Here is a 71,410-nt window from a genome sequence, read left to right as displayed (position 1 = left end):
AATGAATTGAAGTTTTTTTTTTATTATTGTTCAATTTCTTGATGAGATCAGAAAGAATCCAAACCAAATTATCAAAGTACTTAATTGATTGAATTTAGTTGAACATTAAACCTGAGAGTGACTATTAATCAAAAGATAAGAGATCGAAAAAACATTACACGCGAACATGAGATCGGACAGAGCCATGACTAAATACCGGATGGAACTTTAGAATATTAGAATTGCAAAGATTTAACACTAGCTTAAACTTCTAAGGTCGAAACTATTATTAGACTGGATAAAAAAACCTTAACTTTATTTTAAGGAATATCTGGGCAATTCAAGTGAGAAGCCCGATCACAACATTAGTCAAATAAAGTTCTGCGATATTTGTACATAGAGAGATCGGAGAATTACAATAGGCAAGATTGGATGGTCAGGAGACCCAATGTTTGACTCGAACTCATCTGATAAAGACCAAGAGATCGGAATGCAATCTAACTTGAGTGTGAGATCGATTTGTTCCAGGGATGAGCAATCAGTAAGTTCGGAAAAGCTACCTATGATTGGGATATCGGTTGAGAACGGATAATAAAGTTTCGATTTTAAAAGACCCTTACCTTAGAAGGTTGGCCAAAATATGGTGTCTACAATATTTTTTAAGATATTAGAGAGGTTCGAGACTTGTATAAAATACAAATAAACTAAGGGTAGATACAAGTGATGTCATTGAGGATTCTCACACGTACTTCTCATTTAAAGCGAGCCTTATTATAAGTGAGTATATGATAGCCCAATGTTTGGATTGTATGGAATGGGCTAATGTACTTTGACGATGCAAGGATGTAAGAATTAGGGTCAGGAGTGCCAATTTAAGCAAGGTCTTTTCAATTTTCAGTTATGAAACTCTCAAGCTAGACATCAATATTTTCAAAGGCAGCTCAAGGTTCCATATGTCATGATTTAGTGGACTGTGTATTTTTTGGCTCGAATTAATTGTCCCTCTTAGAGGTGTTCGACTTGAGAGTATGGCATTCTATAAGTGAAACATCCATTATTGGGATAAGGTGATGAGCTTGTTTTAATGAATGGCAGCTCAATATGTGAATAATTGAAAGCATCATGGCACTAATTTCTTTTTGCTTCAATTGGTTAGGTGTCTCATTTATATTTGTCTCTCTTTCTTTAAGACTTAGTCTCTAGGCGACGATTTCCTTTTCTTGAACCTAGTCTTTGTGCACCAATCATCTTTTTTTGAGGGCCTTTAAGTATTTTGCTCTTTCTTTTAAATTCTAGGCTTTAGGTGTTACTCTCCTTCTCTAAGATTTAGCCTATGGATGTCAATCTCCATTTCTTGGAATCTAGCCTATGGACACTTATATCATTCTTTTAGACTTTAGCCTCTACATGTTCTCTTATAGCCCTTATTGGTGATGGAAGTACTCTTATGCATTGAAGCCCACATTTGGTAGCTCTAAGGAGTAACTTAAAGCAACATAGTCCACTCAGCTCATAAATCTTAGGGATCTGAACAAAGGGAAACCTCAATATGGCTTGGGTGGCCTTTTCTATAGTTCTCAGTGGGTGTGACGCCCCTTACCCATCTACAGTATAGCCGAGTAAAATGTGCCACATTCGGTGCCAGAGCACCCTATCTTATCTTGTCCTATCCATTGTTAATTTTATACTTTATAGAAAACCTGTTGTAATTTTTTTTATCACAAATTATTTCTGTGGAAACCCAGGCAGAGCCTCCTCTGTTTTATTAGCATCTGGCGGATTTCAATATTTACCTGTTAAAAACAATTTCATTTTTATATTATATTTCCATATACATCATGCCATATCATATCATTTCTACTTATACAATTTCAAGAAAATATATTTTTCATTCATTCACTCATATGGAAGTTTATATACAAAAGTTTACAACTTTATTTACAATCCAAAATATAATTACAATTTATTTATAATATCAAAATTGAATTACATATCTCAAAAAAGATTTACATATTTTACTTATGTGCAATAAACAAAATGCAAAACTAAATATACATGAGCCCTACCAAAACTACTCTGCTGAGGTGACTAGCAGACACTGTCAGATCTGGTCAAATCTCTGTTAGGGCACTACTACTGCGACTGCTACTGTGTCTGTGTCTGGTCTCTAATACCTACACGATGGAAAAACCAACGCGCTAAGCGAATTGCTTAGTGGTGCATAGCTTTAAAAAAAAATAACTGAATAATTAAAAATAATATCTCCATGCTTAGTTTCATAAAATCTAAGTCATTTATAAATTTTCTGCACTTTGGAATCAATTAGATTTAACAGGATCTTTTCTGTTCATTTCTCTTATCTTCAGTCTCAATTATTTTATAACAGTGCTCATGTAACCTATAACAGACTATAAGTGTTGGATACATGGGAGTATACTGGTTAGACAACCATATGTCTATCCTGTATAGAACTATCATGTCAGGCACAAGGCTAGAGGGCAGGCTTTCAAAGCCAGAAATGAAATTAGGCTCAATGGCCAACGGGCAGGCATATAGCCTGTAGAATAATCATATCAGACATATTTTGTCAATCAATGATTATTTATGTAGGCAGTACTGCTATCTGTAGTCCCTAATTGGTATACCAATCGATCCAAACTATACACATAAGCCTAGGTTTACTTTGGGCAATTAAGCATTAACAATGACTTATTAGAAATTTCATATCACTTTGTAGTGGGAAAGTGGGTCCCATATACCTATTTCATGTAATTTAGTGTTTAGTAATATATTAGGGTTAAAATCCTACCATAAAATAGCTTGTTTTGTGAACCTTTCTTTAGGTTTAGCTTTAGTGTCTTAACTTTACTTATTAATTTAATCACCTTGTGGCTACTGTTTGGCGATACTTCTTTCATGGAAGTTATTCCTCTATGTCTTGTCTTGTTTTCCCTTTTTGAATCATGTCATTTGGATTTCTGGAACTCAAGTTATGGTCAAATAACTATGACTGGTTCATTTCCTAATTCTGGATCCTTAGCTAGGTAAATTTTGGAATTACACTTTACCAATTTAATTGGACATGTTGCAGTCACTTTTAGGCTTAGTATTCTTCATAGAGTTTATTGCCCTATGTCTTATGGTCACTCGGAATTTTAGATTGCAATTTTCCAAGTTTTGTAGAATTACTTATAGCTAAATCACTGGCCTGAACTCAAGTACCCTGTGCCAACAGGATTCCAGTTCAAGTTAGTAGTTTTGACTCAACTTCTAGGATTCTTACATTTATAATTTGAGAAAAGTGTCTAAAACAAAATTGGAGCTCTATTTCTCAGGTTTCCAAAACAATATGGCTCATCCCAATTGGAGTTTCCTAGTGAGAGATATGACTAAAAGACTGTTCTAGAGTCAAACGGTCTCTTAGGCAATTTCCAGAATTTGCATACTAAATTAATATAGGTAATTAACCTAGCTCCATTACTTTCTGGGTTTTGATCAAAATACCAATATTGTAGGTTGATATCTTGTGGAAATTTTGCCACTTTTTTTATTGCATTTGAATTTCTGTAGACTAAGTTATGGCCTATTTGCCAAAACTGGTCAGGTAAGCCTATTTCTAGCAATTTCTGGGCAATATGGTTCTGGACAGTTTTGTGACCTAACTTGGGCCAACAATTTGAATTGGTTTAAAGCATTTCTAGGCTCTGTGGTCTTCATAAAGTTGTAGTCCTATATCTACACTTTTCAATGGTATAAAATTCAGGTCATTTGGACCTGTCTAGTGGGAGTTATGGCCAAATGAATGTGTTTTGTTCATTTGGTCAATTTTCTGGGTTCATCATTTGGTCATCTGGATTGGGACAACAATTTGATCAATTTTTGTGCAGAATTTGGGCATGGTCTCTTCATGAAAAATAGAGTTTTTTAGGTCTAATTTCATCTCTAATTAGCCTCATACCAATTGGAGCAACATAATTTTAGTTATGGCTCAAAACATTCATTGGATTTTCAAAGTCTCAACTTCTAAACATTATTAATTCATCTCAACAAGTCAAATTCTAGCAATAACACAAAGTCTCCAATAGTTAAACCAAAACCCTAACTCCAATTTGTCAACCACAACATACACATGCAATCACTTTCTAACACATACAACTTCATCCACTTATCCATTAACATCACTAATCACCATTTACATGCATGAATTTATTAATCTCCCATATTTTCAAAGGCTGCCGAAATGAGGATTCTAAATTACTAATCATTTTCTTTCAATTTCATGTTATACTCACTCGTTTCAACCTCAATTCAAGATTTAACAAAGGAAGGAAGAGAAAACATGCACTAACCTTTAATGGCTACTTCTCAACCTTGTGAAAACTTCAAGATTTCTCCTTTCACTTGCTGCTTATAGACTTCCCAAGGTGTAGGGACTAAATTTTGTGAAGGAACTTGTGAGGATTATGGTGAGAATAGAAAGAATTTGAAGCTTGGATGAGAGAAATCATTGAGGAAGAATGGGGAACTAGGTTCGGCTATGGTGATGAAATGAGGAAGAAGATGAAGTGAAGTGGATTAATTTTGTCACCTTGTGTTATTTATACTCCACAAAGAATTTGTTTATTCATTATAATAATTAAAGTATTAATAATTCTAATAATTTCCCTCATGTTTCCTTTAATTGCATTACATATAGTTTTATGTTTTAATGAGGTTTTCAAAATTTTAATATCACTCATTTTAATGGACATTTAGGTCAAAAGTCAACTCTAGGTTCCAAATGACCAAAATGCCCCTCTTCGGGTTATAGTAAAACCTTTTCGGTAATACCGACTAAATTCCTGACCTGATAGTTTCTTCAACTTTATACTGTCTATTTCATTTTTATTTTTATCTGTATTAATAACTAAATTTTCTTTGACATTTTCAATGTTATTTATACCTCAGTAAATCTTTAATTAAGTCTCGAAAATTATTTACTAGGGTTCCTCGCCGGTCTAGGGTGGTCAACTGCTTATGCAGTGACTTTCCGGTACGATAACCCATTGCCGTGGTTCTGGCTCCTTTAACCTAGTTATATTTTATTTTTTTTATTTTTTTTAATTTTTCTTAATCTTTATTTCATCAATTTATGTCTCCTCACCCTAGTTTAAGTGTAGTTCTAGACATTCTGGCTGTCCGAACAGATATTAGTCGTAGGAATAATATAATGTACAAACTACCTACGATGAGAGTGTTACAATGGGTTAGGACATGGTTAGGCTTTTGCAATTGGCCTTTTAAGAGTTGAAGGGAAACATTCAAGAAATTTCCATAGATTATGCCAATTGATGTGGTCTTAAAATCTATAAGACCTGGTAGCTTGCCATGTGGTTTTGCAATGTCATATACATTGAGTGCTTTTAAAACAAAGAGAAGGTTATCATTGAAGGGTCTCCAAAGTGGAATCTTTGACGATTAAGTAAGTATGTAACTAAAAAGATTGAAGGACTCTCTTGTCCTCTAGGGAGTATCTGAAAGCTATTGGCTATATGATTCATAATGTAGAAGACAATAACTTTCTTGTGTTAGGACTTTACTTACCTTGTTAAGGGAAGGATTTATCCTTGGAAGACATGCATTATGATTGGTCTAGATGTCCTACTCTAATTGGAGGACTTTGTTGGCCAATTATATGGAATAATAGAGTTTGCCATATGATTTGGTGGTCGATTAGATTTATTGAGATATTTGAGAAGCTCAAGGCCTATGTTAGAGGCAAATCCACTATGGGTAAATAGGAGTGGCGTCGTGAGAATTCTCACATGTGCTTCTCATTTAATGTGGGTCTTTTTAAGTATCTATGATACCAATGCTTAATCTATTTGGCTTAGGTTGATGTCCTTTGAGGATGGGGTCAGGAACGCCAATTCAAGTTAGGTCTTTCCCTTTTTCAGCTTTGGAACTCTCAAGCCAGACATCAATATTCTAAAAGGGCAACTCGAGGTGCCACATGTCATTATTTAATGGGGCATATGTTTTTAGCCGGTGTAACAAGCCAAAAATTTAAAAATAATAATAATAAATAAATCAATAAATAAATATAATTTTGGACCTAATTGTAAAACCCTAAAAAGTTAGGGGACTAATATTGTAATTAGAAGTTAAAAAAAAAAAAAGAAGATAGAAACCCAAAAACGCAGCAGACCCCCCCCCCCCCCAGCTCCATTCTCTTTCTCCCCGACTCTCCCTCCTCCCTCCCATTTTCTTCTTACCGGTAAGGGACGGGTTGTCGGTGACCACCCTAGCAGCTTCAGCGTGACCGGGCGATGACCAAGGACGACAAAAACGACGATGGAAAATGGCTGCGGCTACGAGAATCGAAGAGAGAGAAAGAGAGCGAGACGGCGAGGACCATCCAAAGTCGTTTCCGGCCATCTCCGACAACCGGAAGACGAGGGACGCCGGCAGCGAGCTTATGGCAGCACTGGGTTCCTCGTCCGACCAAGACTAGCTGGTTTTAATGGGGTTTTCCGACAAGAAACAAAGAGAGAGAAAGAGGAGAGAGAAAGCGACGTCAGTGGCTTTCCGGTCACTTTTCCGACGATCCGACCATCGGATCGAAAATCCAAACCCATCGATGGACTCAGGACGATGAGATCTTCGAGATAGGACTGGTCCCGCTCCAATCGGACACCGTTTGAAAAAGGCAATAATCGAACGGTCCAGATCGCTTGGTGAGATTTTCAAACTTTTTAGATTTCTAAAATTTAAAAATAATTTTATGATAATTATTAACAAAATTTGGACTTAATTTAGGTGCGATCGGATCGAGGATAGCTCACCGGCATCGGGACCGCATTTTCAGCCAGATCCGACTGCCCGACGGCCCGTCTAAGAACGTGGTCAATATTACAGTCAATCCTAACATTTTCAGATGTTCTGGACGCGTTCTAGGTGTCAGAATTGGCATAGTTAAACCCGAACTCCAAGTTGCTCATTTTCGGCTAATATCGATTTAGAATAAAATTCATAAAATATTCGTGGATGATCGAAAAATTATAATTCCTTTTGCAATAGCCTTATAATATGATTAAGGACCGCGGCGCAAAATTTTAGAATTTTTAGAGCTCATTTGGGTAGTTTTTGCAAAAGGGCTAGTTATAGGGACTAAAACGTAATTTTTCAAGTTTTTGACTATTGTTTGATTTGGAGGGCCCAGGAGGGGCCATGTGATGTTGATGACATGTGATTGTGAAAATTTAGAATTTAGAAGTGTTATTTGAATCTTTTTGCAGGTTGGGTAGGTTCCAAGTATAGAGGAAATTCCGTCAGATTTTCGGCATTAATTAGGCTGTCTGTTGCCTCTTTAGAGTTTTATTTTAACTTGATATTAATAAATTTATAATTTAATTATTATGTAATCGAGATCAGCTATTTTTCTGCATCCAGCAACCACAATAATCATCAGTGTACTGTGAGTAAAATATTAATTTTAATTGTAATTTCGATATTATTATATGTTCAAGCATGCCCATGTATCACTTATAAATATGTATTTATGTAGTTAAACACTAGGCACGTTTTATGTTGCATTCAAAATTGTTAAAGTGCCATGGATGTTGTTGTAGTAATTTGGAGCAGTGTGCGTGAGTTGGCGTGCGTGTGGTATGGTGTTGGCTATGGTCAGGACAGGTAGACACGGCTTGAGATTTTCGTTGAGACCCGGTCCTTCGGGGTAGACACGGCTTGAGTTCTTCACTGGGACCCCGATTTGGTTTATTAAGCAAAAGTCCGGCTTGAGTTCTTCGCTGGCATAGGTTGGATTAAAGAGAGCTTGTATAGGGGATCAGCTCCCATATATTTATGATTTGATATTACTGAGTGTGTGAGTGCTCCAAATTACCTTTTTGCTGTTATGATGTGAAAATATTGTTGATATTGCATTTCACTCTACAGGGTGCATTAGCTTTAGATAGTTATAGAGATTATGGTAAAAATTGACATTTTACTCTCTGAGTCGAACGCTCACTCCTGTTCACCATATTTTTCCAGGCTACAGGAGGATACATTTTTCAGAATAACCTGTCCCTTTCCTCTCAGGTTATAAAAAGATTACTTACTTGTATTATTATTCTCCAAATTTGTAATTTAGGACTCCGCATGTACTAGTAGTAGCATTAAGCCTGTCAGGGACTGTATGAATTTAAGTTTTCGTATTAATAAATGAAATTTTTTTTATGAGTTTTAAATGGTTGTAAATGAGGTAACAAGGTTGAGCTGGGCTCCCCTAATTTTAGTTTCTGATAATTACTGGGTTAAGTTGGCCCAAAATACAATTATAATAGTCTAATTTAAATTATTTTATATGCATATTGGGCCTAAATTGTGGGCCTAGTCATGGGTTTGAGAACAGTAAGGCTTACTACGGACCTCAGGGGTTTTATGTTGGCCCAGGTCCTAGTGTCGGTCCGGCCCATAGGTTGGGTCGTGACAACCGGTAGTAATTCTTCCTCTTAAAGGTGTTTGACTTAAGTGTGTGCACTGCAAGCAAAGCATTTGTTTTGGGGATATTAAGGGAATGAGCCTACTTTGATGAATAAATGCTCGATCTATGCAGAATCGAAAATATCATGGCGATGATTTCTTTTTGCTTCAGTTGGTCAGGTGTCTCATGTATAATTGTCTTTCTTTCTTAGAGACTCAATCTCTTGGCATCAATCTCCTTCTTTTGGGATTTTAGTATCTAGGCATTTGGCCTTCTCTCTTAAAGTGTAACCTTTGAGTGTTAATCTTCTTATTTGGGATCTAGCCTTTGGACATCAATCTCCATTTCTTAGAATATAGTTTTTGGACACTTATCTCTCTCTTTTAGAATTTATCCTTTGCATTTTCTCCTATACCCTTATTGGTGAAGGAGGTATTCTTGCAAGTTGAAGTCCATATTTTATAGCTCTATGGAGCAGGTTAAAGTGGTATAGTCCGTATGGCTCATAGATCTCGAAGATATAGAAGTATAGTAAGTCTAAAAAGTGTCAATTTTAACCAACTCTTTTCTATTTCTAGTAATGAAATTCTCAAGTTAGATATCAACATATTAAAATGTAGTTCGAAGTATCACATATCATCATTTACTGTATATTTGGATGAATGTAAAGATATATATTTTTTTTTATAAAAAAGTAAGGTAAGATAATGGAAGATAAGATATTAAAATATTTCCAACACACTAATTTAGTGGGTTAAAAAAGTAAGGTTTTAAAAAACTTTCTCCTAAAAAAATTTTATTACTTAAAAATCTATATCTTAACAACAAAAATTTATTACAAACATAGTGTATTTTGATCTGCATTTATTATTATTATTATTATTATTATTATTATTATTATTATTATTATATTTAATCATAAATAAGGATTATAGTCGTTAAAATTAAATACATTCTAAATTTCAAATTTCAAAAATGATAAAGAAAAAAAAAATCTTTATGATTGACTATAAATATGCACACACTGAAAAGGGAGGCATGTGAGGGGCTTTTACTTTATGGGTGATAGTTGTGGTAAGGAGTTGAGATTCACATGGAAGGCATTCGTGGGAGTGGGGCTAGAGGAGCTAAGAGAAGTCGATGCGGTCGAAAGAGTAGGGCCACTACGGCACATGACATGAGGGGGTGTTGGTCACTATAGACTAGACTCATTTTGGACTATGCACAAACTTTGTTGGTTTTTGTAGGCTTATTTTACCAATCCATCCCCACCATTTTATCATTACTTGTGATTTCGTATCTCTCAGATATCCTAAACTTTGACTGCCAGAGGAATGTTGTATAATAATACTACCAGTAAACTCCCACATTAGTGAATTTGTTCTTTTATGTCCAATTACAATGAATCTTCTTCTCCACATTATAAATTTTTTTTTTTTTTGATAAGGATGAACAAATAAACATTATTTGAAATATATAAAGTAAAATTAAATGAGATTGAGCTCTTAAAATTAAGAGTTTTCAAGTTTAAATTTTATTTTTAATAATTTAAATTTATATATTATGATGATTAAAACATAATTATAATAATAATTACTAAAAGAGGAATTATAAATTATTTTTCAATCAAAATTTAAATCTTCTTTTAAAAAAAAAATATTTACCACGAGAAAATAAATAAATAATAAAATTCGCTAAAATGAAAAGAAAATACCCCCAGAAAGTCACGTATACAATAAAGTACATGAATTAATAATCAAGAAATAATATAAAAGAAAAAGAAAATACAAGAAATAAAATTAAAAAAAATTTAATAACACCTGGCATAACTAACAAGTTGTCACCGGCAAATTCACCCAGCTTGGGAATCAACCGTAGCGGCCTCACCGGCGGCGAGAATATCTGTGAGAGCCGTCATGGCTTTGACCTGCATCTGCAAAGCCGCGACATAATCACTCGCTTCCTCTAAAAGACTGGTAAACGACGCCTTCCTGCAACCAGGAACCAACCGGCTCAAAACACGCACTCTGTCCTCCAAAACAGGCGACCTCCTGTTCCCTCTCGCCACCTCCTTCCTACTCAACCGGCTCTCTTCTGTTACCTTCACTTTCCTAACCTTTTTAACCCTCCTCAACCTGAGCCTTCCCGCCAGAATTGCACGGCTCCACCGGGTCGTGCCTTTTGCTGCTACAGCAAGGACTCTGTCGGCAGTTTCTCTGATTACTCGGCCTTTCGCAGCCGGCGTAGTCGAGTTGGTACGGCGAGATCGGCGGAGAGCTTCGAGAAGCTTGGAGGAATAGATCTGCTGCTCTGCTTGAGTTTTCCACCTTGTTTTGTTGACGATTCTGTTGTTCGTACTGTCGTTTTGGCTGTGATCCTGCGTCTCGTGAGAGAGTTTTCTTCGCTTCTTCCCCTGCTTGAACTCTTGCGACGTGTCTGAATTTGATTCGAGGCTTGAGATCAACGATGCCATAATACAATACAATTCTCTTGAATATACTCCTTGTTTTTATAATCTTCTTGGTTTTTTGCCTGAAACAGTAAGGATAAATTGATACGTGTAGAAGAGAATAAAGCTATAAAAACTTTCAAATTCTTGAATATTCTTTGAACTCCGGCGAGAATCAAGAACCTGGAGCAAGGAAATATAGAGAAAATACCTTGGAAGGAATGGGAAGAAAGTGGAAATGGAAGATGTGGATAATAGGAAACGAATGGACACTGGTGGTTGAGGTGGCGGTGTAGATTGGTGGTGGAAAGCTTTACGGAGGGAGAGGGAGGGAGAGCGAGTGAGATATGTAGAAAAATGAGATTAAAAAAGAGAGAGTGGGGAGACTTTTAAAGCAAATTCACGGGAAGTCGGAACCAAACGGCGTTTCCTTAATCACTTGTATTGGGTCGCCTTTGGTGCACTCCACGTCTCTCTAATTTTTTTTTTATTAAAAAAGCTAAAAGAGATTAATTTTCTATTTTAATCACATTTAATTCAAATTTCAAGTATATATAAAAATGAATTTAATAATTATTAAATTAAATATTTATATTTAATAAATTTTATATAAAATTTAATATAAATATTTAATTTAATAATTATTAAATTTATTTCATATAAATTCAAACTTTTTATATTCACATTTTTTTTATCATAAATTATATTTATTTTATTGAGCTCAAAAATAAAAATACAATGCAACTAAAAATAATTAATGAGAAACTTGAATATGTGAGTGCTCATCAATTATTATTATTATTTTTTAAATAATGAGTACTCATATATTCAAGGTGCACATGCATGGTTCACAATTTTCAACTAACTATATGGCTTTTGGGTGCCTAATTTTATTTAGTAGGTGTTTATATTAGAAAATAAGTTTATAATTAAGCTATATAAATAAGTTTATTAATTTATTTATAATATTTTATAATAAAAGAATAGTATTTGCTACCTCTACTCTCATTCCATTCACGCAATTCATGTAGGGCAATAGTCGGAATAATTTCAGTTGCTCATATCATTTCCATTATTGAGGTGAGTTTCGATAATATATAATTTGATTTAAAAAAATTTATATTAAAAATAAATATTTATGTTGAATTAAGATTTTATGTGTTAAGTAATTATTATTCAAATTAATTTATATAAATAATTAATTAAACATAAAATATATAATAACAACTAAATTTAAATTATTTAAAATAAATTTTAATCATATTTAAAATAAATTTTAATATTAAATTAAATTCATATTTATTTTCAATAGATAAAACACAAGCATATAAATAAATTGCTGTTGAAATCAAAAAAATTTTAACAGAGTTTTTATTCTTATATAATCTACACACACATATACTTTACATCCGATATGAAATTTCAAAAGACCAATTCCTAAACATCAAATCCACATTCAAATTAGATGATTTTCACATTACCTTAATGGTTGTCATCCTCATCCATAATTTACTTTGTCTAAACTTCAACACTTATCCAAAGCCAACAAGATATTTTGGAATTTATCACAAAAGTTAATGTTAAAATTAAAGTTATGTCATTTGGTAAACTAAAATCTTCATTACATGTGATTCTTTCCATTTTTTCATAGAAGAACTTCACTAGTCAACACGAACGTGAGTATTAGAATCCAAATTGTTTTTGTCTTCCCTTTAACCTCAATTATCTGTCTAATTTAATTATATAATTTAGAAATAAATTTCAAATAAAATATAAACATTAATTAATTTTTTATATCATTTTATAAATTTATATTGATTAAAATTTATTTAAATTAATTTTTTAATATTACAAGTGATATATATTATTAAAAAAATTAATAATTAAAAAAAAAAAAATAGAATAGGCCTAAAAGCGGAGCTAGATATAGTGATTGCATCAGGCATGAGGACATTTGGAGTTGGTTGATTAGATATTACATGTCGTTTTAGTGGACACATAAGCAATAATGCTTGTCTATAAGCATGGTTTCTCAAATGCAACATTTATCATATGATTCTCAATACTATCACACGCCAAGTGCAATAACCATTTTAAAATTAATTTTTAATTTTTTTTAAATATGAAAAATTCAATAATTTAAATTTTAAAATAATAAAAAAATAATTCAGTATACGTAATATCTCCGCACAAGTAGTGAAACATGTGGTTTAATTCGATAAAAAGTGAAGAATCTTACTAGGGCTTGACATGCCGTGAATCCTCTTGAAAGAGAAGGGTGCTTTCGGGAACGCGGACATAAGTGGTAGAGATAAGGTAAGGCATAACTCAGAGGATTAGAGCACGTGACTACGAACCACGGTATCAGGGGTTCAAATCCCTCACTTATAAATTTTAAGGAGGGTTTATATAAGCAGTTTTATCATATTTTACAGAGAAATTATTTCCATTACATAAACTTGTAACCACCAAATCAAATAAATAGAATAATTTTATTAATTAAATTAAATTTTTAATACTAATAAATTGTTGCTTTTACTTTCTACCTCAATGCTTAATCTTAAAAGGGAAAAAAATAGAGTGACAAAGGGGAGATAAAGACATTAAAGGACATGAACTTTGCTTGTAGAAGCAAGCAACATTACAAGGCATCTAATTAAACATCATATTAAACCACCAAATTAATTTTAATTATTATTCTTATGTTTATGTAGCTCTCATAACAAAGACAAGCTTCCACATGGCGTGCACTTTCAATCACCTTAACTTGTTTACAAAGACAAAAGAAAAAGGGAGAGATCCATGAGTAATTAGGTCAACCAAAATGGATAAACCTTGTTGATTTAATTTTTGTGAAATTTAATAATTTATTTAACAAGGGTACTATATGTATATGAAGTGTTTGGTGTCTTTAATGTTTTACATTGTATGTCAACCTTAGCGGTTGGAACATTTTTTTTCCATTATTCAACCCAACATAGCATCAATTTAAATGTGCCTAGTTGAAAGGAAGCAAAAATTTCTACCTATTATGGTCTTCTAGGTTTTTCACCAAACACATGTAAATTTTATATATATATCATTAATGGGCTAATAAAGCATAAATTGTAGGGTACAAGACTTAGTTATAAGAAAGATTCTATTTGAAAAAATCACTTAACCCAAGAAAACAAGAAGTCTAAGACCCCAATCACTGAAACTCTAAAACAGGGTGGCTCTAACCCACAGATGCCAATTTGATTGTAGGGGAAGAACCTTCACAAAACCAAAAAGAGTACCGAGTCAAAATAGCGGCCAGGAATGACATCAACACCAATGAAATACAAGCAAGGGAAGCCTCTTCATTGGAAACAAGAATAGTAAATGAAGCCCGATCAAGACTTGGCCCCCAGGTAACTAGTCATAATCCCAAGTCATCTACTTGGCCGAAGATATGACCGAAGCACAGAGTATCTACGGACTATGAGATAGAGCTCTTTGGCATTCTTAATCTCTTTTAGCCATTGGGGGAATTGGATGCCTTACTGCTGGCATCAGTAGCATCCTTAGAGGTATCAAACCACGCAAAACCCATCAATCGGAAGACATTCTAATAAACACAAACCACATATAAAAAAAGAACCCAAGACCCTCGCCAATATTTTGAGATAGTGGGTAGAAAAATAAGCTGGTCTGCTTAGTACCTACGATGAAGATCAAACCTGCAGTCAAAATCACAAAGAGATATATAGAGATATATATAACCCATCCCCAATAGAGAGGGGAAAATCTACTCTCTGGATGTATTATATAGTACAATCGTGATTTTATATTAATATTTAATATGAAATGATAAATTAATTATATAATAACAATTAAGTATGAAATAGTAATCATCTTTAATCTAAATGAGATATGGATCAATTGTTATATGATACAAAAGAGAGAGATTCTAAAGCTCTAAAATAAAATTAAAATATAAAAAATTTCTCTCTCTAAACATGAATTAATTTAATAATATTGAAGTCATTAATTTTATTGGATAATACGTGTAAGTACAATAAGCAATGCTTATTTAAAAATAAGTGACATATCCGAAACTTTCCTTACAAGGACGGTATAAGGTAAAATATACTGTGTATATAATATGGGCTAGGTGTGTTGGTGGTGTTGTAAGATTTCCTTTTCTTTTAGGGTTTATAATTGTTAATTAGGGTTATGATGTGGAAATGGGAAATTGGATAACAAAGTGAAGTGTTGGCTTCCACTTGGTGGGTTTTACAATGTGGGGCTAAAGGAATTTGTTTTTATTCTCAGCAATGATTAGTGGGTGATGCACAAATAGAAAAAGATAGAGAAAATAAAGGAAGCCATGTGGGTTTTATTTCAGCCTCTGTGGTTTGGACATGTTTCACCCACGTTGCCTTTACTTTCATTGTTGTTCATTACAAAGATTACAAGCATATGCGCATGTGAATTCCTAGCTAATTAATTATGTCATTTTGATATTTTAAATAGCATTAAAATTTAATTTTCCTCATATTGAAAAAAATTAAAATTTGATCAAACAGTTTTAATTTAATAAATAATCTTTAAAATTATAAGATATTAAGTTTAAATTTTAATAGAAGTTATTTATAAAAAATTAAATTTTATTTATTTATGCGCAAATTAATTAATTGAGATCCATTAATTTATTATTGGCAAGAATTCATTTTGGTATATATATATATTTTTTGTCAAAGATAAAGAAACACTCACACAGATGAGTATATTAATATTTTTAATTCAATGGTAAAATATGTAAAGATATTTAAAAGGAAAAAAAAATTAAAGAGCCTCTTAGGAATTGATTTAGCAAGAATTTTTTTTTTCCATCTTCAAAGATATTGTTATAAAAGGAAAATAATTTTCTTATCATATAGCTCACCTAGTTTTCCAGGTTTAAAAGGGGTGAAATATTGAAGGAATTTAGTGAAAAAAAAAAAAACACAATAAAATCAATGTGCTTTAATTTAATAACGCTTGAGTCGTCTTAAAACTTGTGAGGTCTTAAGTTTGAGTTTAATAAGAATCATTTGTAATTTTGTATTAAAGAAAAAAAAAAACAAATGTCCTACCAAATGCATTTTTTGGTTCAATGCATAGAGTGTAGCATCAAGTAGAGTAGGGGTGGCAGTGGTTCAGGTACTCGCGAAAATCATCATATTTGAATTTAAACACGATTAATATATATTCACATAATCAGAATCCATCCCAAACGTAATTATTATTAACAGAATAATATCCAAACAATTTAATTTTATATATTTTAATTAATATTCTATATAAAAAAATATATTAATTTATATTTTAAAAATTTAATAATTCTATAAAATATTTAAATTCTATTTATTTAAAATATAATATATAAAAATATATAAATATTATTAAATATATATATATATTATATTTAATTAATTATTTATATAAATAATTAAAATAATAAATACCCAACATACAAAATTCATATTTCATTTAAATTTATCATAAATATTATTTCTTAAATTTAAACTAATTTTAAACTAATTATATATTATTTAAATTTAATTATATATTATTTAAATTTATCCTATGGCTAGGTTGCCATCCCTAGCTAGGAGGCCAACAGGATTACTAGACAATCAGCCATTCAACCTAAATGTCAAAAGAGCAAGGTTGAAGGGTAGAGTTAACAAAGAAGGCCTTTAATATTAAGATAAGGTTGAGGACTAAAGATGGCAATGATAATACTATATGTCTCTGTGATTTTATTGGTTATAATTAAAAACTTTTTTTAATTTTTTGAATAAAAAAAAAATCTGGAGAGAATCAGATTGAGCCCCATTAGCTATGACATGCCAGAAAGTTTGCCTCCTTGAGTGAGACAGGCTTCAATGTCCTCAAGGAAAGGTCAATATGAAATTTCATGAAATAAATATTGGATCCTGTGTAATTCACTTAGACCAACATTATGGTCTCTCACCAAACTAATAAAATACCATGATATAAGACCCTCTTTTATTTTATTATTTTTTTTTTGTTCAGTCCCATTCCTATTCAGCACTACACTTCTTTTAAGTTATCCTTTGCCATATCCTCTGCAAGATTGTAAGCTGATCTTAACAAAGGCCACTTTGTTTTCTCTCATCATATAGATTTTCAAGAGTTACTCAGCCATTGCCAATCCCATGCATCCTTATCATAAATATTAAATCACCTACTATTATTATTATTACCCTGATAATTTTTCTTTATCGATAGATAAATTATATACACACACGAATCAGTGATAGAAATAAATTACTTTTTAACGGCGGATCATTTGGTAGCAATTGAGTTGTTTTTAAATTCAAAGCTTAACAGCTGGATACAGAGGAGGTTATTAAATTCTGATTTATATAAGACAAAGCAACTTCCACTAGGTTTGCTCCCTATAATGGGATTTTCTAATTAAACAATGCAAACTTGCAATTTATTTATTTATTTATTTTTTTGTCCAGTTTTAAGTAATAAATTTCTTGTTTGAATGATTATTAATTTATAAGTGCTTGAATTTGACAAGCAAACCATCTCTTTTGTTTCATTTGTCACGGATGCGGCCTGCAGGAGGCCGTTCACTCTGCACTAGCTTTCAACCCTCTAATCAATTTGTGCCCTAATTATTTCACATTCCTATTTTCCTAAACTTGAACTCTTGATTTTTCTAATTATTAGGCTTAACCCAAATTATTTCCCATCTTTCTAATGTTTGTTTCAAGAGTGATACTATTTATATTTTTTTTTAAATAAAGAAATAACTTTCATTAAATGGAGGCAGAATATAAATATAAATTTTATAAGGTTACAATTTTGCATTAGAAAATTTAAAATAAATAACTTATAATAGCAATTATTTTGATTTAAAATATTTGATCATACTGACAGAGCATTTAATTTGACCATTCGACAGGAAGCATACTTCATTTGGTAATAAGCTATCAAAATTTTAACTTCACAATCATTCTACGAGTCCGATCCGAAAACCATCAAACTTTGATATCCACATGAAAAAAATAGTTATACTTCCTATAGTTGCACTCTTATCTACATGATAAAATAAAATAATGAGTTTTATTCTTATCAACTAAAAATTATAATCTATGTCATAGTGAATAAATCAATTATTATTTTACATTATAAGTTAAATATTCAATAATTAATAAATAAGAATAATTAAAATACGATTTTGGAAAGATAAACATGAGGTTTGGTGGAACCAACGCATTTTACGCTGTCAACTTGCAGTATAATAATGGGTCTAAAAGCTTGAAATGGGCAAGCAATGGAGTTGATGTCACATGGTATTTGATTACAGAGAGGCTTTTTTAAGGTTGTACCAATTATCTAGTCATGAAATTTCTTTGCTAGGCATGTAGGGGGCTAATCTATCCACCTCCTTCCATTAAAAAAAAATATAAATTAACCATATAATTGACTGCACCGTCATCATTAGGCCAATGAAACACAAGTGCACATGAGTAAGTGCCCTGCTATGCCATCAGATTCCTTTGCTTATGCCAAACACAATAATGATGATCATTATTAATTTAATAAGTATTAAAATGTTTAATTAAGGCCACCTCCACCTATAGGATATCTATTGAAAGTGGCCTTGCACTAACCCACATAATTTGACACCAGGAGAATTGGGATGGCTTCCTCTATCCTGTGTTATTCAGGAGGTCGAGGTGATGAGTTCAGCAACTAAACCCTTCAAAAAGCCACAAAGAATTTAGTGCAAGCTAAAGCTAGCTTGGTATGGTACACAAGAAACTTCAAATGAAGTCACTTGGGTAATCTAAACTTCAATCTTCTGCATATATTGATATTAACACGGTAACGACATGTGTTTATGTAAACATACTTGCAGGCTAGCTTAAACCTTCTCATGCTGGCCATCTGATGCAAGAAAATAGAGTTTTCAATTGACCTTTTCCTTGTCTCCGTGAAACAATACATCAATTTTCTTATTTCATTCAAGCAAATGCAAATTCCTAGAATACAGTATCAGAAAAACAAGTTGCAAATATTCTATGAACAAATAGTTTTATTGCTTTCTCTACACGTTATTTCTCTGCATGATGTAAGATCTATAGTATTTCATTTCAGGAATCAAAATAATTGATCAGTTTGACTTTCTCCTGTCTCCCTGAATTAAGACATGGATGTTTCTTCTCTTCATGCAATAACAAAATAATAATTGTTTGCTGACATGAAGACAAAAATAGTTGAAATTATCATAACCTTAGAACTCACAAGTTGAGATTACTCAGGTTATGCATAAGTAGAAAATTTTGCCTGCTTTGCTTGTTTTTGTACGCAATGCAAATTATCATCATTGCCTCCATGTAATGGTACAATGTGCAGTTTATGTTTGGCTGACATTTTCAACTCTAAAGGTGTACTATTTGCTTCAAATTGTTGCAACTATCTACTCCATCAATTGAACATAGTAGAAAGAGTATAAAAAACATGGACACATTTCAAGTTTCATTATTGTGAAAAATTATTCATTGCATTTGCATATGATGGGAAAGAGAATCACCATTTTCAGCCTCAATGATTCCAGATGGCTCTGAAAGCTGCAGTATATAAATAAGCATTAGATTGATATTTTAGGCAGCCGGACAAAAGCAGTAATAAAAGTGCCAAGAGACATTTCAGCATCTAACAAAAGATATAAGATATAATTATGGTATTGGTAAAATCCAAAGCCTGCAACATTTTATGAGATGCTTTCTAACCTGAGCAGCTAGTGCTTTACCATCCTTGAAACCAGCTTTCCCTGTCCCTGCTATTGTAATAACTCTTTTAGTAGCTGGATCTAGCTTCTTGATCTGAAAATTGAAAACGATAAATTCATGCAATTCAATGGTGCTTGAGTAGTTATTTAGGTCAAAATCCTATCGTTAGACATTTACGAAAGGTAAATATGCATCAAAAGGAAATTGGATTATTTTTATATAATGCAAACCAGAATTTTTCATTAGCTTCATGCATGGAATGCAACCCTATGAAAGATCTTGAATTAATAGATTGCAGATGTTTGACAGTTTTTGTTAATTTCTTGTGAAATTAAATCTTGTATTAATAATCATTTTGAGAGCCTCAATGCAAGAAGTTCATTGAGTAGTTTGACTCAAAACTGGAAAAAAGGCAGAAAGAATCAATAACCTGATTAAGGACCATAAGCATTACAATAAACAAGGCACCACTTTTGAAGATCACCACCTAAAGCATTAACATAATACTTTATTTTGAGTAAAATTTGTAATTCTATCTCTCAGGGGGCAGTATATTGGTTAAAACATACGATTCCAACTTTTGATATTCATATTTTACAAAACAAATTGACTAGTGGCTATTAGGAATCAATAGGGGCCCATTATCCATGTCGGTCATTTTTGTTCATTTCAAAGTCCGCCTTAGTGCCATGTCAGCATGGGCACACATCCTAGATCCATTGGACAATACAAAAGGAACAGAATCAGAAACTTATAAACTAAAATTGATAAGATCTTTGATATTGCCTTGTGATTATAGCTATCTGCTATATATATTTGACCATCCTTTGCACATAATACACCTAACGGATGTTGAAGAAGTACTTCAGACCCTATTCCGTCGTGGTCACCAAACTGCAAAGTTTAGACTTTAAGATTATCGGGCACAAAAGTTTAGATCTAGCTAAGCAATAAACTTTAAGATTCTTCAATAGTGGCTGCCCATGGTGTATATTTGTTTGGAAATTAAAACAAATGGCAATGCACGATGCAAATGGTTTATTACTTTCAGAATGAATTACCTAACAAAAGTTGTCAGGGAAAATTGGATCAGTGCCAGCTAACAGCCCTGATCCCCCTGTTTTCAGATCAAGTGCTCAGATGGAGCTACTTTCACTATCAGTAACATATACCTCCTTCACGAAGTAAAACTATCATTAAAATAGTTGCACATTGAACAATGATTTACAAATGTCATCAGAAGGTATAAGATCTGTCAAAATAATCCAAAATTTTACTGGGAGATGGTGAAATTCCAGAAGTTTGTGCAAATGATGTGGTCTCAGATCTTTTTCACAATGAAACAAGACCATGTCAAAGAATGAAAAATGTCTTAAAAAAATAGAACACTGATTAATAAACTTTTAGAACTGGAGAAACAATGCAAAAGAATAAACTGAGCAAAGTGCAACTACTCAGGAATCCAAAATAAAGTGAAATATGAGGTGCACTGTAACAGTTAAGGTAAACCTATTCAGTATCATATTCATACCTTGATCCATTCAAGTTTCTTTCACAACCATCACCACTGAAAGCTCTAGTAATTTCATCTAGAGTATTGTATCAGATCCACCAAATAGAATATCATCAAGTGAAACATTTCCTATATCATTTCTGACAAGGGATGGACTAGCATTCTTCAGAGTCTCTTCTGACAATGTAGTTTTCACAACTATGCATCTACAAGAAGTACAGAATGCCATAGATTAGCAATCAATTGAATAAAAAAGTGAAACCCATACGAAAAATGCAGTAGATTAGCACAGGGGAAAAGAAATCTAATGTGTCTCCTGTGTTGAGACAATCTTGAAATCCATTTCCACACTTAATCACTAAAGATGTCCTAATGAAACCAAATACATGTGTTATTGGAAATTCATCTCATCTGTGCAGCTTGTACACCAGCTAGTGCATCTTCAATAACAATACATACACCGCAAAAATCAGCAAAACATTTTAATTAAGATGAAAAGAAACCAAACACAGGTAAAACTCAACCGACTTAGAGAAATTCTATGAAATTATATTAAAAAAAATGAAATTCAGCTGACAAAATTCACTAGCTTTATGGCCACAAGATGATGGAGAAAATCTCTTCCCCAGGGCAAAGTAAAGTTAAAAGACCACACATTAACCACATAAAGAAGCAGTCCAATGCATAAGCTTATGTTGACAATTTTCAGTTTTTGTAATACATTCAAAAAACATTTTCAATGACTAAAATAAGTTGTTTCTCAGTATTCTCTCAAAATATGTCTCTGTCATGAATCATGTACTTTATCGCAATTTTTATGAATTAACTTACAAAAAAAGAAATAGAAAATAGAAAATTGCTTCAACTGCTTTCATAATTTTAATGATTTAAAATAATATTTAAGTCAAAATTTATAGCAACTTAATGAGAGAATAAAATTGCAAACACAATAGTATACCTCACTAGTGGGCACATTCAAGATCTTAGATGCGGCCAAGAAAATGTCAGGAGCTGGTTTCAAATTTTCTAAAGCATCTGCTAACACAGTAGCATCGAACCTGATAAAAGAAGTCTAACAAAATAATAACAATAGAAATACTCCAATGCTAGCATGGTGAAAGATACAATCATCTCTCAAATATTTGGAATTAATTAAGGGTTAGACCCGTGGTGTCTAGACTAAAATGAGGCAGACCATACTCATGCAAAACACCCTAATATCACCAAGCCTCACACTCTCAAGTCTGCTCAACTTGACTGTATTCTGACCAACATTTTATGTGCAAACCAGCACACAAAAATTTTCCAATTATCTACATGTGCAGCATGGATGCCCAAGTATAAACCTCTTAAGGTTCAGAAATTCTTGTAAATATCAAACTTATTATATTGGATTCAACTTGAATCTAACTGCAAAAGCGTTAACACATTGTTTTTTATAAAAAAAAAAAAAAAAAAAAAAAAGAAATTTATAGAGGCAGGTTCTTCATGTAATCCACAATTTCTCTATAAAATTGACAATAGTTTGACAAATAGAAAACATGTAAATTCAATGGTGATATGAACGTTGGATGCCCAGGGAACATCATGCTGTGACTGGAATATATTCTAGAAAAGTTTCTGCCTGAAACTAAAAAAGATTTAACAGAGGAATTAAGTCATGTTTCTGTAAATTTTCTTTGTTTTTTTCTCTCTCTTCACCCCCCCTCCCCCTTCCTTTTTGGTTAGAGGGTCAAAATGAAGAAATTTGCATTAAGATAAGCCACAAGGAGCCATTACACAGATATCTTATGAACCTCAGAAGCCTAAATCATGATTAGATTATCTTATATTGACAATGGCAGCCCAGCAGCTGCCAAATTTGCATTAACTTTGATACGATCAGCACTAGATGCAACAGCAACTTTGAGAGCTTTCTCTTTGCACAGAGTACATCACTATTATATTATTAACGACTTCATGTAGTCTCACTGATTGAGAAAATTTTCAAACCAATTGGTTGTATTACCTGAGTAACGAGTTCAAGGGCACCTGGGAATCCTATGCCAGAATTTGGTTTTGCATTCTGCAAGATGTGAAAAGACATTAAGCATATTGATAAATGGAGGTTGCATTAGAAATATGGAAATTTTTTATTAAATTCACCTTTTCTAGATATATTTCAAAAAACCTCTTTTTTGCTGCTTCAGGACTGAATCCCTTGACTCCATTAACATTAGCCACACCTCCTAAGAAGTTTGCTTCACCTAATACGTTAATCAAATTGGAGGGCAAAACAAAATCATTCCATCAAATTCAATTATTAGTCACAATATTAACACGAAAAGAAAATTCAAATAGAATGACCATTTACCTGTGCCCATGAATGGCACAAAATCCTCCACCGTTACTTCCAACTCCCATCACAGCGAAAACATCCACGGCTGCCATTCTAGAAGGTTCTTCACTGTTGCATAACACTCCATCCATATCAAAAGGCACTGCAGAGACCTTCCCCCATTGACTTCCTGCTACTTCAGGAATATTCTCCTTCTGCTCCACCTTCACACATGCCTCTACCACCATTCTTCGCGTAAAAGCTACGCTTCTTGGTCTCCATTGGAAGAGATGAGCTGAACTTGAGATGGGTTTTGGTCCCTTTTGGACTGAATGTGAAAAAGAAGAAGATAGATGCGGGGCGCTACAAAGAAAAGGGAGGCGAACGGCGATGGCAGCTTCATGGCCATGGGGCATGGGCTTTGGGTTTTGTTTGTGGTTAAACTGATTGGCGGGCAGGGACGTCCAATCATATGGAGTTACCACAAGGACAATTTTGCCCTCAATTGTTTCCATAGTAATTGCCAGTTTTGGGTTGGCTTATTTGTCAGGGAAATGGGCTCTAGGACACAAGGCATTCAATAACTTAGTACTTTATCCACTTTCTGAAATTTTTTTATAATTAATTTTTATTAATATTTAAATTCGAGAAATTAAATTTTTACCTATTTTAATATTATTATTTAAAATTTATTGATTTTTACTATTTCTTATTATGTCTAAATTTTAAACTTTTATTATTAGGCTAATTTAGGGATTTGCTTGGATTGCAGGCCCAAAATCAGCCCAATGACTCTAAAGCCAATATGGTGGGCTTGAAAAGCCCAAATGTTTGATACTGTAACTCTAAAGCAGGGAACAGGAAAGGGATAACCAAACTTTGTGTGCCTTGGCAAAGAAAAATACTCTCAAATGGGTATATGTGCAAATCATGAAGTGTAATGAGTTTCAGGGAGATTCCATCGTAATTAATAGTTATAATAAAACTGTTGTATATACAATAATTTCACTAGCAACGGCCAAGTTTTACCTCCAAGCTTACCCATTATAGTTCTTCATGATCTTATTATTGCAATTCATTTTTTTTCCCCAAAATGAAGATTATCATCCACATGACTTGCTACAAAGTGACCTAATGGTTCTGTCATCTACCAATAACCATACTAATGCTATAGGACATAGTGTAGAACTGTTTGTTTGCAGTAGCACTTACTTGTTGGACCCAATAATGCCAACATAATGAACCTTCAAAATAAACAAAATGGAGTAACTATGAATGTGAATCTAATTGGTAGGCTGTTTATTATCTTCATTATTAATCATGATTTTATTTTTTTTATTTGAACATATATATATATAGATATTTTATTTTTAATCCCTAGTTTCAGTGTAAATGATTTATAGTTAATTATTAGGAAAATTTATTTAATTTAATTAAGTAATCTTACATCATTATTACTACTTTTTTAATGTTAGAATACTAAGTGTATTTTTTGGAGTTTGGACAACCTCTCTAATATTTAAGTCAAATCAATAATTGGAACTAAATAGAATATATAATTAATTAGAGAGGATAACATATTTGATTATGGAGGTTTGAACTTCTTATATAGACAGACCTGTTTGAATGAGTAATTATAATAAAGTCATATCTGCAATGGATAATGTTTAAATTTTGGAGTGCTATTGTATCATTTTTTTTGTATTTAATTTTCACCCTTACATATCCAAAATTGTTTGTATATGGTGGCCACTTTCAAGCACACCTGTAATAAATGGCCCCCCAGGCCAAAAAAATTGTGATTACTCCCCTAAATTAGTCCTGTACCTATCCCACTAATAATGATTAAGCAAATTAAATGTTTTCTCTTATAAATTTGCTTCCTTGGAGCAATATTAATTATCAATGTTTGCTTTGGGGAAGGAAGATAAGGTTAAGGCATGTCAAGAGACATTGTTTAATTAATTTAGTTTCAAGTGCATTCATAAATTATTATTTTTAATCTCACAACCTCCAAGTTCTTACATGACATAATTGAAAAGTGCAGGTTAATTAATCATGAAGAAAGTGATTGCAATTCTATTTGTTCTTGGATTGGCATTATTGCATCTTGAAGTTGATGCTAGAAGGCAGGTTTTTTTTTTTTTATGCAAATTAAAACACAAAAGTTTGCTCAATCAGCTTCAATCCAATGCTCCAGGGCGGAAATTGGATGTTGCTAGCAATCCGGCTGCAAGTGATATCAAGCCAAATGATGAACATGGAAAATCAAGCACTTATGGAAATCCTGTGACAGGTTCAGTACCAGAAGTTGAAGCAGATAATGATAATAGAATCAGCAGCACTTCTACTAGCAGCAGCAACAATGCTAGTGATGATGAGACAAACAGCAGTTATGGGATTTATGGCAATCCTTCTGGATCATCAACAGATACTCATCATGTTTATACAAACGACTGCAATCCTAAGAAAGGTTGTTGATCGATTACAATTGGCCGCTCTGTAAATATGTAGCAGAAACAAAAAAGTGCGGAAGTGCACTAAGAAGTGTACTTCATAGTCCATTGCTGTTAAGTAATTTTGCAGTATTGAAAATGTATGTGTTGCTGTGTGTTTAATAAGTTATGGTTGTATTGCCTCTAGGCTTGTTTGCATTTATGCTAAACAGTATAATTAAATAAAAGCATGACTAGTGGGCAGAATCTTAGGTAGAACCAATGATAGTTCAATACAAGGTAAGAACTTCAAATAAGCAATCAAATTAAAAAGAAAAGAAAAGTTCACTTTGCATTATCTAACAGCTGAATTTATCTGTTTTGCAGAATACTAGCAGCCGTGTGTCTCCCTATAGCAGAACCTTGACTCTTCACTCTGCAGCAAATGTCCATTTATAATATGATTTTTTGACTGCTAGTTATAGCACAACCTTGCATCACATTAATTACTTCCAATGCCTAGCTTATAATATCCTCCTTTGATATAACCATCAATCATTGCACTCCAAGATATCGCATCCATTTCATTCACCCATATCATCAAACAACTCTCATGCTTCTTTATATACAAAGATAATTAATAATTAAAAATTAAAATATATATTTATATACTATTGTATCATCATAAAATAATTTTATTGATTTAATTTGATAGACTAAATTTACCTCAATTTTTTTTTTAAATAGAAAATATGTAAGCGGTAGATAAGTAGTTTCCATAAAAGTATTGCCCTTTTTTCTAATTTGTGGAAAGAAAGTGATTGTCTTTCAAAGAAAGGTAACAAAATAACATTTCTAGGCAAATTTTTTTGTCCAAATAAAATAACAAACGCACAGAAAGAGCTCATTGAAATTAGATATGCATGCCTTGTTTCCAAGCTATTTGTAGAAATTTACAGAGAAGCATGGCAATGTCTAATTGGTGCACCTAGCCCGCCAGTGGCCCACAATTTTTCTGGGTAAAATGGCCTAATGACTCATCAAATCTAATAGCCACACAAAAGGTGCTACTCCCACTTGAAGTGTCCGCCCACCGGCGGACTACCATAACTCACTGATACCTCCACTGCTTGGATAAACCTCTCCAATCACCAGATTTCGGAATCCTCCACCCAACTCAAAATTGAACTGACCCAGATAGGAAAAACAGTTTCGTGTTTGTAAATTCATCATCTAACTAGTGATACCATCTCTAATGAATTCTAGCCCACAAGAGTTAGGCCAAACGATACTTTAGTCTTCCCTTTCTTGGAGGCTGCATGAGTTGTCAGGAATTCTATACCAATTCGTTTATCTTCAAGTTTGGGTACTTGAAGTTGTTGAATTTAAAGCAGTTGAAACTAGTATGGCTATGGTCTCAGTTTCACACGCTCTCTCTTTCAATTCCAATTTCATCTCGATTCGGCGAGCGACTTTATCGGCACCGCATGCATCTAGAATTCGCTATCGCCTCGCTACTCGCCGACGGATGAATTTCAATTCTGCTTCTTCTCCATGCAGGTATTTTGCTTGCTTATGCAGTTTCTGGGTTTGTGTTTTGGGGGTGCTTGGTTTTGGAGGAAGTGAAGGAAAACAGAATTTTTTTTTTTTTTTTTGAATTGTGGGGAAATTAATGGTCTTTGTGGCCATTACGTAATTGGGTGTTCCATAATTATTTAGCTTTGTTTGTTGTTTCTCTTTAATCTAAAAAGATAGGAACGTTGTTGTGTTCTGTTTCATTGCTGAGAAAGGTAAAGAAAATTTGACTATTAAAGACTAATCTTGTACATTATACCTTTGAGTTTAGCTGAGGTGGTTGGTTACTTTCTGGAACCGGAAAAACTTCATGTGTGCGTACGCGTGTGCGTGCGTGTGTGTGTGTGTGTGTGTGTGTGTGTAGAGAGGGAGGGAGGGGGGTTCAGTAGGTTCAAAAATAAATAAATTTTGAACACAACAATTCATTTTCATGGATGCATAGAGTTAATTCACAAAGTGGGTGTTACATGAATAAATGCATGAGCAGTAACATGTCAATAATTTTCTGATAATTATGTGGCAACTAACTTTCTACTCTTTTTTTGGGGTTTGTTCTTCTTGTTTCAATACAGGTTCTGCAATTTAAATTCAAGGTGCTTAATTACAAATTCTGAGTTACAATGCAGCCTTGTTGTCTCTAATGATGAGGTCCCACAAGATGTTTCAGGAATTGAGCCTGATTGTTCGGCCCCTATTGTTCATATTAAAGCTGATATCCTAGAGGCTGAACCTCTGAGTTTGCTAGCTGATGCAACTTACGCGGACAGTCTTTTGACAGCATTGCCGGTGTGTTCTATCTTATCTGTTACTTACAGCATTACCATTGTGTTCCTTAATATTTGAAAGTCCTCTCAACTTGTCATTATGTGGTAACAAATTGCAATTCTTTTGTTGTTCGGTTGTTGGCTTCTTAGGTTTTATCGGAGGAGGAGCAAAATGCACTTGCTGCAACTCCAGCCCATCCAGTTGGATTATATGGTAAGGCTGTTTTACTTGAGTCTAATTAATCTTTAGTATTAGCTTGAACTACATGAACTCTTTTCAGAGTCAAGCAGATGATTTAGTATGTAGCTTAATCATTTTAGTATCACAAAGTTTCTCTTAAGTGCAAGTTGTTTGTTTTGAAATTCTGACATGGAAGTCCTCCATAGGGAATTGGAGGTCAAAAGTTTTTAGTATTTTAGGTTGCAAATCAAGTTAACGTGATAATTCCATATTTAACAAGAATATACCTCTTACGATCATGGGTTTTAATCAACTTTATTGTGTCATTTAGAGAGAGTTTATTGGATGCTTGGAGGGTGTATTGTTCCTGAGCTAAGAAAGTCTCTTATGTTGTTTGATGAGCTCACTTGCCTGTAACATAATTGTTTTAGTTTTCTTGCCTAGTAGCTTTTTGGTTCATCGCATCTCTAGAAATTCATACAATTTTTTTTTTTTTTTTTTTTTTTGGTATGTTAGACTAGTATATTTTCACTGATGATGTTTGTTTGTTGCATTAAGTGGAGTTATTTCTTTTGATGTGTGGCATCCATTTTGATTTAGACCAATATCTACTTTATTTGCCTAAACTTGCAGCTTTCTACATTAAAAAGTGTCCCAACTAGTCTGGTTTAATTATGCTTTTGCATTGCTTTTGAGTTTTGACTTTTCCTGAAAATCGATTCTTGCTTAATAATGTCTTGATCTACCAATCAGCATATGATATAACTTGGTTTATTGAAAAAGTTATGTTAGATCCTGTATACTTCCTAACATGAAGGACATGTATGTTACAGCCTTTTATGCTAGTTGCCTGGCTGGAAATTTAGTGGAACAACTATGGAATTTTGCTTGGCCTTCTGCTATAGCATTGATTCATCCTAGCCTCCTACCAGTGGCAGTCATGGGTTTCTTCACCAAGGTTGGGATTTGTCCAATATGTTATATTGAGCCTATACATTTAAAGGTAGGATGTTATTATTATTTTTTTTTTTTGACAAGTTCTGTGTTGCACAGCTTGCAATAATTGTTGGAGGTCCTTTGGTTGGCAAACTTCTGGATCATTCTCCCAGAATACCTTCTTCTATTGCTCTAAATGTAGTCCAGGTAACTTTTGTTGCTTTATATATTGTAGTTGGATGGAGACTATATATTTTCTGATTTTTTCTTCGTCCTTCTGCTTGCCTCAGGTAGCTGCTCAGTTGTTATCTGCAACTATGATTATTCATGCACATACTGTTTCTCCCACTTCTGCATCATCCATTCTTCTCTGTCCATGGTTTCTTGTACTTGTTTTAGCGGGGGCTATTGAGAGGCTATGTGGAGTAGCATTGGGAGTAGCTATGGAGCGGGATTGGGTTGTGCTGGTAGTCCTCTCTGTGTTTCCATTGTTGCTTCATATATTTATTGTTTCCTTTCTCTGTTTTCTTGGAAAGTTTAGCACACTGCACACTCTAACGTAATGTTCTCATTTTTTCAGTTAGCAGGAATAAATAGGCCAATTGCACTTGCACAAGCAAATGCTGTTCTTAATCGAATTGATCTTCTGTGTGAGGTATTCACTAAATTCATGATCTCATGAATTTTCCTTTTGTCATTATATAAGCAATACCATATGTAATTTCTCATTTCCATCTAGCGAGGAACATATATTTTGTAAATGTTGTAGCAATCCCATATTGTCTTTGCTATTTACTATATTAGATTAGTGCATGAAATGAGTTCAATCTCTAATTACAGATAGCTGGAGCATCCTTATTTGGCATTCTTCTCTCCAAATATGATCCTGTGACCTGCTTGAAGTTTGCTACTGGTCTAATGATATGGTCATTGCCCATTATGGTAATCACTTTTCTGGTATCTTACATGGATAAATAATAGGTTCTGCCTTTGTTTCTAACTTTCAATATCATTTTTCCAGATTGGTCTCGCCTTGTTGACCAACAAGCTATCTACTGGGGTGCTTGACCACACCAGATTTTCTCAGACGTGTTGCAGAGAGTCGACTGGAGCAGCTGTGGATGATAACAGCATAGGTAAAAGTTAGAAGAAAATATTATTCTTAATGGGTTGAAATATCTCCCTATAATTACTTTTTCTTTGGATAAGCAGTGGATAGAGGTCTGGAAACTATCAAACTTGGGTGGAAGGAATATATGCACCAGCCAGTTCTTCCTGCAAGCCTTGCCTATGTTCTCCTATGCTTCAATGTTGTTCTTGCTCCAGGCGGTTTGATGACAGCATTTTTAACACAGCGTGGTACTTTTGAAACCGCTTTTCCAATTATTATGTATTTTTGTATTGATCTTTGATTGTGAAAAAAAAAAAAAAAAGAACCAAGTTTCTGTATCTGGCTTCAAGTTTGAAGCTGTCAGCCCATATTATGAACTGTAACACTACAATTAGCATTTGGAGGATATACTAAGAGTATAACTACTTGTAAACTTTAATTTTTAAAAAATTATCAGTAACTTTCAACTTCTCTGTGCAACGATACATGCATATATTCTGTGATTGTGTCAAGCGCTGGATTTGTTGTTTCTTATTGAAGATGTCCTTTTGGAGTTAATCATTTCACTGTTTTGATATGCCAGCTGATGGGAAAAAAAATAAATGATTTTCAACATGCTCTAACATGATAACATCTTCCCTTTCATTTTACAGTTCTATTGATAGAGGTTTTATAATTGTCTATGAGCTTTGATTTAGTAATAATTTTTCTCAGATTTCATTTAATTCCTTGCTAATTGCTATAAATTTTATGTAATCTTTTAACAGGAGTAAATCCATCTGTCATTGGCGGGTTTAGCGGGTTATGTGCTTTCATGGGTGTTCTGGCAACATTCTTATCAGCAACATTGGTCAAGCGATTGGGCATTTTGAAGGTTGTTTTTTCGCTTCTTGTGCTTGTTATGGCTCTATTAAAAATCATGATTCTACATCTTCTTCATATATTTTGGTTCCCTTTGGACAGGCTGGAGCAGCTGGTTTGGTATTTCAGGCTTCACTTCTTACCTTAGCTGTCGTTATTTATTGGAGTGGATCTCTTTCCCATCAGAGCCCACTTCTCTTTTTCTTGGGATTGATTGTAAGGATCACTTTTTGTTTCTTATTACATATACAGACTGGAAAATTGATTTATGGGAAATCTTAGTATATGTGCTTTGGTACTTTGCAAAATAATATTTTAGTTTGAAACTTATTAAATAAACATGACCAAAATTATTGATCCACTGTCCGTGCTTTTGAGAGTTGCTATATCAGGACCATTGTATCAATGTCAAAATATAGCACATTTATCTGTGTACACTGTTGCTCCTCTTCTACCATCTTGTAATAAATTTGGAACTCCAAAGACAATTGACCAAACTCTACGTGCAGGTTTTATCAAGGTTGGGACACATGTCATATGATGTTGTTGGGGCACAGATTCTCCAAGCGGGGATCCCATCATCTAAAGCAAATCTTATCGGGGCAACAGAGATTTCAGTGGCGAGTTTGGCGGAGTCATTAATGTTGGGAGTTGCAATAATTGCAAATGACATTTCACATTTTGGATTTTTGGCAATGCTGTCACTTTTATCAGTGGTTGGGGCAGCATGGATGTTTTGCGGATGGTTGATGAATCCAACAGATGAACAAAGAAGTCTTTTTTCTTTGAGCCTAGGTTATAATTTTTAGTGTAAGTAATTGCATTTTTGCCTTTTCGGACATACCAAGTCTAAATTGATTGCCTTGGAGGAATCTCTTCACTATTGTGAACTTTCTCCAATAGAAATAATAGTAGATATACTTAGTTACACTAAGAACCTTTCTAGATAGGCATTTCTTCAGTAGTCAGGGAATGCATTTTTCCCTTATAGATATACTTACAAACCTTTGTATATTTTTTTTGCATTGTCAACAGTTTCCGATTGGAGGGAACGAAGAGCGAGGCCTTTTAACCATAACAGGAGCCAAGCAAGTTATAGACATATCAGAATACATGTTCCAGAATCTGCATGTAGATAGCTACAGGAAGCGTGAGGTACATCATCTATAGTCACTTATTGGTCAGAGTTTCTATAATTGCACGGCTTAGTTGTAAAAGTATGTCCCTTCCCTTTGTATCAAACTGGACCATGTATAGTGGTGAGATCGTTGAAAGCAGTTTCACTCCCACTAATACTGTAAAACCATTTGAAACAAATTTGTAAAGCATTTGATTTATTCAATTCTTTGAGCACCAATTAAATTGGGCTAGCGTCATAGTTGGATCCCTTTAAGAATGTTGGACCTGTCTTCTTGCTCACTCCTGTGCCATTGCCGTTGGGTTATTCTTCAGGTTCATTCTCATTTTTAATGAGAAAAGAGAGTTAAAATTATGAAATGATGGTGTATGGTAATATTCAAGTGTTTTATATGATTGATTGTGGTGTGGAAATGAATTGAAATTTTATTTTATTATGTGGGAATCTTGCACAGTATTCACGCTGGCCCTTTCATTTTCCAAGAACACATCTTCTCAACTCTTACAGTATTACCATTATAAATTAAAATAAATAAAAGAAAGGAAAAGAGTTCGATTTGAAGTTACAGGGGCCAATTGGATTTGATTAAAGAGGGAGGGGCATGAGCTTAGACCATGGGTGAGTTCCATGAGATTATTATATTATATCCGCCAATCATGATAAGTCTCATTATAATTAATTATTATAATATTTTATCATAATTAATTATTAAATATATTATACAACGGTTGCCCTGTGACTTAATAAATTTTCATTTCCTAGAGTCATGAGGTAAGGGAGAAAGGGATGGTAAAGGGTGAGTATAGCGGTAATCAGAATATTTTATTATTTTTTTTATCTATAAAAACGGTTAAATATGAGAAACTATATGAAATGACTATTTAATTAATAAAGTAAAATTTTAAAAATGTAAAATGATTTTTCTAACTAATGTAATATTATACCTGTTAAAATTTATTAAATATGTTTATTTATTATTAAAAAGTAATATAATTTAAAATTTATGTACAGTAATTAAAAAATTAATTAAATTATTTAAATTATAATAAAATTCTTCTTAATTTGATTAAATTATTAAAAAAAGAAAAAAGCGAGAGAAAAGTTAAGTGATAAGATGAATAAAAAATTATAAAAATATTAATTATTGTGTTTAATAAAAAATTATAAAAATATTAATTATCGTGTTTAATAGAGATAAGTGTAAAATTGAAAAAAATATAATTAATATTTTTAATTTTTTAAAATATAAATAATTTTATATAAAATAATTAAAAGGGGATAGAGAGAGTAGTGATTTATATTTTCTAATTAAGATTTGCATGGACATATGCCGCTTTTAGTCTTTTTCAAAACCCTCTAACCTTCTGGGTGTAACAGCACCATTCCATTTTACCAAAACTAAGAAATAAAATCTCACTGCACGAAGCCCCACAGTCCTCCCAAAGAGCCTAGAGAAGACACATTTCTAGATCGACGTCAATAACCCTAACCCACCTTGAAAATTGGGTGGATATATAGAGATTGTGGAGAGCAAGAAAAAGAGATTGGTGGGGAGAGAGGGAAAGACTTCCCTTTCATCAATACCAACTGTATCATTCAAGCAAAGAAAGGAGGGAAGGAAAGAAAACCCGTTGTGAGTTTAGCAGAAAGGAAAAGTTCTTTCCTCCACTCCTAATAAGCCTATTCTGTCAAAATCCTCATACCTTCAAACACCTTTCGCATTATTTCCCACAACCCAATGCTCCCACATTTCATCATTTTCAGTTAGACAAGTGAGAAAAGTGAACAAACAAAATACTCTCTAAAAACTATTTATCTTTTAGAAATAAAAAAAAATTATGCATGAATTTACATGAATTGTGTTATATTCTCCAACCCCATCCAGCCATATAAATGTCTTCCATTGATGTTTCACTATTTGTACCGTGAAGAATTTTCTTTCTTTCTTTCTTTTTCTTTCAGGAATATATATTTTTTAGGGTGGCATAATAAGAAGATTAATTAATATTGGAGAGAAAATTGTTCTTTTCACTACAGCCTCCTGTTGATGTTGGTTGCCACAGTGATTGAGACTTGAAAGCGCCCATCTTTTCATGTCTATTGACATTGATAGTTGATATATCACTTGGCTTGTTCATGTCCTCTTTTGACCCTTTTCTTCGTCATTGTCAAGTACTACGTTGAACAAGAACAGCTAAAGTTTGAGCTTCAGAAACAGAAAGACTGAGAAAGAGGAAGTGAGAGATATAATGGGTTCTCTGCGGAATGAAACTGCAAGGAAGAAAGCAATGTGGCTCTCTCCTAAGGTGCAGGGATTTAATCCACCAGAGAGATGGGGGCACTCTGCTTGCTATTCTCGTGGATTTGTTTATATCTTTGGGGTATGTTTATTTTTACTTAATGATAAAAACTCTGATGTCTTTTACTTCTGCTGCTTGGATGGCTTTTTTTTTTTTTTTTTTGTTCTTTATAAAGTCATGCCCAGCTTTAATTAAAATAGATTTTCTTTTATATTCATGCGCTTGTTTGCTTTTGTTTTCTATGTTATTATAATTATTTTTTGTGGTGAATTATGATTATTTAACTTCTTTTTATTCTTGTGTGTGGTAGTAGTAGTATATTTGGCAAATGAAGCATATACTTTCTTCATCGGTTTTAGTTCTTTCCTATATTTTGCTGTTCTGTTTTATGTTGAATGTTGTCTGAAGTTTCTTCAGGTTACACAGTTTCATTGCTTTGTTGGATAATAATTTGTAGGAGGGTGATTTATCTCTCTGCTTTCTTGATATAGCAATGTTCATGTGTCCCCCTCTCTCTCCCCCCTCATTTAATTAGTCCACCCAGCCCCTTCTTACAAAATTTTATGTCCTTCTTCTACTTCCCCTCAATCTGTATTTTTTTATTTATTTATTTTGGGTATCATCTTGCCATTTCTTATTGTTAGATATTTAGCAAGGAGTATTTAGCACCAAAAGAAAAGGTTTTTGTACTATCTAATCCTTATTGCGTTGTCTAAAAGAAAATCTTGTAATTTCCAATGTCTATCTACATTTTGATAAATTCTCTCTGTTTTGTGATTTCAGGGGTGTTGTGGTGGTGTGCATTTCAGTGATGTTCTCATGCTAAATCTTGATACTATGTCCTGGAACACTCTGGTAACTACTGGGCAAGGACCTGGCCCGAGAGACAGCCACAGTGCTGTTCTCGTAGGGCGCCAGATGTTTGTTTTTGGAGGCACAAATGGCTCTAAGAAAGTAAATGATCTTCATGTATTAGATCTTGCTACCAAAGAGTGGATACGCCCTCAATGTAAGGGCACTTCCCCGTGCCCTCGCGAAAGTCACACTGCTACACTTATTGGTGATGATAGGATAATAATATTTGGCGGCAGTGGTGAAGGAGAAGCAAATTATTTAAATGATTTGCACGTATTAGACCTCAAGACTATGAAATGGAGTTCACCAGAGGTGAAGGGAGATATTCCTGTTCCTAGGGACAGTCACGGAGCTGTCACAATAGGGAATGAACTTTTTGTGTATGGCGGTGATCGTGGTGACAGGTATCATGGTAATGTCGATGTGCTTGATACTGATACAATGACTTGGACCAAGGTATTAACCTTGCCTTCTCTCTATTTTAGTTAAATGGATTATGATCTTTGCGGTTGGTCTGTCTTTCCTGACAGCTTGTCGTTCAAGGATCTTCGCCGGGTGTTAGAGCAGGTCATGCTGCTGTGAACAAAGGGAAAAGGGCAAGTAATTTCGAATTATGTTCTTTGATCAATTTGCTTTCAGAAATGAGTGAATGTGCTTTTCAATATCTGCAGATTTATGTCATTGGTGGGGTTGGAGATAAACATTACTACAATGATGTTTGGGTCCTTGATGTGGTTACTTGTTCGTGGACTCAGCTTGATATGTGTGGCCAGCAACCTCAAGGGCGGTTTTCTCACACAGCTGTCGTTACAGACTCCGATATTGCCATCTATGGAGGGTAAATTCTTATAACATTTTGGCTTCCCATCGCGGCCCGGCCCTTATTGTCTCTGCTTAATGCTTATTATTCTGATGAGACTTAATTTCCGTTCTTAGTTTGTTTCATGTATGCATGCACAGGTGCGGAGAGGATGAACGTCCTCTTAACGAGTTGCTGATCTTGCAGCTTGGAGCAGAGGATCCTGATGGTCGTTATAACACTTCCATGTGCAAGATTTTTGGGAAATATTGGAACCATGAAAGGGGTAGATCCCCTCGTACTATGTTTTTGGGAGATGGTGAAATAGTCAGAAAGGGGGTTCATGAACCAGAATTAGAAACAAAACAAAGTTTTCTGTTAAGTTCAGGTTTGTTCAATGTAGTAATTGTCATCTTTGAGTAGTATAATCTGAAGATTTTCTACGGGACTGACGTTAATCTATCATTTCAGATACTCAATATCAAAAGAGGAAAAGAACTGCGAACTCATCATTTGAAGCTGACTCTGAACAAGAGGAGCACTCTCTTTCAGTTTCTCAACATTCATCTCCATCACAATCCGATCAAGAGCAAACCCCAGTTAGAAAAGCTGCACATTTTATAACAACTGCTCAAGGATTCAATTTATTCAACCAGTTAAATCAAATTCCAATAAATTTTCAACCTAATAATGATGCTGCCTGTTACCAGAAAGAACCTGGAAATGCAGTCCAAAGAATTCCATATAATCTCAAAATTTTAAGAGAGAAAAGAAAACCAGAACAATGTGTTCACGTTGTTCATACAGGCAGCAGACAAGGAATGCCTTGTCCAGCAGTATTGGACGACAAACCTAAGAATGGAGGCACTGTTCAAAACCTGGTAAACTTTAGGACAATAGATGATTGTCAATTGTATCTGTTGTTTTCTTTATTCTCGGTTGAAACTTATATGTTCTCTAAATCCTTAGATCGGTGCTGAGGTATGCGGTAGAGTTGATGGAGCCTTTGACTCGGGTCTTCTAATGACTGCAACTGTTAATGGGAAGATCTTCAGAGGAATCTTGTTTGCACCTGTAAGTTTCCATAATTCAACTGTATCACATATATTAAAGAACCTAATCGTTTTAAGAAGAAACAATCTTTTATCTTATCAGGGACCTGAAGTTGTATCAAGAGGAGCTAGTCTAGCTCAAAATCCTTCACGTCCAGCAAACCAAATCATAAATGTTCAGCCATTTACTAACTCAAATCACATGGAATCCTCAAAGCCATCGCGGCAGCCAACTATATTCCCGGTGCCAGAATCCGGTCAGAGTTTCCGGCAGACTCAAATGACAAGAACATATCCAGTAATAAGTGCTTCTGCATCATTAGCTAAAGAACCAAAGCTGAGAAGTGATCTTCAAGGAGTTGACCTAACACTTGGAGGACCTACTGCAAGTGAGCACGTTGAGCAACCATTAGGTCAATAACCCAGTGATTGAATGCCTGTATATTAGAGGTTGATACCCTAACAATTCTATCTTTTTAAGGATTTTCAAAATTAAAAAAGAAAACTTTCTAATTGAGCAAGTGAAAATTTTAATTATAATTTCAATCACTAATTATTTAAAAATCAATTGAATGAAAAATACTAAACTTTACGCGAATTCATAATTATATTTGATTATTTTAATTATGTGAAAAATATTAAACCACTAACATTAATCATGATTGCATTTAAAGGTTAAATTAAATTAATAAAAATTAATAATAAATTATAATATAATCCTTAAAGTTTATTTAATTACCAAAGTAGTTTATTATTTTAAATTTTATATTTAAATTTTTTTATTATATAAAATATATTTATTAAATAAAATATATCTTTTATTTATTTTTAATTGAAATTTTATAAAATATTTTTATTAATTAAAATTAACTTAATTTTTTTTAAATCAAAGCAAAATAAATCCCAATATTTAAAAATAAAATGTAAATAGTACAATTGATTTTTATTTATATCTATCAATTTTTTTAAGCAAAATCTATTGAATTGATTAATTCTAAATCAAAACTAGTTTTGAATTGAACCAAATCAATCTATTTAATTTTATTTAAAATTAATTTTTTTTAAATAAATTAAAAAAATAATAATTAAATTTATCAAAATTAAAAAAATTAAAAAAAAAACTCTATAATTCAGATCAATAATTGGCCAATGGGCCTTGGCTCATTGCAATGTATGAGATATTAACTTATTTTATTATCTCCTTAGCTACATTTCTAAATATAGATATGAATGATATTTGTCCTTGAAATTTCCAACTACTTTTCTAAATATAGATATAGACAGTATTTATTCTAAAAGTAATTATTACAAAGGTGGCTTTGATTTTAATGCTGCTATATTACTGTTATTCTAATTTAGATCTTAGGTATGAGAACTCCTAACTTGTTTTTGACAGAATGAGGGATCCAAAAGAGAAAGAATTAAGGAAATTATCCTCTAAGCTTTCTAGTTATTTTGAAGAGAGGTTTGTATTTTTTCATTTTATTTGTAGATATTTATTAAAAAAATAATTAAGTTATTTTCAATCAATAAAAATATTTTTATTTGAAAATTTAATTAAAAATAAATATAACATATATTTTATAGAAGAAATATATTTATATGATTAATAAATAAATTTTAATTACAAAATTTAAAATAATAAATTATTTTATTAATTAAATAAAAATTTAAAAATTCTATTATAATTTATGATTAACTTTTTTTTTAATTTAATTTAAACTTTACATGCAATCATGTCAAATATTAAAAATTTGATACTTCAGAATTTTATACAATCATTGGTTCGCACAAATTTTTTTTTCTTAAATTAAATTAAAAAAAAAAAAGGATATTTGAACTTTGTTTTAAGGAGAAAGTAATAAATATAAAAATAATATACACGAAAAGGGTTAGCTTTAAGGTGGGCATTACGTGGAGTGGGGATGAAAAGTAAGCACCCGCGGTTCTCGTGAGATACTGTCTCGTAAATAAAGAAGAGGTGAAACTCGTCAGCATCAGTGGTCTGATCAATCAGACACGTCAGTAACTGTAGATGATTAGTAGATTTTAAATTTGTCACCCATCTCTTCGAATTTGACCTCTCTCCTGACCGACGTTCTTTGCGTCATCCACGGAATCATCCCTGTCACCAAACCAACTGCTCCTCTCTCGCTCCCCCTTTGTTTCCCGTTACCTTCGTACGCCACGTTTCACCTTCTGATTGGTATTCTCCTGATTCCAATCACTAAATAGCCCATTGGGCCTCATTCACAAATATGGGCCTAATAAATTTATAAATTAAATTAACTTCATGGCCACGTGAGAGGACCTGTTTTGCTTCGCTCCCCAAGGTCATGCCTCCTGCAACCTTCACAAAGAAGATTTGCGTCTTCACAAGGCATCATGGGCTTGGGTTTGGACCCAATAGTGGGTGGACCGGACTATATTCCTTCAATGATAAGTTTAATTATATTAATTAAAAAAAATTAATATCTTAAAATTTTATAAAATAATAAACAAAGAAAATTTTACATATTTTTTAAAAATTATAAAATAAAAAATAATCTAATAATTTAAATTAATATATTAACAAAATTAGATATCTCTCTCACTCTTTAAACAAGATTGGATAGTTCTAATTCAATTCTGATTTGAATGGAATAATTTAAGCCACGCAATCCAAATCAAACTAGAACTAATCTGAAATTAAAACCGAAGGAACCATTTATTTAATTCAGGGCCCTCGATGCCACGTACCAAAACTAATGATTTCAAGTCGGAACTAAACTGGTTCAATCTAATTTGGTTCTGATTCGATTTGATTTTAATTTCGATTTCAATATTTTATTTAATGTCAATTCAGCTTGATTTTATTTATTTTAGTTTTGATCTAGATTTGGTCTTTATTTGGTTTAATATGGCTTCAATTTTACTCCTCACCCTATTTGGTACCAGTTTGAATCAAATTCTAATTTTTAGACTTATGGTTCAACCTCATATCGGTTTTGATTTTCACCATGTTTGGTTCTGGTCCAACTGAATTCCAATTTTTGTTATAATTCAATGCAATCCCAATTTCAATTTAAGTCTGATTCTAATTATATTTTTTATTTTCAATCTGATTTTAATATTTATTTTTAATTCTAGTTCAACCTAATTTTAATTCCTAACAAGTTTGATTCTGGCTCAGAAAGGTTCCAGTTATGATTCATTTCAATTTTAATTTTGGTTTTTTGGCTATTGCTCAACCCGATTTAATAGTCCATAATTATAGTATCTGTTTTTAGTAATTAGGGTTTATATCTTTTCACAGTAGTTAGGTTTACTGCATTGTTTAATATCACCAAGATAATTGGAAGAGTTGGGAAAAAGTGCCCTCATAATACTCACCAGTTAAGTCCAATATTATAGCCAATATCAAGTCTTGTCAGACAATTTTGACACTATTTCTCTCTTTTGTCAAGAGAAATTGCAATCAAGCAGCTCATTCTTTAGCTTTCTGTATGTTTAAATATTCATCTTTTATTTTTAATTTGCTGAAACAGTGTAATTTGTTTCAGCTTTTTTGCTAGTTTAATAGTTTCTTGTTATTTTTGATATATATATAAAAAAAATTCCAATCTCCCTTCACACTTCACAGATACAGAAATAAACATTGTAGGAAAATACACATTAGTATAACTGAGGCTTAAGCGTTGGTGCAGTCTCCAATGATCATCCAGTAGCTTATTTCCAGCAAGCCAAATCAAGGGAAAATTAAATGCAACCAAACCAACCACATAAAAACCAGGAGAAATCCCAGAATTTTCAAATTGGCGGAGCAATCATACGTCAAGGTTTCCGTCAAGGGCCATGGCTGCCGCGGCCTAATGCAACGAAGGCTCATCCTCTTGCAGAGTCTGGAATAATAGCAATTGTACACTATCAACTCCTTGCTTAGAGTCCTGAAAAGATCGGTAATGGCAAGAGGGTCCCATGGCAAGTGACTCTCTATGATTCCGGCGTCACACAGCAAATCCGCATCATCCCAAGCCTTAATCAAGCACCCCATGAAGGAGATATAATCAGTGATATAAGCATTAGACCTCTCACAACACTGCTCGAACGCCATAAAATTTCGAAAGAGAGTTTCAGTCTCAGCCTGAAGCTTCAATCGTGGGATCTCCATCAACCCATTAGAGTGAAACTTAATGTCTAATAAGCTTCCTGCCTTGGAAGCTGTCCTAAACTTAACTGCAGCTTTGAGTTTAAGATCAGTAGCACTGTACATAAGTAGCTCAGGATCATCGTCCATTAGATTCGCGTCAATCCAAGATGGTGCATAGCTATGGCGTAGGAGGTCAAGTAAATGCTTAAGATCAGCACCCTGTTCTTGGGGGATACTTCTGTGTCCTGGAATTATATCACTGAAAAAATGAAGTGCCAGTTCTATGAGAGAAGGTCCTCCATTGAATACTGTACTTAGATTAAACAAGCATTGAAGAACAAAAAATGGAAGCTGATTTTCGAACAATATCATGTCTCGTTTGATTCGATTAAGCAATCCAATTCTTCTGAATATCGGATCATCTTCTGATCCTGGAACCTCCTTCTTGAACCGAAGAAATAGCTCGATGATGAAGCATCCATCATACAACATCATTTTCTTGAATTTCTTGCTACTGAGGTTAATTTCTTCCCCGTAACATTTTCTTGTTTTCTCTACTAGACCTTGCAGTGCTTTCAGGTAATCTTCAAGAAACAAGTGTGGACTTTGCTCAAGGAAAGATTTTGTGTACTGTTGTTTGTACTTTTCCATAGCGCTTAGGTCACTCCTGCTGTGATGAAGAGGACCTATTGAGATTGTCATGGGAATGTAAAGTATCCTATGAGCTTCTCGGAGTCGTCTGCGCACTCTACCAATGCAATACTCTCGGTTTGCTGAAGGTACTTCACTTAGTTGTGCTCTAATCTCATCTGCTAATTCTTTAGTTTCACTGTACTGCATTTTCACTCAGAAAGGAAAATAGTACCTGTATACGTGCAATTCTACTAGTCTTTAAAAACCAAGAGCCCTGTATACATAATCATAAACAGGTTCCAGATTCAATTCTATTCATCTTCCAATCCATACTCTCCTAAATTTTTTTTAGAACCAGTCAAATAATAGAAGTATCAGTTAACTGATGATGGTTCCAGTAACATAAGCAAATTCAAACCCTATTACATTAACTCTTGATGCAGAAAATGTTAAGCCTCACCCTCTAACAGTCTTGGAAGACACAGCAAATATGATTCAAAATTAAATGACCTAAATGAAATATATTTAATCCATGAAAAGCAAAGCAATCAATTGGAAAATATGTTTGGTATGAAAAGAGCTAAGGAGAAATGGATCACCTGAATATGAGACCAAAATGACTGGAACTCCAGCTTGTGGTGAGATCGTATTCATAACAATGGACACAGAAGGGAGAAGGCTACTTATAAACATGTAAGAAGATTGAGTGTCTTATACATAAGGATTTACTTCTGTATTTTGATTTGGAAATCACCCAGTAATTATCTGAAAACATAAAACTAGCTAGTCAATCAAGCAATCATAGATTATTATGCTTCAATGATGGCAGATTCGAGTTTCTTATTAATTCTACGTTACAGACGTGTTCTTGTAGTTGCTCGTGATAATTTCCAACTCTATTAAGTTAAGAGTCGCCCACCAAATGCACATATAAATTGAATTTTCATATTCATACCCTCAAAATAGCACAACTGGGGTTTGAAAATAATAGAGTAGACATTCTGGGAACCTTCTTCATGTAGCCTTTTCTTGCAGGAATTCCCATGACTATGGAAATTTTCCACCGGCTCAAATCCTACAGAAATGACTTCCATTGATTTGGTTATCTTGAAAGTTGAAACACAACATCCAGGCATCTTCCTGTTATATACCTTGCAATGCAATAGAATTTGCTTAATTATTAAGTATATTTTATTAATAAAAAATTGACATAAGCATATTTAAGGAAGGTGAGGAGAGAGGGACAAACAAGAGAACAGGCGGTGAAAGTTTGATTTTTATTTTTTATTTTTATGTTTTAAATTATATTTAAAACTTTTTAAAAATACAATCAATCGTTCTTTTCATAGTATTTACACTATTATCCCATAAATATATCTAAATTAGTAAAATTAGCGAAAGTTGAGTTTTTAATTTTTACATATAGAAAAAATTGTTATTTAATTTTTCTAATTTATTGAAATTAACTATTTCATCTTTTCATTTTTAAAAATATATTTTTTAATTTTATATTTTATTTATTTACCCTCTTTTATCTAATTTAAATCAAATTATTTTTATTAAATAATATATTTAAAATATTAAAAATTATCTTTATGTGAATTAAATAGTTTAATATTTAAAAAATAAAAATATTATACAATTGTATATTTCAAATTATAGAGACATAATCAAATTCAAATTAGTAAAGAAAACAAAAACATATAAACTAATTAATATAATTTTTTAAAATAAAAAAATTAAATAACTAATTTTATTAAATAAAAAATTAAATAATAATTTTTTCGTACATATTTAAAAGAAAAAGTGATCTTGGTCAATTTTTTATAAAAAAATTATTATTTAATTATTATATTTTAATAAAATTAATTATTTAATTAATATATTTTAAAATATATACTATTTAATTTTTATATTTTACTTTTATTAAAATATTTAATTTCTTTATTAAATTTTTCGTTAATTAAAGCTTTTAATTTCAGTATGATTAATTAATAAAATTAATTAATTAATTATATATTTTAAAAAATACATTTATTAGTTTTTATAATTTAATTTCCTTAACCTTTTAATCTTTTATATTCATTGTTATCAGACGCAAGGCGCACCAGGCGCAGCCTTAGGCGCCTCGGGACAGTCAAGGCGCACCAACTCACCGAGGCTCACCGAGGCGCAGCGAGACACGAGGCGCATTGAGGCGCGCCCCAATGAGGCAAGGCACTAGATATAAAGCTAGGCTGCTAGGTTTTTTTTTTTTTTAAGTTTGTCCAGCAGCCAGCAGCCAACAAAAAGGCAAAAAAGAAGAGGAAAAGAAGAAGAAGAAGAAAAAAAAGAGGAATGAAGAGAGAGATCAAACAAACTTGGTATGTACTTTTTCTTATTATTTTCTTATTCTTCTTCTTCTTCTCCTCTCACTCTCCTCTACTCTCTTCTCCTATGTTGCATTTTTTCTTTCTGTTTCAGTGTTTCCTTTTCTTTTTTTTGCTGCCAATGCCATGCTTTCTCTCTCTCTCTCTCCCTTTCCTGTGTTGGGTATTCTTTTTCTGCTTCTCTTTTTTTTTTTTTGGACTGCCATGCTCTCTCTCTCTCTCTCTCTCTCTCTCTCCTGCAGTGTTCTTGCACTGTTTCTACACTGCACTTTCTTTTTTTGCATTTTTTTTTACTGCCATGCTCTCTCTCTCTTTCCTGATCTGTTTATGCACTACACTTTCTTCTTTTGCATCTTTTTTTTTTTTGCTGCCAATGCCATGCTCTCTGCTCAGTTTCTTGACCATAAAGAAATTGCAATTTTTCATTTTTTTCTTTTCATGCTCTCTCCTTAGTCCTTACCCTGCAATGTTTTTCTTTTTCTTTTCTTTTTAGTATAAATTTGTGATTTTGACATATTATTTATTGTGAATATGTGAAAATATGTTGAGACTTGATCACTTGAGATGCTATTATGCTAATTCAATTACTCTTATTAGCTTTTAGTTTTATTATTGGATTAAAAATGTTTTATTACTTTATTTTCTTATTGCTAATTGTTATTAGGTCTTCTTAGAAATTATTAGAAATATTGTAATTGAGTTTGTGTTATCATAAATTATTAATTTCTATTATTATAATTGGATTATGGTACTATAAATTGGTATGTTGATTTGGAAGATGAGTATGAGGAGGATAATGAAGATGATGAAGAAGATGAAGAAGATGAAGAGAATTTTGATATTTCTATTGATGTGGATTGAACATTTAGTAGTTTACTAGTTTATTAAACTTTAATTTTTAGTAGTTTATTAGTGTTTTTAATTTTTAGTAGTTTATTTTTATATCTTTTGGATTATAAACTAATTATTACTTGCATATTTGTTAGTTATTATTATATAGTTTTATGTTAATTGAGGTGTGATAGCATAATTATAATTTTTTTTATTTTTAATATATATATTTTATTTTTGCGCCTTGGCTCTCTTGGGCTCGTGCTTGCGCCTTACGCCTTGTACCTAGGCTCCAAGACACTTTGACGCCTTGTACGCCTTGAGCTTTTGATAACTATGTTTATATTATTTTTTTTTATATCAAAATTACACTAACATTTCAATCTTATTTCTCCCTTCTTATAATTATTTTCTTATATACCCACACTTTTCTCCCCTCATTTTTTTTATTTCTCATTTTTAATAGATTTAATTAATTTCTTTAAATCTCTAAATAATCAAGCATTAATTTAGAAAAATTATTTTTTAATAAAAAAATATAAAAATAATATTTAAAAAATTAATGAAAATACTTAAATTTTTTTTATAAAATGTAAATTTATATTAAGTGTCACGACCCAACCTATGGGCCGGACCGGCACTAGGACCTGGGCCAGCCTAAAGCCCCCGAGGCCCGTAGTAAGCCTTAACTATTCATTAACCCAACTCTAAGGCCCATTTGGGCCCAATTTCAAGAAAACAAACGGACAGAGTCCGGCCATAAAATAGACTTTCCAACGGGGAGTTTTTGACTCACCCGACCTGTAAACACAATAAATACTCAATTGGGGAGCTCAGCTCACCCTCCACATACTCATCAACATAAAATAAATGGGAGCTCAGCTCCCTCATCCAATCCATCAACATGCATAACATATTTAAGTTTACAGGTCCAACATGATAAAAATATTACAGACCAACTTCAAATAAATACTGCTAACACATGCGGAAATTCTAGGAGTAATTAAAATTACACAATATTGATAAACAACCTGCGAGGTAGAAAAGCAGGTTAACCCAGAACAAAATATCCTCCTGTGGCCTGTAAAAATTTTTGAACAGGAGTGAGCGTTCGACTCAGAGAGTAAAATATCAATCTTAACTATAATCTCTATAACTGTCTAGTACTAATGCAACCTGTGGAGTGAAATGCAACATACACAACATTTTCACATCATAACATCAAAAAGGTAATTTGGAGCACTCACGCACCCTGTAACATCATTCATAATATATGGGAGCTGATCCTATCTGACTCTCTTAAATCCAACACAGTGCCGTGAAGAACTCATTTCGGACTTCCACTTAAATACCAAATTGGGGTCCCTGAAGAACTCAAGCGTGTCTACCCGAAGGACCGGGTCCCAAGAACTCAAGCCGTGTCTACCCGTCCTATCCATAGTCCACACCACATCACACGCACGCCAACGCACGCTGTCTGCTCCAAATTACCACAACAACACTCATGGCACATTAACAGTTATCAATGCAACATAATTCGTGCCTAGAGTTTAACTACATAAATATATGCATATAAGTGATGCATGGGCATGCTGAACATATAATAATATCGAAATTACAGTTAAAATTAATATTTTACTCACAGACTTGACGACAAATTACTGTGGCGGCTGGGCGGAGGAAGAAGGCTGTCCCGGCTCACCTGACAATTACATTACATCTTTTTAATAAATTTGAGTCTATACAACATAGAAAACTATCAAATCGTCCTAAGTCGTGCAGAAAATCGTGAGTCTCCCTATACCTAGGACCTACCCGACCTGCAAAAGGGCTAAAAACGCACTTCTATATTCACAATCCATATATCACAGTTCAATCATATCACACACCCCTCCGGCCCATCAAATCGATCATCAATCACAATACGCAAAATTTCAATTTAGTCATTATTATTGTTCATTTTTGCAAAAACAGCCCTAACAAGATCTAAAAATTATAAAACTTTGCCACGCGGTCGTTATCAATATTAATAAGCTATTGCAAAAAGAATCGTAATTATCTAAGCTACCACGAATATTTTATGGATTTTTAATCCTATTTAAGAACTAGAAAATTACGTAAAAGCATGGTTCGGGTTTACCTTTGCGATTCCGACTTGAGCAGCGCTCGGGACGTCGACAATGGGGGCTAGCCAAAACCTCGGCCCAGTCGGAGACTTTTCCAGTGCAGTGCATGCGGCGAAATTTACAAACCTGGTCAACTGTCGAATTTCCGCGAATCGAGGATACCTACACGAAGCCCATAACACGGGGGTTAGTACATAAATTTTTCAGAATTTTCTAAGCTCATTTGGTGCTCGAAAATACACTGCAAAGTTTCGTGGGACCCACCAAAAAACGGTGTCGGAAAAATTCGAAATTTATGTCGCTTTGAAGCTCTCGGCGAATGGAGCGTCTTTGGTGGCCTCGGTTTCCTCGTGGGATTCACGATTTTCGAGAAATTTAGCCCAAAAGTCGAAATGGGCTAAAATCTTCCCGAGCAAAAATCGGACAATCCGCTCGATGGATTTCGGCGTTCTTGGTGTCTATAGAAAGCTCTCGCCGAGTAGATGGTTTTGGACACAAGACCCGGTCCAATCGGTGACCGGATCGGCCGGATTTGGCCGAGGAAGCTGGCTTGGCGCAGGGACTTTCGTGCGGCGTTGGGGTGGTGAGGAGCTACGGGCGAGGCGAGGACGCAGGAGGCGCCGTGGCGAGGAGGAGGAGAGAGAAAAGAGAGAGAGAAGGGAGAGCGTCGCACGGAGGAAGAGGAAGAAAAGAGAAGAGACAGGTCCGATTCGACCGGTCCGATTCGATTCGGCCGGTTCGATTCGAAATACAAAATTTTGAATTTTTACTCTGCCTCGGGACCGAAAACGAGGTCCAAAAATTCCGAAAAAATTCCCGAAAACTCAAAAAAATACGTAGACTCTAAATATATTTTTAGTTTTGCCACGTGGTCTTTAAATTAATTTTTAAAAATCATCAAAGTTTATATTTTCGGAAAATCGAACCCGATTTTTAAAATCCGAAAAATCTCAAAAAAATTCCTAAAATTCAAATAAAATTAAAATACCAAAAATACTCATAAATAATAAAATTTGGGGTGTTACATTCTTCCCCCCTTATAGAAAATTCGTCCTCGAATTTTTACACAAGGCAGAATAAAGTACATGATTATACATTGAACAAGTAAGGGTACTTGCTACGCATGTCCCGCTTTGACTCCCAGGTGCACTCTTCCACTGACTGACTCCTCCACAAAACCTTAACCATAGGGATCTGTTTGGATCTTAGCTGTCTTACTTGGTAGTCCACTATGGCTACAGGTTGCTCCTCAAATGTCAAATTCTCCTTTAGCTCTATCACATTCGGCTGCAGTACATGATAAGGATCGGGAATGTATTTCCTGAGCATGGAGATGTGAAACACGGGATGAACGTGAGAAAGGTTGGGTGGTAGCTCCAACCGGTAGGCAACGGCTCCAACTCTATCAGTAACCTCAAAAGGTCCAATATACCGAGGTGCCAACTTGCCCTTCTTTCCGAATCTCATGACTCCCTTCATTGGAGATACCTTCAGGAATACATAGTCGCCCACTGCAAACTCCACATCCCTCCGTCTGGGGTCTGCATAACTCTTCTGTCTACTGAAAGCTGTCCTCAGTTGTTCCCTGATTAAAGGAACTACCTCTGAAGTGTACTGCACTAAGTCTACATCATGCACCTTCGCTTCCCCCATTTCTGTCCAACACAGAGGAGACCTACACTTTCTTCCATACAATGCCTCATAGGGTGCCATCCTATCTTTGGAGTGATAAGCTGTTGTTGTAGGCAAACTCCACCAAAGCTAGTTGCTCATCCCATTGACCTCCAAAATCCAAGACACTCATGCGAAGCATGTCTTCGATGTTTGGATTGTCCTTTCAATTTGTCCGTGCATGCGAGGGTGGAAAGTCAGACTAAAGTTCAGCGTGTGCCAAGTGCCTCCTGCAACTTTCTCCAAAACAGAAGTGAATGGGGCCTCTCGGATATTATGGAAGCTGGAACTCCATGCAATCGACTATTTCTCGAATGTAGAGCGGGCATCTTGTGCCACAGTATGTAGTCTTCTGAGTAAGAAGTGGTGATTTGGTCAAGCGGTCTACAATTACCCATATCGAATCATATCCTCGCGTGGTACGAGGCAACGATCCACAAAATCCATAGTAATCATTTCCCACTTCCATTACGGGATAGGGAGCTCTTGCAGCTTCACGGCGGTCTCTGGTGTTCAAACTTCACCTTCGACAAGTCAAGCACTTGGACACAAAGTGCTATGTCTCTCTTCATGCCATTCCACGGTAGCTATCTTTCACATCATGGTACATCTTGGTGGAACACAGGTGAATCTTGTCTGATGTGTAGTGTGCCTCTCGCATGATTTCATTCTGAGGTTGTCCACATCGGGCACACATATCCTAGAACCTTGCACTAGGGCGCCATCATTGGCAAATCCAAACTCACCACCTTCACCTTCTTGTACTCTTTCTATAATCTTCATCGGTTGTTGGTCTCGTGGCCGGGAAACTCTAACTCTGTCCCTCAAGTCGGCCTCACCGAAAAGTGAGCCAACAATACCCCTCATCTGAAAGATCTAGGATTAAACCTTGATCCATCAACTCATGTACCTCTGAATCAATGGTCTCTTTTCTCTTTGAAATGTGTGCCAAAGCGCGGAAGATTTTACGCTCAAGGCATCTGCTACAACATTGGCCTTCCCGGTGGTGCTGGATGGTGCAATCATAGTCTTTCGAGCTCCATCCATCTCCTCTGTCTCAAGTTTAAGTCCTCTGTTGGAAGATGTACTTTAAACTCTTGTGGTCGGTGTATATCTCGCACACTTCGCCATACAGTAGTGTCTCCAGTTTTTAGTGCAAAGATTACATAGCCATTTCCAAATCATGGGTGGGGTAGTTACGCTCATGCCTCTTGACTACCTTGAAGCATAAGCCACTACCTTTCCATTACGCATCAAAACACACCCTAGGCCAACTCTGGGCGTCACAATACAGTGTATCCTTCACCACTCACGGTAGTGTCAACACGAGGCGGTGGTTAGACACTCCTTAAGCTTACGGAAACTCACCTCACGGTCATTTGTCCAAATGAATGGAACATTCTTCTGGTCAACTTAGTTAGGGAGCCGCTATTCGGAGAAATCTTGTACAAAACGCTTTGTAGCGGCTAAACCCGAAAACCGCACCTCGGTGGTATTGTAGGCCTAAGCCAATCAGTTACAGCTTCAATTTTCTTGGGATCCACTTGAATACCGTCTCTAGAAACCACGTGTCCCAAGAATGAGATGCTTTCTAGCCAAAATTCACATTTCGAAAATTTGGCGTATAGCTGGTGCTCCCTCAAAGTCTGCAACACCATCCTCAAGTGCCACACGTGTTCTTCCTCGGTCCGAGAGTACACCAAAATGTCATCTATGAATACGATGACAAAACGGTCCAAAAATGGCTTGAACACCCTGTTCATCAAGTCCATGAAGGCTGCTGGTGCATTAGTGAGTCCAAAAGACATCACCAAGAACCCATAATGACCATATCTTGTCACGAAAGCCGTTTTGGACACTTCCTCATTCTGATTCTCAATCGATGGTAGCGACCGCAGTCTATCTTGAAAAGAATCTAGCTCCTTGGGTGATCAAACAAATCATCGATCCGAGGAAGTGGATACTTGTTCTTCACGATCACCTTGTTCGGTATGCGTAGTCGATACACAACCTCAATGACCCATCCTTCTTTCTCACAAATAAAACAGGAGCACCCCAGGGTGAAGTGCTCGGACGTATGAAACCCTTGTCCAAAAGCTCCTGTAGTTGCTCCTTCAACTCTTTCAATTCTGCTGGTGCCATCCTGTAAGGTGGCATTGATATGGGCTTTGTACCCGAAATAACATCAATGCAGAACTCTATTCCCCTCTCTGGTGGCAACCCTGGAAGCTCTTCAGGGAAGACATCCATAAATTCTCTGACAACAGGAACATTTTCCATGCTGACACCTTCTACAGATGTATCTCTCACTAATGCCAAATACCCTTGGCATCCACGCCTCAACATTTTTCTAGCACTAATTGCTGACACCAAATTATATGGAGCCACGCTCCTGTCACCATCAAAACTAAACTCTTCCACACCAGGTATGTGGAAATACACCTTTGTTCTGCGGTCTAAGGTGGCATAATGAGTTGCCAACCACCCATCCCGGGATTACATCGAAATCCATTCTTGGTAGAGGAACCAAGTCTGCCGGGAGGATCTTTCCATCCACTACCACCGGGCTACTGGAAATACCATGTCTACTTCTATGTTGTCACTAAGTGGGGTAGCTCTTGACAAAGGGCACTCTAAAGTTGTAGGGTTTCTACCCAACCTCATGGCAAACACAGGAGACAAATGAGTGCGTAGCACCGGATCTATCAAAACACGAGCCTCATAAGAATGACTGGAAGAATACCTGCCACAACTGCATTTGAAGCTTGAGCATCCTGGTGGGTCAGGGTGAAAACTCGAGCTTATCCCCTACCTTGAGTGGCGTAACTCGACATCGACTTCTACCTCTGACCGCCTCCAATTCCACGTCCCTTGTCCTCGGCCTGGCCACTGCCATGTTGGAAGCACCGGATACAATTGTCGAGGAACATTTGCAATGTAACCCTGTGACCCCATCCGTGGCTCATCAAAACGGGCGATCTCTAGCAAAGTGGCGGTTGGCCACACTCAAGCATACTCGACCCCATCAAACAAGGTCTGAATGTCCTCTTCACACTGTGCACACGGTGCAAAGAGGATCTGAACGAGCGAATCGCTTGCCTCGAATCGTTACCACCGCTGGATCCGTACTCAGTGCGAACCCTCGGGATTTGTGTCTAAAACCACTCCTCTTATTTCTGCTTCTTCCACTGTACGTAGTTTGGCCACCACTATCCATAGTACCCATGTGGGGAACACCTGAAGAACCCTCTCGCCTGCTTTTCTTTGCTCTTCCGCTGTCATCCACAGCATAGCTAACCTCAATCTGTTTGGCTCGATCCACCACCACATCAAAAGACTGATCAGACATCATGGCCAGGTTTGCATACCTCCTGTCAAGCCCCTTTAGGAATCTTTTCACCTTCATCTTTTCTGTAGCTACTGCTGCAGGGGCATATCTGCTCAATTCCAGAAATTCTGTAGCATATTCATCTACAGACCTGCCATTCTGTCTTAAGGCCTCAAAGGCCCACTGTTTCTGATCTCTGAAGCTTTCTGGCACAAACCGATTGATGAAAAGTTCCACAAACTGAGCCCATGTCAAACCCTCCATCCGGGGTAACACGTAGTCATTCATCCATTGCCTAGGCATGGGCCCCATGACGTGCTGCATACACTCTATCAATCTTCTATCAGTCAACTGTAATTCTGTTCCTGCCTGTCTGCAGGAATCCAAAAACCGATATGCGTCGTCTGACACATCATAAGTACCGGGCACCAACTTCTTGAAGTTTATGATCTGTTTGTAAGATTCCTCTCTTGGTGCGGTGGACTGCTGCTGCTGTGGAGGATGGACCATATACTGAGCCATCATGTCGATGGTTCTCTGAACCTAGAGTAGCCGCCATGGGGTCCATGGGACCTGTGCCATAAAGGACTGCTCTGTCTTGGGTTGTTGCTCCTCTACTTGAGCGACTCAGGCCTCCTACCCCGCCTCCTGGGCGGGCGCCTCATCTGTCCGACACCTCGTCGGGCACATCTGTTACAGTGCGATGTGACTCTCCTGCTTCTACGCATTTTCCTGAAATTCAGCAGCATTAGCCCACAAAATTCAAAACTGCACATTATACAGCTCTATAGACTCATATTTATACATAACATATGGAGCAGAAACTAGAAGCAAAGATGACAATGCAAGACGAATGTGGACCCTATATTTCCGCATGTGACTCCTATTAGACTCTTCCCAACACTTTAGACAACATTCCCTTAGAACTGAGCCTAAGCTGCGATACCACATTTGTCATGACCCAACGTCAGGCCGGACCAAGACTAGGACACAGGCGACCCTAAAGCCCCGAGGCCCGTAGTAAGCCTTAACTATTCATTAACCCAACTCTAAGGCCCATTTGGGCCCAATTTCAAGAAAATAAGCGGACAGAGTCCGCCATAAAATGGACTTTCCAACGGGAGTTTTTGACTCACCCGACCTGTAAACACAATAAATACTCAATTGGGGAGCTCAGCTCACCCTCCACATACTCATCAACATAAAATAAATGGGAGCTCAGCTCCCTCATCCAATCCATCAACATGCATAACATATTTAAGTTTACAGGTCCAACATGATAAAAATATTACAGACCAACTTCAAATAAATACCGCTAACACATGCGGAAATTCTAGGAGTAATTAAAATTACACAATATTGATAAACAACTGCGAGGTAGAAAAGGAGTTAACCTAACAAAATATCCTCCTGTGGCTCAGAAAATTTTTGAACAGAGTGAGCGTTCGACTCAGAGAGTAAAATATCAATCTTAACTATAATCTCTATAAGCTGTCTAGTACTAATGCAACTGTGGAGTGAAATGCAACATACACAACATTTTCACATCATAACATCAAAAAGGTAATTTGGAGCACTCACGCACCCTGTAACATCATTCATAATATATGGGCCGATCCCTATCTGACTCTCTTAAATCCAACTGGTGCAGTGAAGAACTCATTTCGGACTTCCACTTAAATACCAAATTGGGGTCTGAAGAACTCAAGCGTGTCTACCAGAAGGACCGGTCCCAAGAACTCAAGCCGTGTCTACCCGTCCTATCCATAGTCCACACCACATCACACGCACGCCAACGCACGCACACTGCTCCAAATTACCACAACAACACTCATGGCACATTAACAGTTATCAATGCAACATAATTCGTGCCTAGAGTTTAACTACATAAATATATGCATATAAGTGATGCATGGGCATACTGAACATATAATAATATCGAAATTACAGTTAAAATTAATATTTTACTCACAGACTTGACGACAAATTACTGTGGCGGCTGGGCGGAGGAAGAAGGCTGTCCCGGCTCACCTGACAATTACATTACATCTATTTAATAAATTTGACTCAATACAATAAAGAAAAATATCAAGTACGTCCTAAGTCGTGCCGAAAATCGTGAGTCTCCCTATACCTAGGACCTACCCGACTGCAAAGGGCTAAAAACGCACTTCTATATTCACAATCCATATATCACAGTTCAATCATATCACACGACCCCTCCCAGGCCCATCAAATCGATCATCAATCACAATACGCAAAATTTCAATTTAGTCCTTATTATTGATCATTTTTGCAAAACTGCCCAAACAAGCTCTAAAAATTATAAAACTTTGCCCATGTCCTTAGCAATATTACGAAGCTATTGCAAAAAGAATCATAATTTTCTAAGCTACCACGAATCTTTTATGGATTTTTAATGCTATTTAAGCACTAGAAAATTACGTTAAACAAGGTTCGGGTTTACCTTTGCGATTCCGACTTCGGAACGCAGCGCTGGACGTCGACAATGGGGCTAGCCAAAACCTCGGCCTAATTCGGAGACTTTTCCGTGCAGTGCATGCGGCGAAATTTGCGAACTTGGTCAATCGTCGAATTTAGTGAATCGAGGATACCTACACGAAGCCCATAACACGGGGGTTAGTACATAAATTTTTCAGAATTTTCTAAGCTCATTTGGTGCTCGAAAATACACTGCAAAGTTCTGTGGGACCCACCGAAAAACGGTGTCGGAAAAATTCGAAATTTATGTCGTTGCGAAACTCTCGACGAATGGAGCGTGCTGGTGGCCTCGGTTTCCTCGTGGGATTCACGGTTTTCGAGAAATTTAGCCCAAAAGTCGAAATGGGCTAAAATCTTCCCGAGCAAAAATCGGACAATCCGCTCGATGGATTTCGGCGTTCTTGGTGTCTATGGAAAGCTCTCGCCGAGTAGATAGTTTTGGACACAAGACCCGGTCCAATCGGTGACCGGATCGGCCGGATTTGGCCGAGGAAGGCGAGGGACTTTCGCGCGTTTTCGGCCGTTGCTCAGCTGGGGCCAGGGAGGCGCAGGGGAGGACGAGGGAGGCGGTTGGCGTGGGAGGGGAGGAGAGAGAAAAGAGAGAGAGAAGGGGAGAGCGTCGCGCGCGGGAGGAAGAGGAAGAAAAAGAGAAGAGACCGGTCCGATTCGACCGGTCCGATCCGGTCCGGTTCGATTCGGTCGGTTCGATTCGAAATACAAAATTTTAAATTTTTACTCTGCCTCGGGACCGAAAACAAGGTCCAAAAATTCCGAAAAAATTTCCGAAAACTCAAAAAAATACGTAGACTCCAAATATATTTTTAGTTTTGCCACGTGGTCTTTAAATTAATTTTTAAAAATCATCAAAGTTTATATTTTCGGAAAATCGAACCCGATTTTTAAAATCCGAAAAATCTCAAAAAAATTCCTAAAATTCAAATAAAATTAAAATACCAAAAATACTCATAAATAATAAAATTTGGGGTGTTACATTAAGTTTCAGTATAATAAAATTTTTATTTTTATCTAGATTATAATTTTTAAAATATTATATTTTAAAATATAAAGATTAATTAATTATAGTAATTAAAATAAAAAAATTAAATAATAATTTGATAATATTAGCTAATAAAAAATTAAATAATTTAATAAAAATAGAATGTATAAATTAAGTTAGTGTACAGAGCAAAAAATTAGTTTTGTGAAAATATAAGACTAAATAAAAATTTATTTTTTTTCATATTTTATTTAAATTTATTTTTTCAGAGGATGAGAGTAAAGAGAGAAAACAATAGCCTGGACTGATAATAATTGGCCGAGTTACTGAACAATCATGATGCAGGGCACGTGGAATGCTAGGCTACGCGCTCACCTTCCTGCGTTCGCGAACGGAGCAAGGCCAAAGGTTTGGACTTTGGAAGATATTGACCCAAACGAAGGAAGCTGCATCACCCTACAGCGAGAGGAGATAGAGTACGAAAGTGGTGACACAGCAAGAGCACGGGCGACTGGTGGATTTTTAGATGTAGAAAGAAAGATGATGATGAATCTTGCAGCAAGTCCTTCGCGCCACTCCCTTCCTCTACCCCTCATCATTTCATCCAAGACCCACCACCTCCTCCTTTCTCTGTCCAATCACGCTTTCCCACCTGGCTAATTTTCTTACCCGTACCCGTTAACCCAAACCCTATAACTGCCGACATTGTCTATTTCTTGATGGTTGTTTTTATAGGGTGATTTAGGGATTTCAGGGTTTTCATTACCACCCAGAAAGGTAACATGCTTGTTCTTTGTTTCTGTTTAATTTATTTTTTGTTTTTTGTGAGGAATTGTTATGTGGGTATTTCATTTGGGTTGTTTATTTTGCGAGGATTTTTCATGTGGATATTTCGATTTGATTATTTTCGGTTTGGTATCAAATTTTCTGGCTTTTGATTGAGGATGGTTCTTAGAGGACTACTTTTTTGGTTTTTTGGTTGATTTTTGATCCTGTGGATCTAGTTTCCTGTTGTTCTGTGTGGGTTGATGTTCTCTGGGATGAATCTATTCTTGATTTATTGCTGTTTGAATTTAGTGTTGTCAAGCTGGTCTTTATGCTTCAATTTGGCAATTTTGTGAATTTTCCATTTCTTTTAATAATTCAGTATTATTAATATTAGGTTTTTAGATGCCTTTGCAATAGTCTTGAAAGGAACTATGAGGATGATTGTTTTTGCTTACGCTTAATAAGAGAGTGCCAAATTTGGTTGCTCATAGAATCGATAACTAGGAAGCAAGCGGAGAGTAGAAGTATGTGACTTACTTATACTGGCCTAAGTTGATGTGGATTTCCAGATTTAGGAAACAGATTTCAGCAAATCGTAAGATTTGATAATCATCTATTCTTTTTCTTTTAGTTATTTCTGCAATTGTATCAATTATGAAATGGGTCATGTACTGTTTTGTTTATTTTGTTGTTGCTGAACAACTAATGTGAACTAAAATAAAAATTCTGTTCAGTGATTATCACATTGATGCTGAATTGAACTCTTGCTTTTTTTTTGTCTATTTTTTTTTTCTCCTGGTCTGCTCCCCTATAGAGGGGCATGAGTTGTTTAATGTAGTTTCATAAGTAATAAGATGTTATGCAATTGACTTTAGTTACTTTGTCTGTATTTGTTTTTCTTTACTTACTGATCTCCCATTCTTTGGCAAATAACACCAGCACTAGGCATTTGCTTCAACCTCTTTGACCATTATGGAGGGTTTTGGGTTTAGTGATGCAAGCAGTGCTGTGAGGAAGAGGAGGAGTACTACATCTCGTCGTCCTCGGAATGACTCACAGTTGCCTTCTGATTACCATGATATCTCATCCTTATCATCCACGCCACCTTCAGACAGTGTAAGAAAAGTGTTGAGATATACAATAGTGATTATGGTTCATTTCCTCCAAGAAAGAAGTTAGTTTGATTTATGCAGCTCAAGAGCTTCATCTACTAACATTGTGGACTCTGAATCTGCCCAGAATATAATGAAGCCTGAAGATGGAGGATTTGGAGAATCTGATGAGGCTTCTAACAATGGTTCTTTTCGAGGAAGTAATGAGCAGAGGCACAGCGGAGTTGATTCTAGAAGATGCAGTGAAGGTGTTCTGGCCCCAGCTAATTGGAAAAGCACAAGCAGCTTGGGGCAGAGTAGAGTTGTTTCAGACGGAGTAGGAAATGACAATAAAGTGAAAAAGGTCAAGCTTAAGGTTGGTGGCGTCATACGCACTATTAATGCCAAGTCTGCATCTGATGGTGCATCTGCTGTTGGGTCTTCTTCTACCAGATCCTCCCGCTTCCCAGATCCCCAACAGAAGTCAATTGAGGTACTTCCCATTCAATATTTGCTGAATCTAGTATCTGTTTCCTCTATTCAGTATTATGTTTTGACAGCCATATCCATAGTGTTGCAAAGTAGACTAGATGAACAAATTAAAGAGGAGGGCATTGCTGCATGCAGCAACTATTCTTGCGACATGCCAATTAACGAATGTTTCAGAATTTTAAGCTTGTGAATCTTTATATGATTATGTGCAAAGAATAAGAGATTGTAAATTTTGCTTCTTATTCCCTGTAATTTTAATCAGTCAAACTCAATGAAACAAAAGTGCTTAAGAGTTTCTGAATTGTTTGAAATTTCTTTGCTTATCTAATATGTCTTTTAAAGTTGTGGGAGAGAGTTGTAAAACATCGACTATGTTATGACACTTCTATCTCTCCCAATCAATTTGGCTTCATGCCTAATCGTTCAACTATGAAAGTGATCATTAGAAGCTTGATGGAAAAATATAGAGATGTGAAGATTGATGTACACATGATTTCCATTGATTTAGAGAAGGCTAATGATAGTGTTCCAAGAGATGTCTTATGGAGAGTATTAGAACAAAAGAGGGTATCTATTAAGTACATACAAGTGTTGAAAGATATGTATGAAAGAGCAACTACTATTGTGCGCACAGTGGGAGGAGACACGAGATTTTTCTATCTTATTCGGATTACACCAAAGTTCAGTTGTAAGCTCTTATCTTTTTACATTAGTTCTAGATGAATTGACTAAATATATGCAAGAGAGTATCCCTTAGTGCATGATGTTTGCGGATGATATAATTCTGATAGATGAGACGTGAGAAGGAGTCAATAGAATGCTATAGCTTTGGAGAAGTACTCTAGAGTCAAAGGACTTTAAATTAAGTAGAACGAAAACAAAATACATGCATTGCAAGTTCAGCCAAGGTCGAACCGGTGATAGGGAAGGAGTTAGTTTGGATGGAGTGGTATTGCCCTAAAGTAATCACTTATCTTTGCTCAATCCTTTAAGTAGATGGGGGATGTGAGGAGGATGTTAGTTATAGGATTAAAGCTGGATGGTTGAAGTGGAGACGTGCCACGGAAATTTTATGTGATCGCAAAATTCCCAATAAGATGAAAGGAAAATTTTACCGTACAACCATACGGCCGGCCATGTTATATGGTAGTGAGTGTTGGGCAATGAATGAGTCATATGTATCTAAGATAAGAGTTGCGGAGATGAGAATGTTAAGGTAGATGAGTGGCCATACTAGACTAGATAAAGTCCGTAATGAGAGTATTAGAGAAAAGTTAAGTGTGGTGCCAATTGAGGATAAGTTGAGAGAAGGGAGATTGAGGTGGTTTAGTCATGTGAAGCATATACATACGGAGACTCCATTTAGACAAGTAGAGCGCATTGGGTTAGATGATAGAAAGAAAAGAAGAGGTAGACCTAAACTGACTTGGAGGAGAGTAGTACAACATGATCTAGAAGCATTTTATATTTCCGAGGATTTAACCCAAAATCGTTTAGAGTGGAGAAAAAGAATCCATAAAGCCGACCCCAATAAATTTTTGAAATAAAGGCTTAGTTGAGTTGAGTTGAGTATCTAATGTCTTTTAGGAATCTTTTCTCATTGTTTTCTCTTCCTTTTTGTTCACTTAACAACATTCTGCTGTATCTGGCTTCTAATTTCTGCATTATTATTTGGGCAATGCTTGTAGCACAGTTTTTTTTTTAATTGTTGCAGGATTTGGAGGATAATCGTTCCTTTGCTTCAGATAAGGGGAGTGGTTTGCGAGGAGTCCCATGGAAGGATTTCTCTAGAAGTAGTTTAACTGTTGGGAAAGCAGATGGTTTGAGGGGTAGGATGCCTGAAGAAAATCTCTCTTCGAAACAAACAGATAAGTATGAGCCAGTTCGTAAGAGCAAACGGGTCCCAAAGAAACGCTTATTGGATGGAGTGCTTGATGATGAAGATGAAGATGAAGATGATGATGAGATTCGATACCTTGAAAAGGTCAAAACATCTAAGATCACTGCTGATTATGGTGCAGAATATGAAGACGAACAGGAAGAAAGAAGTAGGAAACAGCGGAAGATATCAAAGGTATTGAAAAGAAATGTTGGTGGTCTATATGATGCAGATGTTGGAGATCATAGCTCATCTAGATTTGGCAAGGAGATTAAGAAGAGTAAATCAGGGAGAGTATCTGATGATACTGACTATGTGGAAGAGGAAGAGCCAGGGTCTGATGGTGAGCCAACAACAAAGAGGAAGAAACCGAGAAAAGAATTAGTTGATTTAATGGAAGATTCTAAGAAAGAAATGACAGTTACCACACGTCAACGTGCACTTCAAACTGGCAAAGATGGCTCCTCCAGTTTTGGTGCTAGTTTAATCGAGTTCCCAAATGGGTTGCCTCCAGCTCCTCCTAAAAGTGTGTGAATGATTTTTTTTTTTTTTTTTTTTTTTGTGACACTTCTATTGAACATTTGTTGAACTTCATAGACATGTAAATTTTCAATTTCTTTGCCAGAGCAAAAAGAGAAACTCACTGAAGTGGAGCAGCAATTGAAGAGAGCTGAGGCTCTTCAAAGACGTAGGATGCAAGTGGAAAGGGCAGCTAGGGAATCAGAGGTTTGCGCTGTTTTTTGTGTGTGTGTGTTTGAACACTGGGTTTATGTCTCTGTAATTTCTTTTTGGGGAATTACTATTTAATGCCTATATATTGCCATTATTCACTAGTCGGTCTCTCTAGTTTGAAAATTAGAATAGTTGGTTCTTGTATTTTAATTCCTTTAAATCATAAGTTCTTTCTATTCATTTTAGTGTCATTTTACAGTTAATGCTTAGTAAGAAGACTTCATTACCCTTGCAATCAAATCAAATTTACCAAATTCCAAATCCAGCAGCTCTCTTCTCCTTTCCTTTTCTTTCTCACTCTGATTGTCACTCTCCTCCTTAGTTCATCATCCTCGCCCCAAAAATCTGAAATCAAAATAAAGATAAGCTAAACAACTAAACCCAGTCAATAGGAATCAGAATAAACAACAAATCCACAACAAACCCAAAATGAAAAAGAGAATTATTAGAGAAAAACAATTATGAACTCCCAATTGAATTATATGATCCTTTAGGCATCTTAGAACACAAAGAGTGCATGGGAAAATTTGATATTTTCATAAATTCTCAATTGAAAACACACACAAAAGGAACAACAGAACCAAGATTATTATTATCATCATTGCACCTAAGTACCTTAAAATCACAAATTGTGGGAAATCAAGAGTGAATCCCTCTCCATCTTACCCAATTTCTCTGCAGCCAAATAGAACCAAACTAGCAAAAAAGAAAAGGGGAAATTCAAATGAAAACACAACCTTGTAGAAAGGACCAATGTGTTGTTCGTTGCCGTAAGTTCTGATTCTTCTGAAGTTTCTCATGACTGTTTCTTTGATGAAAAGCCTTGTGGCTCTTAAAGACCCTAAAGCTCCCCCTAAGTTGAACTAGGTAGCCATGACTGTATGAGAGTTAGGAGAAGGAAATAGAGACTATGAGAGAGTTGGTGAAATGCGAGGGAAGGCCTGTGGCTGCAAGACAAGGAGCATGTAGGTGGGGCAAAGTAGGTTTTATGAGAGTCTCTCATTAGACCTACTTTTTCCATTGACTAGCGATAAAATGGCGCTAAAATGGATGAAAGGATCTTATGGTTTAATGGAATTAAACTATGGGAACAAATTAATTCAATTTTCAAAATAGAGGAATTAACTAGTGAATAACAGCGTACCTAGACTACATACATAGTAATTGTCCATTTCTTTTTTTTTCCTCATAAATTGCACACTTGTGGAGCCATTATTAACTTTGACGTAAAATCTTAGGCGGAGGCAATCAGAAAAATACTTGGCCAAGATTCCAGTAGGAAGAAGCGAGAAGATAAAATGAAGAAACGGCAAGAAGAATTAGCTCAGGTAACGAATAATTTTCTTCTGTCATTACTCTCCCTTTATTGTAGGTCTTCATTATGATGATGCATGTCTTCATGTAAAAATTTTGATGCATTTGAATCATGTGCAGGAGAAGGCTGCAAATGCCATGATTCTTACATCAGACCATGTTAGATGGGTCATGGGTCCTTCAGGAACAGTCGTAACATTCCCCAATGAGATAGGCTTGCCAAGTATATTTGACCCCAAGCCTTGCAGGTATAAATTTTTGGTTTTCCTGCAGATGCTCTCTGCAGTCTGCACTAGGACTTGTTCTATATTTGCTCCATTAATGTTTTGTTTTGGTAGTGGTGATGCGTGAGGATTATGTTTTCCTTGTGGAAATTTCAGGTACCCTCCTCCCCGAGAGAAATGTGCAGGTCCATCCTGTACAAATCCTTACAAGTACAGGGATTCAAAGTCGAAGCTTCCACTGTGTAGTCTCCAATGCTACAAGGCAATACATGACAAGATGAGGACTGTTTCTGCCTGTTAAGATAATGGAGTTCAAACTGCTTCTATCACCTTAGTAGATGTAGGCAAATCTTGTACCATTGTATTGTATGTATTCTATCTCTATAATAAGATTGTGCTTTTGATGGTTTATAGAATTGCCATCTTGATCAATCTCGGTACTTTGCAGCTGTAAGGTGTTGAGATACTCGAATTGCATATGAACTCAATTTCAATGGTATTTCAAATTTCTTCTAAAAAAAATTAGTTATTATATCATTTTTTAGCAACAATAAAATTTTGCTAAAATTTATTGTATAAAATTTTAAAAAAAAATTAATGAAAAGGTTGCCACGGTTCCATGCTAGACGATTCTTTCTTACTGACTATGAATCCAACACATGCTACTTAATCGTCAAAAGCTATAAAAATCGAAATAAAACTCCTCACGCGGGTTACCTTGTGTTCCAGAAACATCTAAAAGCCACGAGCTTACCGGCAGCTGTGATAGCCACTCTCTCACCATGGCCAGGGTTCCGAGCATGCATGGACGTGGTCAAGCTCTGGTACGTTAATTTCGTTTAGTTTCATTTTGCTTTACGCTCTGTTAGGTTGCTGTTGAAAGAGCAAAATAGGAAAGGAAAATGAAATGTTTCTTATTTGACGAGGATAAATTCTTACACTTGGTTTCTCATGGTTTCATAATGGATGGTACTGGGAGAAAGGTGGTTTTGAATTGCAAAGTAATGATTCTTTAACAATGATTTAACTTTAGATTTTCAAACCATCAAATCGGTAGTTTTAAATTATTTAAAATTTTTGTATTTTAATTTTCTACTTACACAATTTATAAAATTTCAGTTGTACCTTATTTTTTTATTTAGAAAAGTTCCTTATTCCTCATTTTCAGTCTCTCCCTTGGATAAAAAAATTTTTACTCTCTCTTTCACATATACCAATCCTCCATCCTCTCTCACACCACTACTCTTTATATATTTAGTAATTTTCATATTTAGTATATCGTACCATACTATTTAACCGAACGTGTTAACAATAAAAAAAACCATGTAGCACTCAATCCAAACAAAGGGTTAATTTTTGAATGAATGAGCTATTGTATTAGCATTTGCTTATTTAAGTTCTCATAGGCTTAATGATGTCGTCTAATGCTCTTGGTTACCTGTTTTCCAGGATTTCCAGGGTTGTTTGAATGACTTGCAGGATTGGGAGATTTCTCTGAAGGACAGAGATAAAAAGATGAAGCCACAGCCTTCTAACAAGGTAAAATTCACCTTTTTTGAACCTCAAAATTTCGATGCTTGCCACTGCCTGAAAAATTGGAAAGTACTAGTTTTTATCAGAAATCTAAAATCATTTTTCATTCAAAGTTTATCATTTGAGTGGGATCCAATTGTAGTAACTTTGTTTTAGTTTCTTTTTGATATTGGATATTGGGTGGATATCTAAAAGTGTGTATGCCTGTGTGTTTATCAAAAATCCAAAATCCTATTCATTCAAAGTTGATCATTAGAGTGGAATCCATTTGTAGTAACTTTGTTTTAGTTTTCATTTTGATAATGGTGGACATGTTTGAGTGGAATCCATTTGTAGTAACTTTGTTGTTGGTTTTTTTTTTTTTTTGATATTGGGTGGACATCTGAAAGTTTTTAACCTGTTTGGTCACATGAGGAAGGGGGATTTGAACTTAAGAGCCCTCTTAGGAGCAAAGGTGTGGCTACCAATTATAACATGCCTAACCATAAATGTTGAAACACAAACATTGCTGGTTCATAACCTGTATTGTAAGCATCATAGGAATTAATCTTTTGCTTTTAGAATGAGTTTAGTGGTTTGTTGATTGTATCTTTGAGTTGAGAAATGAACAGGCGCTCATGCTACAACGAAAATGTTATCACAACACCTGTTCTTTGACCCTTCTCCAGTAAGAGGAAATTTGGACGATTGCAATCAGCATCTTAATGGTTTTGGAACTGTTAGCGAAGATAATAAATTTTTATAGGCTGTAGAAAAGCAATAATATTTACAGGCTCTTAATTTCATATGAAACCGTGGCATGCACATAATATTGCGTGTATTTGCATAGAGGCTTTATGTGTATCAAGCAGATGATGTGTGAGAGTTTGACTGATATTTTTAGGTTGTCACCTTCTCAGAAGATTTGTGAGAATAGAAGATCAGCAATTGATTCTGCAGGAGGTAGTTCGGGACAATATAATTGAAGGAACTTTGATGCTATTGATCATATATCAAATAGTTTCATGACTAAAGAAAGTGCTGTGGATGCTACTTCAGAGAAAGAGTTGGTAGGAATTTTCTAAGTGATTTCATTGTTTGTGCTTAATTAGTAATTCTTGGTGGTGGTAAGTATTGAATTTTTCTCTTTACTGGGTAAGGATTACTTTACACAGAAGAAGTTTAAGGAAGCTATTGAATGCTATTCGAGAAGCATAGCCTTGTCACCCACAGCAGTGGCCTATGCAAATAGGGCAATGGCTTATCTTAAAATCAGAAAGTAAGTTTTCCATAGTGCACACCTTATTTGAGAAGCCAATGTATGCTTAATGCTTTATATCTCTAATTGCTTATGCGAAGTGCTAAACTCTCAACTGCGTTAGCTGATAACCAGTATTAATTATCCTGAAATGTGTCTAGTCCATAGCTGATAACCAGCTTTAATTATCCTGAAATGTGTCTAGTCATGTTATAGGTTCTCTACTTCTAATTGATGTTCTAACTTCTAATGATACGAAATTCTTCTTTTACTCTCTTTTAATAATAATAATAATAATAATAATAATAATAATAATAATAATAATAATATTGCTTATTAGATTTCAAGAAGCCGAGGATAACTGTACAGAGGCTTTGAACCTGGATGATCGCTACATAAAGGCATGCTCACGCCTAGCAACTGCTAGAAAGGAATTGGGAAGAATTAAAGGGTCCATTGAGGATATGTTAATGTCATAATCCAAATCATATCTTTGTGTGCTCGATAGTGTAAATATTCTTTCTTATATATTTAATGATTTTGATCTTTCTAATATAAAAAATGTAGCTAACTGCAGATTCTGAGTTTGCCTTCTGGTTGGAACCTAATAACCAGTAAATCAAGAAACAGTATGCTGAGGTTAAATCATTGTATAAGAAGGTAAGTATTTTACCTTTATGTTACTATGATTTTTTGCTTTCTTTAATTTTGTTCTTTCTAAGTGGTTGGTGCTAATTTTTCCAGGAGATTTGCTAGAAGGTATCTGGGGCAGTAAGAAGCTCTGAGCAGAAAACACAGAGAGGAGGAAAGTTGGATAAAAAAATTAATGGGCATATGGTCAATTCTGTCTCAGGTGACACTCAAAGAACAGGTGTATGTACAGGTCAAAAAGACAAGAATAAGTTAGCAGTAATAAGTGATTGATCTGTGTTTTAGACTGCTAACTAGCTTGTCAGTGAGGATCTGCTGACAAGTAAATAAGAAAATTCTGAAATTTTGTTTTTGATGGGTGATATTGTGAGATTTGAATTTGAAGTTCCCAAAACCTCTCTTTTCTTTTGCGACCTTGAAAGTTTTCAAACATTATCCTTCATGTTTTAACTTTTGTGTGTATTCTGTGGCATATTGGTGCATCGACATGTTTGTCAGGATGTACTATTTTACAACTATTTTTCCTCTTGTTTCTGGGATATGCCATGAATTGCCCTTTTTAGCAAAGTTTAATTTTTGAATTCTGTTGGCAGGAGAGTGCTGGAGAGGTTATCCCAAAGAAATCCATATCAGTGGAGGAAATAAAAAATAAAGGGTCAAGAGCTGGAAGCAGAACTGAAATCAATTCTTATCCCGATGCTACTTCAAGTTCTCGTATGGAGAGTGTCCAGGTGCAGCATGGGATCCTTGCTTAAATATTTATATACATATATTTTTTTTTCTGAGAGGGGTACAAGCTTTTGTCTTGAATAGCTAATAAGATGGTTATCAGTAAGTGTTTTTTCTCGAGTAGGTCCTGCAAACATAGACATCCGTCCATTGTGGTGCTTTTTCTTTTTAGTGCTTATTATAGAAAAAAAAATTCAGAAAATGGTTGTGTTTGTAGTCATTGCAAGTATTTTTCACTTTATGTTCTTTTTGGATTGGGAGTAATCAATTTTGATAGGATAACAAATGGGGATAAGGACAAGGGAAAGAGTATGCTTACCTGAAATCAATTGATTTGTGCACACACACTTTATCAGTTAAGCTTTTGTAGAGATATTATAGAATTGGAAAGCAAGAGCTGAAGACGTCAGCACAAGTGCTTCTCATGCAGCTTCTCGTGCTATGGCTGAAGCTGCAAAAACATCACCCCTCTAAATTCAGCTTATCAATTTGAGGTTGCTTGGCTAGGCTTTTCCAGTGATCGTGCATTGCAGACTCGCCTCTTGAAGGTCTGTTGTTGTGATTTAATTTTAAAGGTGCATGTTTCAAATAATCCAATTATAATATAATGTTATAGCTTGTCAAGAATTTTTATATTTTTAATTCTTTTGGATAAAAGGACAATCAACAATACAAAATCTGGCCCCTTCTTTTGACAGACATCCTGCAGCTGACAAGCACAGTCATTGCATGATCTTGGCCTGACTATACTTATATTTTGGATGGTTTCCAGAGGGCAGAGGCTGAAGTGATCAAAAGGTATATTTTCTAACTGTGCTTTGTTTTTTATGATAGCCTGGATAATGTGTGTAAATACAGTGGCATTTCATTGTATATCAAAATCCTTGACAACTTTCTTCCCATGCTCTTTCCTGATACAAGTTGGTTTATTAACTTTGCTGACTTGGCTTTCCTTTTCTTGCAACGTCAGGCCACATCTCCAAGTGCATTACCACAGATATCCAAAAATGCGTTGTATGCCCCCATGCTAATTGATATCATTAAGTGTGTTGCCACTTTTTTCATTTAAGTAGATTTTCCTGTTGTTGATGTTGGGATAAATGGGCATTCTGTTTAAGCTTGTTGAAGTCTGAATTCTCTTTGGTTTTAATCCTTTGGCAGGGATTATATGAATTTGGCTGTCAAGCATGTAGGAAATTCGACATGCTTATCATGTATCTTTCAGCTGCAGATAAGGGTGGTATGTCTTATTATATGCTGACAGAAAATTATTTCTTAACCTTCTGTTTGGCTTTCTAACATGAACTTGCTTATTTAGTGTTTACAACTTTACATAGCTTCGTGGTGTATGTGGGAGTGCACTTTGAGATGGCATTTTTTTGTGTTTCCATTTCTCCACAGATCCTTGTCAATATTTTCTGTCCATTTATTTGTGTCCATGCACTTTCCATGCATACATGCACAGTTAGCTCAATATTGGGGATTAGTTGTATATTTGTGCCTTTTAAGTTCAGCATTGGATATTGAAGCATCCTGATTTGATTACCTTCTGAGCAGATATTGTCAAGATATGGGATGAAGTATTTTGTAGCGAAGCGACACCAATTGAGCATGCAGAGATTCTTGATGACCTTTGATCAAAATACTGCTTAAAGTGATGATAGGTGTATATAGAAATATTTTGTCACACCTTACCATTCTGTAAGACATAACATGATCCCATAGTATACTTAATGAATTACCGAACTTCGCCTACTGATAACCCATTAAATACACTACAAGGTATTTTTAAAAAGTTTTATCATCTTTTGAAGGTGGGGAGCATTTTTAATAGGTATTAAAACTTTTAATTGGAGTTTAAAAGCTAGGTACAATTTTTGACCATTTTTATTTTTTAGCAAATTTTATAAAAATTTCGGCAGAGTGTCATCTATGATTGAGAAAAATCAAAAATTTTAAAACCTTCAAAAAGCACTTTCAATGATTTTCAATCACAATCCCCAACCTCCAATATATTAACACAATTCAACTCAACTTTCATAATTCACAATGTTTTCAAAACAGTTAAATAAACTCATCCACATTGTATTTAAAAATATTTAATTTACATTCATAAATTTAATTTACAAATATAAAATTCACAAAATAATACTATTACAATTTACTGTGCAATTGCTTAAGACCAATTAAAAAACATACATACAATCATATACATTAAAATAAATATGTACAAAAGGGTATAATTTAATACCTGTCAAAAATTCAAAATGTAGAACTGTGGTCCTTAGCAGCTTACTCGGCTGTTTTACTAATCTCTCTACCTGCGATAGCAACGAAAAGCTATCGCTGAACACAATTACTCAGTGGTGTACAACATAACAAAAATATTAACTTATGCATATATTAAATCACAATTATTCTAAATACAATATTGAAATCATTAAACAGATACAAAACACAATTTGCAATTTTAGTCAAAGAATTTTTCACTTCAGAAGTCACAAAATAATTTTTATTAAAAACACAAAATCTTATCATGCCATCAATATATTTTTCATTTCAATAGCCAGAGGCTTATGAGGAATACCAAGGCTAGCTAGCTCAAATCTATGGGTACCCATTCAAATTTCTTCCTCTGCTGGCACACACTTCAACACTTCAGCCAGAGAGGGAATACAAAACTAATTCCTCCCACTACTCGAGCTAGTAAGGCATTCAGACATTTGGTCATGACACTGTGGTTTCAAACTATTTTAACAATTTTCTCAATATTTTGGGTCAATAACACATTTTTCCTTTCAATCACATTTATCAGTATAAATAAAGTCATAATTTAATTTTCATAATTTATTCAACACAATTTCAAAATAAAATTCAAAAAGAGATCATATATTGTGCACAAACTTCGTACGAGTTGCCTCTTGGCCTTGACTCGATGTTTTCTTTCCTTTCTCAGTAGCCTTTTCAACTGAAATACATAATTTACAGTGTTTCAGTATCATAACTTATAATGAATCTAATAAATAAATTCATGTCTACTAAATTCTAGTCCTAATATACTTAAATTAACGTTCATTGAAATTTGCATTTCAGAGTTACTATTCATGATACTATTCAAGTCAAAATATTGACTTTCTCATATTTAATAGGTATGTGAATTCCAATTACACTCACATACCACATTTTGAGTGTCTAATTTATTAGTCTTGGTTGCTATTTAAATTTTCTAGGTCTCCTAAGAGAAAATTCAATTTTTTAGTTTTGATGCCCTATTTTGCACTATTCTATTGGTCTAGTTATTGTGAGAATTTGGATAAGCTTTCTTCATAAAAGTTATTCCTTATTATCTTATCTTTAATTTCCTTTTTGAATCACTCCATTTGGTGCTTTGTAGCCCAAGATATGGTCATTTTTCTAAGGCTGGCCGGATTAGTTCAAACCCAGAATTCTGGGCACTTTCTTGGTTCTGAGAGTTTTGGTGTACTGACTATAGCTTACTTTTTGGATAGTTTATGGTCAGAATTTGGGTTTGTGTTCTTCATTAAAGTTGTAGTGTTATGTCTCCGCTTTTCATCAGTATAAAATTTAGGTCATTTGGATCTTTCTACACCAAGTTATCGCCAAATGAACAAACACTATTCGTTTAATCATTTCTGTATAGTGGCAGTGTACATTATCCGGATTTGACCTAATTGTTCACTATCTTAATGTTATTTTCTAGACATGGTTTCTACATGAAAATTGTGTCATTATGTGTCTACTTTCATTCCTAATTGGCCTCACACCAATTTGGTTAGCAGAATTTCAATTTTGGTCCCTGAAAGGGACCTAGGTCAACCTGTCAGATTGGGACCCTTCACTAATCCGAATTGCATTTCATTTCTACTCATTCAAACAGATCACAATTGGTCACAATTGACCATTTCTTACCTCAATTAAGGTCAATTGCATTAATTGAACATTTTCTCCAATTTTCCCCCAATATCTAAAGCTTTAGAACCCTAGTTTCACCATTATTATAATTAATGAAACTAAAGCATTCTAATCACATTTATTGCCTCAATTAAACTTGTCTACATCTTTAATTGCATCAAAAACCATTAAATCCTAGTTCACTACACCTTGACCGAATTCCATGTAAGTTGATATATACATGCTTTTATTCATTTCTTCTTCAATTTCCAAGCTAATTGAACTATAGAACCATGAATTTAGTTAAAAATTAACAAGTTTAAACACTAACCTTTTTCTTGGAAGTTTAGCTCTTCAATCCTCTATCTTTCTTCCCCAATTCTTTCTTCAATCTTCTTTTCTAATTGCCAAAGTAAGGTTTAATCAATAATAAAGGAGGAATTTATTGGGAATTTTTAGGATTTGTGAAGCTTAAAATTAAGTTTCCATGGAGTTTTGGAGAGAGATGAGAGAGGGAGTGAGGGACGGCTAGGCTTAGTAAAGAAGATGACCTTTTTTTTCTTTTTTAATTTTTAACTCTTTTATGCCATAATTATCCCATAATTTAAATTATTTAATATTATACTTTATTGCATCATGCTTATGCAACTTTAATGATGTCAAAAATTCTAATTTTCTCTTCTTTTCTTTTTCCTTTATTTTTCCTTGTTTATTCAATTTAATTCTCTATTTCAAAATTTTAATTTC

At 34.8% G+C, this 71,410-nt stretch overlaps 5 protein-coding genes, 1 non-coding gene and 1 pseudogene across 8 annotated transcripts; 4 read left to right on the top strand and 3 right to left on the bottom strand.

The window, feature by feature from the left end:
• Nucleotides 1–10,146: 10,146 nt before the first annotated feature.
• LOC110644468 (transcription factor bHLH149) lies at nucleotides 10,147–11,284 on the bottom strand. Its single transcript, XM_021797253.2, has 2 exons — nucleotides 11,107–11,284; nucleotides 10,147–10,978 (listed from the first exon to the last, which is right to left on the bottom strand). Exon 2 carries the CDS (start codon nucleotides 10,917–10,919, stop codon nucleotides 10,299–10,301), a length of 621 nt encoding a protein of 206 aa, XP_021652945.1. The 5' UTR covers nucleotides 10,920–10,978; nucleotides 11,107–11,284; the 3' UTR covers nucleotides 10,147–10,298.
• A 7,677-nt stretch (nucleotides 11,285–18,961) lies between these two features.
• Nucleotides 18,962–24,002, bottom strand: LOC110644461 (protein SUPPRESSOR OF QUENCHING 1, chloroplastic-like; annotated as a pseudogene).
• A 2,793-nt stretch (nucleotides 24,003–26,795) lies between these two features.
• On the top strand, nucleotides 26,796–32,767 carry LOC110644446 (solute carrier family 40 member 3, chloroplastic). The gene is made up of 14 exons (XM_021797227.2): nucleotides 26,796–27,503; nucleotides 28,091–28,304; nucleotides 28,433–28,496; nucleotides 29,297–29,421; nucleotides 29,517–29,606; nucleotides 29,690–29,866; nucleotides 29,980–30,054; nucleotides 30,240–30,341; nucleotides 30,421–30,535; nucleotides 30,612–30,758; nucleotides 31,278–31,384; nucleotides 31,474–31,587; nucleotides 31,881–32,181; nucleotides 32,407–32,767. Exons 1-13 carry the CDS (start codon nucleotides 27,349–27,351, stop codon nucleotides 32,178–32,180), a joined length of 1,785 nt encoding a protein of 594 aa, XP_021652919.2. The 5' UTR covers nucleotides 26,796–27,348; the 3' UTR covers nucleotide 32,181; nucleotides 32,407–32,767.
• A 1,139-nt stretch (nucleotides 32,768–33,906) lies between these two features.
• Nucleotides 33,907–38,028, top strand: LOC110644075 (tip elongation aberrant protein 1). The gene is made up of 8 exons (XM_058146900.1): nucleotides 33,907–34,890; nucleotides 35,593–36,120; nucleotides 36,195–36,260; nucleotides 36,336–36,502; nucleotides 36,625–36,851; nucleotides 36,935–37,344; nucleotides 37,433–37,537; nucleotides 37,619–38,028. The coding sequence occupies exons 1-8, from the start codon at nucleotides 34,759–34,761 to the stop codon at nucleotides 37,934–37,936; spliced, it is 1,953 nt and encodes a 650-aa protein (XP_058002883.1). The 5' UTR covers nucleotides 33,907–34,758; the 3' UTR covers nucleotides 37,937–38,028.
• A 3,164-nt stretch (nucleotides 38,029–41,192) lies between these two features.
• On the bottom strand, nucleotides 41,193–43,138 carry LOC110644066 (UPF0481 protein At3g47200). Of its 2 annotated transcripts, none has more exons than XM_058147843.1 (2): nucleotides 42,877–43,138; nucleotides 41,193–42,551 (listed from the first exon to the last, which is right to left on the bottom strand). In XM_058147843.1, the coding sequence occupies exon 2, from the start codon at nucleotides 42,482–42,484 to the stop codon at nucleotides 41,243–41,245; it is 1,242 nt and encodes a 413-aa protein (XP_058003826.1). In that variant the 5' UTR covers nucleotides 42,485–42,551; nucleotides 42,877–43,138; the 3' UTR covers nucleotides 41,193–41,242. The 2 variants fall into 2 exon arrangements, with proteins under 2 accessions (XP_058003826.1, XP_058003827.1); XM_058147844.1 differs by having other exon boundaries at nucleotides 41,193–42,509.
• A 13,320-nt stretch (nucleotides 43,139–56,458) lies between these two features.
• Nucleotides 56,459–63,033, top strand: LOC110644410 (uncharacterized). Of its 2 annotated transcripts, none has more exons than XM_058146898.1 (8): nucleotides 56,459–56,878; nucleotides 57,809–57,985; nucleotides 58,109–58,453; nucleotides 60,167–60,857; nucleotides 60,957–61,057; nucleotides 62,302–62,391; nucleotides 62,498–62,625; nucleotides 62,758–63,033. In XM_058146898.1, the coding sequence occupies exons 2-8, from the start codon at nucleotides 57,842–57,844 to the stop codon at nucleotides 62,900–62,902; spliced, it is 1,644 nt and encodes a 547-aa protein (XP_058002881.1). In that variant the 5' UTR covers nucleotides 56,459–56,878; nucleotides 57,809–57,841; the 3' UTR covers nucleotides 62,903–63,033. The 2 variants fall into 2 exon arrangements, with proteins under 2 accessions (XP_058002881.1, XP_058002882.1); XM_058146899.1 differs by lacking the exon at nucleotides 56,459–56,878 and adding an exon at nucleotides 56,887–57,464.
• Nucleotides 63,034–63,049: 16 nt separating this feature from the next.
• LOC110644428 (uncharacterized) lies at nucleotides 63,050–68,506 on the top strand. Its single transcript, XR_009148817.1, has 13 exons — nucleotides 63,050–63,097; nucleotides 63,331–63,425; nucleotides 64,051–64,140; nucleotides 65,034–65,183; nucleotides 65,274–65,392; nucleotides 65,712–65,843; nucleotides 65,949–66,031; nucleotides 66,116–66,224; nucleotides 66,616–67,299; nucleotides 67,450–67,549; nucleotides 67,722–67,765; nucleotides 67,913–67,991; nucleotides 68,309–68,506. It is a non-coding gene; the product is annotated as an uncharacterized LOC110644428 (transcript).
• The last annotated feature ends 2,904 nt before the right edge of the window (nucleotides 68,507–71,410 follow it).

This window comes from Hevea brasiliensis, chromosome 5, assembly GCF_030052815.1.
Source record: "Hevea brasiliensis isolate MT/VB/25A 57/8 chromosome 5, ASM3005281v1, whole genome shotgun sequence".
Classification (NCBI taxonomy): domain Eukaryota; kingdom Viridiplantae; phylum Streptophyta; class Magnoliopsida; order Malpighiales; family Euphorbiaceae; genus Hevea; species Hevea brasiliensis.
Note: the sequence above shows the minus strand (reverse complement) of the source record. Positions and strands in the feature narration are given on the sequence as shown.

Coding starts and splice junctions, on each gene's coding strand:
- LOC110644075 (XM_058146900.1), top strand. CDS start 34,759: ATGGGTTCTCTGCGGAATGAAACTGCAAGGAAGAAAGCAATGTGGCTC. Junction 34,891..35,592: donor GATTTGTTTATATCTTTGGG/GTATGTTTATTT, acceptor TTGTGATTTCAG/GGGTGTTGTGGTGGTGTGCA. Junction 37,538..37,618: donor GAGGAATCTTGTTTGCACCT/GTAAGTTTCCAT, acceptor TTATCTTATCAG/GGACCTGAAGTTGTATCAAG.
- LOC110644468 (XM_021797253.2), bottom strand. CDS start 10,919: ATGGCATCGTTGATCTCAAGCCTCGAATCAAATTCAGACACGTCGCAA.
- LOC110644066 (XM_058147843.1), bottom strand. CDS start 42,484: ATGCAGTACAGTGAAACTAAAGAATTAGCAGATGAGATTAGAGCACAA.
- LOC110644446 (XM_021797227.2), top strand. CDS start 27,349: ATGGCTATGGTCTCAGTTTCACACGCTCTCTCTTTCAATTCCAATTTC. Junction 30,055..30,239: donor GAATTGATCTTCTGTGTGAG/GTATTCACTAAA, acceptor CTCTAATTACAG/ATAGCTGGAGCATCCTTATT. Junction 31,385..31,473: donor AGCGATTGGGCATTTTGAAG/GTTGTTTTTTCG, acceptor CCCTTTGGACAG/GCTGGAGCAGCTGGTTTGGT.
- LOC110644410 (XM_058146898.1), top strand. CDS start 57,842: ATGGAGGGTTTTGGGTTTAGTGATGCAAGCAGTGCTGTGAGGAAGAGG. Junction 57,986..58,108: donor CCACGCCACCTTCAGACAGT/GTAAGAAAAGTG, acceptor GAATCTGCCCAG/AATATAATGAAGCCTGAAGA. Junction 62,392..62,497: donor GGCAAGAAGAATTAGCTCAG/GTAACGAATAAT, acceptor AATCATGTGCAG/GAGAAGGCTGCAAATGCCAT.